Below are 72,089 nucleotides of genomic sequence, written 5' to 3'. Positions count from 1 at the left end.
AGTTGTGCTAACCCAGGCCATGCTTGCTATGTCGCTTGTGATTGCAGCGTCTGTGTAGGTGTCATGGTGTGCTGCGGCATTCTTAGTTCTCTTTCAAATACTTTTCTAGCTTCCGCATTTCGTCTCCAAATGAAATTCTATTTTGGGCATGTGTTGTAGGCTAAGTGAAATTCTTCTGGGTCTCGGGCCATTCACCTTGAAAACGCAGAAACTGATGGCACAGCAAATGACAACACTAGCATTCACATGAACTGCTCTGCCTGTTGCGATAACTTGTCTTTAACATACATGGTGCTGCACATCAGCGCAGTTGTGCTTGAACAAAATGTTTTTATTCGATTAAATTTGGCTACTCTTCTGCATGCAATGCGCAAAAATACAAAATGTGCAAGACTTGGCACTCAAGCCCTTACACTTTCAGCTTTACAGCTCATCAAAGGGAGTGTTATAGTGGTAGTTCTTCGAAGTCATTTCTGTTTCAAGGCCGTTTTCCAATTACGTTGCTTATAACTGCTTGATTGAAGTAGATAAAACCAAATATGGTTTAATGCTGGTTGTCCCGTTATGTGCCTGCTAATCAAATTTTATCTTTGGAAGTTGTGGGATCTTGCTTCATAACAGTGTGAGCAGTCTCATGTTTTTCACTGGTCGATCTGGAGCAGCCGCTGCAATCCTGGAGTGGGTGCTCGGATTTCACCGCCCCAAATCTGCCAGCGGAGAGCAAGAGTGCTCCGCGGTGGATCATACCACAATTCTGTGCTCACATGTCACACAAACAGACTTCAGCTCTGTCCGTTTACTTGGCCACTATAGTCACCTTCCTACAGCGAGTGGGAGTGATGTATGCTTCTCATCCTATTTGCGCCTGAATCTGCACCTCAGCAGCAGAGCAAGTGAGAGTAACCTGGCACAAAGCAAATTAAAGCAAGTTCGCGCCACTTGCGGTTTTTGCAACTTTTCGTGCCACTGTAAAATCATAATGCCTATTTCAATAGCGAACATCATGCCTGATTCTATCACTAAATAATGATCCTTTCATTTCCCCCACATGTCGTGACACGTTCTGAGTAGTTGTCACTCCCTTTGATATGCGAAAGCTGTACAGGGGTGCAATGACGGACAACATAGTGGAAAATCCTGTATAAAATTTGACCACCTAGAGCCTTGTAGTGAGTGCTAAAAGGTTATCCCTTGCACGAGTATTTTTGCATTTTGCTCCTATCAAGGGGCTGCAATTTTGGGTTCAAACACACAACCTTTTGTGTAATACAGTAGCCACTGAAGCAGTGTTGCAAGCAAAGTTGAGCTAATCCACATCATAGCACTGCGCATCATTTTTACACACCTTCTGGAATGCAGTCATTAGTTCCCAACTCTTGTCACGACTGATGCTGCTGCTTGATGCATGCAGCCACCGCCATTCCGCCTGGGCCACGTGGAAATGGCAGAGAAGTTGACTTGCTTCAGGCCACGTTGCTTTCAGAGCTGCTTTTTGTGCCGCTGAATTGTCGGTCATGAATGACTGTGGGGTCTGGAAAATATCATCGAGCATGTTGGCACGTTCTTCTGATTGGAAAGCAGTGAACTCCTTTATACCTTCAAGGTACTTTACAAATATGATTCATTTTGGATGACAGATAAAAAACTATGAAATGACCTTAGAGTAGGATGTACCCCCTCCAAGCAAATTTCACTGCACCAGTGGTGTTACAAAAGCTGTTGGTCTCAGCACCTCACAGATATGATTGTAAACCTCTCTATTTTGCTTTACTATTATGTATGTGAGCTACACATACATTTTTTCGTTTTGTCAGTTCTCCAAAAATTATCTGACTTAACTGTATCAAAAGACATACTTTAATTAAACTTTGGCCATCGAATGACAGGTGCCAATTACAGGTGCTCTTTTGCAAGCATATTACACAACCTGATTATTGCACAAAGCATTCACATTAAGTGAGATGTGGTGCTAAGAAGAAATATGATATGGTATTTTCTCTTCATTTACAACCCACACTAATCGTTTAATAATTCAGACTTTTACATCAGCCCAGCTGTACTTTAAAAGTATAGCTTACCTACATGTAAGCCACCAAAACAGAATGGATATTTCTGTTTCAAGAGGCCAAATGCTGTCTTGTAGCTTTCCGTTGTCTGAGAATAGTGCATAAGCACAGAAATCAGTATAGCACCGACTGGAGTAGCTGTGAGCACTACTGTAACGGTAGCCTGTGACTCGTCACAGGAAGCTGTTGACTCCACAAGGATGATCTCGCTTGCAGCTTCCAAGCCTTGCATCCGCTGCATGATCCTTGTAATAACCAACACCGCCCAGCAGTTGCCATCCTTTGACTTGGTCGTGCTAACATTTACCCCTGCAAGAATTTACAGATAAGAAGTAAAAAGAGCAGTGTTTGAACACATATTTTGACACTTCTAAAGTGTTGCATTGCCTTATCAGCATCTTTTAGCCTGACGGAACCAAAGCCAACTTTGAACACAAAAGTACGGCTTTATTCAAGTGAACACCATGCAAATCACGTTGTTACCCTTAAAGCTAAGAAATGCATATTAGCGCAAGCAGATAAACTCTGAAAGTAGTGGAAAGAAACTTAGTGTGCACCAAACTTCAACTGCTTTATTGAGAGCAGTGTAAAAAATTACACCAAATGCGCATGTGTGCAATGGCTACTTCAAGAATTCTAGAAACATGCCAAGCAGCTGATTCTCATTCCTAAACTTCGGTACCCTGGGGCACGCAATGGCCAACGATTTATGCTACTATGGAAAGGTTCGAATAATACTACCTGGGCAAATTAAAATGCATCTCAAGCTGGATGCACAAGTTTCAACTTGCCCTTTTCACTTACATGTGCAACAGCAATAGGGATTTGATTGTTGCGTTGTGCTTTGCAAAGGTCTGATTGAGCCACAAAGGACTCATATATATCCAGATATCAATATAAAAGGTTGCTGTCAGCTTTAATTATAGATAACATTACAATTCCTTTCACTCCAGAGTATGTTACATATGAACAATTTTGTATTGCATTTGAATACTGCCATTTATATGTACAGAGTAGTGTACTAAACTTCACCATACATGTATTTTCTGTAAGCTATCCAATTGTAAACTGCCCTGGAAGTTACTGGCGGCAAATAGATAGCATCTGTTGTACATTAATTCAGTAACAAAAAATGTAATGCAAACTAATTACTACCAAATTCAATTTGATCATGCACTTATCTTTCTCCTAAAATGATTATCAGTGCTATGAAACTTCATCCCACCCGTATAAACGACGGCGTAGCGCGACAGGAACTACTGCGAACGGCGCAAGATGCATTGAGGCAAGTAAACTACTTGAAGTGGTGGCGCTACATGCGCTGATGTGGTTCCGATCATGATAGCCCGAATCGCTCTTTAGCGCGTTTATCCGTCCGTGTCGAACCATTATCAACCGTGACCAACCGCACTCCGCCGGCGGCTACGTATGGCGCGTCCGCGCAGGCCCCTATCTTGAAAGCGATCTGAGATGGGGACACAGTGCGTCGAGGGCGGATAGCTTCACGCGCGCTGTGTTCTCGCCGCTTAGTTGGCGTTGAAGCGAGAGGCAGCATGAAGGTCAATTCACTCGCCGCTGCGGGCCCTATCAAGGTATAGACGTTTTCACGAGGCCGCTTCCGACGGTCTGGCGTTGAGAGTATGTATCAGTGTTGCCTGTTCGGTCTGGACTGTGAGCTTGCCTTGCGCTTGCATTGCGGAGTGGTAGCTTTCCTTCGATGTTTCCGTTTATTTTTGTCACGAATGACTTACGCTCGTAAATAATGCCATATATACTCATCAAAAGGCTACAGGCCAGCACTGTGCAGTTTATGGGTGCACAAACAACCAGTGAAAAATAACGATTTTTGGGGCTAAGTGTGTCCACAACACAGCACACCGCGAGACCACTGCCGCTATGTGGTATGTCCACGCTTCGCCGGTTTCCTGCATCACCTGAGGACTTAACATTTCAGTCTAATGTGAACCAATGCACACATCAATAAATACCGCATTTTGGTAAGCTCTTTTCGACATATTTCCCAATAGGTGGCGATAATTGTCAGCTCTTCGATGCAATATTGTCTCGTATGTAGTGGCAGAGGCTACGTTTGTTATTCTTTCAAACACGACTTCATTCCAGTGCCTAATACGGGGGTCACACGGCGCACTTTGATCGTGATCGAGCCCGATATGGGTCGAATTTCTTGGTCGTGATTGCGGAAGGAAGCCAAGCGCGGTCGAACATATCGGTCTCGATCGCTATCAAAAGTGGCCGTGTGACACCGGTATTAGACAAATTGGAGCACTCTGCGAGAGAACTAGCCGGTAAATACACTTCGCAATGATCTGGAAAAATCGTGTCCTATGGAAGATGTATGGAGACCCTGTGTCCACCAAAAGATTTTCTCTGCGTTCGCACGCACCCTGCGCGGCCCTGCCCATAAAGGTAATTAACTTCAACAGTGTGGTGCAGCTTCGAGCTCACCCATCTTTGAGCGTTGTCTATGTGCATGGGCAGCAAGAGAATGCAAAAACTAACGTCTCAACCTCATCAGCGCAGCCTAGCGCCAGTGCTAGAGTTCGGGAACCGTAATGCGCTAACTGTGCGTGGGGAAACGCGCTAAATGAGCCCGCGCAAGTAATAACCTAAAAAACGGTATTGGAATGGGTACGCGGGCAATAGCATCATGCTAGGAAGATAACAGTAACAAAAAATATTCCGACAGTCCATCAAGTGAAATACTTACGTGCGTGCAGTGACCGCTTCGCTGACCACTAAGCGCTTTTCACTCACAGTCAGTAGTGGTTTGCAGCGATATGCACATGTATTTATTCGACAATGTTAAGACTCGACATTACTTTATTATGAACATAGCACAGTAAGAAGGTGTAAGGGTAACAAGAGAAAGAACAGATATGGCCGTAACCTGCAATATTATTGGCATATTTCGCTTCAGTGATAGCGCACACGAACAATTCTTGCCGTACGCGATATCTTCAATACAAGCTTCGCGCACGATCTACGTTAAGGTTCACCGTGAGCGAAGTTTGTTCCAAATTCAGACATTCGAAAGAAAAGCCATTCCAGTTAAACAAACGTAAAAAATAGGTAAACAACATATCTTTATAACAAGTCCTGTTATAATCCCTATTGGATCGACAGTATGTATAAATAAATAAATAATACTAAATACTAAAAATAAAAATCTAGCACCTGGGCTGTATCAGTTGCGCTGGCATCTGTGATCACTGATGCGTGTCGGTTCGCTGCAGGTACCGCGCTGCCCGATAGCCACGCTTATGCTTTGACATTTGGTTATAAGCACCCTGCACCGCACCAGATCCAATAAATTTTGCGTGATTGAACTGTTCAGTTGCGTCGGAAGCGTATGGAGTAACCGCCGCATACCTACCAACCACTCACACGGTCGTCGGGCCGCCGGCGCCTGGTTCTAAGCATTGCCCGACAGCTACTTACTCGCCTGCTTTCGCTAAATGAGACAACCCTCAACCGCGAAACGTAATGGTGATCAGTATCAATCGACGATACGGTCACATGTGCCCAGCAATAACAATGAAATATACCACTGATTAGGACGCCAGGTCTCGACGAAGCAGACGAGGCTGCCGCCGCTACCGACGACGAAACACCACATCCACTGGCTGGGCTTGCTGTTGCCACGGCACACTACACTGAGGGCTCACGCGAGTACGTGAAACATGTAACAAGTCAAGCGGCACAAGACAAGCGAAGCAGAAGAAAACAATCGAAGTAATGCGCGCCGAAGATCACACAACCGAAGTGCGGCCGGCTTGCTCTCGCAAGACTCACAGTCCAAAATGGCGGCATAACATGTTCCGACGCTAGACGTCGCCCGTGTCAGCCAATGGCGCTGCTCAAACGTCGGTTTGTGAAAAGGTCTATATGTAGACTGGTAGCGTTGGTTGCATAGAAGCCCACATGTCAACAAAATGGATAACCTGCTGGGGCAATGATGGAACCTATTCGGGCAACAGTAGGTTCTCCAGGAAGGTGAGCGAATAGGATGGAAATAAATGACAGTGCCACAGAGTTTCAAAAGCAACTTCACATTTATTCATCTAGAATAAGGCAACCAATATGACTGACCAAACAAAACACGTTTCAATGGATAAAAATACTATGGGCAGCACACAGTCGTAATGTATAGCAACATATGCGAAACCTTTTCACAGAAGGTTTCACAGTACGAAACCTTTTCACAGTACAAGGCACGCCCTCCACAATGACGTGCCTCATTATCAGAATGGTTTTGGCACGTAAAACCTCAGAAAGAAGAAGATTCGCAATTCCGGGCGACACCACGTATTCATATTCAACAGTTATCAGACAAAAGCCAGAAGGTACTTTTTTTAGATTTGAGAATATAAAATGTTCGGCAATTTTGCAGCACCTGCACGGTAAAGCGATAGGTCGATATTTTGAGGAGCTCGCTTTGTTGTCACCTCCGTGAACAGGAACTACGTTTGCTGTTTTCTAGTCAACACGTACTTCACACCCTGACATAAATATTTTTGGAATAGAACTGGTAAGAAAGTGGTAATTGAAATAACACAATTTTTCAGAACGAAGTTGGAAATATTGTCAGAGCCACAAGCTGAACTTACAATAATTGATTAGAAGGGACGCGACACTTTGTTGTGAAACTGTTGTGTTGACAATTTTTATAATGTTCTGCCGTTGTAGGTTATATCTCCAAAATTTGGTGATTCCACGAGCGACGATTCGAGGTATCGTTTGAAGTATTCAGTTTTGCCTATGTTAAGTGCTCAAAACTGGTACCGTGAATGACTTCTGAAATGGTCACTGTCGTTTTCTTAATTTTAGTGACACATTTCCATACAGTAGAAGTGCTGCTTGCTGGGCCAGTTGGTTCATACTAAAACTTTTTCATTTAATTTATTATGCCTTAAAGGCCTGTCTAGGCTTTACAGAGGGGAGTGGGTTACAGGTCATATCAACATTATTACATAAAAGATGCAAGATAAAAAAGTACAATTTGACAATAAATTCGGTAGGAATAAATGAGCAGATAAAAAACATGCTATTACAAAAATACAAGATACACAAGTACATAAAACCGCATTCTAGTAAGTAATGTTGTTTAAGCCATCACGAAACAAGTAATTATCACGGATGGTTGCAATGTTTGCGGGAAGGTGGTTCCACTCTAGTGACATCTGAGGTACGAGTGACTGGAAATACGTATTTGTGCAGCGAGAAGGGACGTGAACCTTGTAAGAATGATCGATGCGGCGGGATACGTAGTGTGGAGTAAGAATGAACGCATCATGACGTGCTGTATGGTGAAAATTTTGTGAAGTAATGATAAACGGGAAAATTTACGTCTAGCTGCAAGAGATGAAATAGAAGGCTAGCTTTCATGGCTGTTACCGTAGCAGTTTGGCCTTTAAGGCCCAACTACATGTACGCGTGCCGGTGCGCGGGCTCGCGCCCGCGGCTCGCGCCCGCGCGCCTTGCGTTTGCCGCACTTCGTGAGTAATGGCGGTTTGAACCTACTAGACGCGCGGGAGCGCGCGTACGCTTGGGTTTCATTTTCGCTTTGGTAGAGATTGTTACGCGATGGCAATCTCCCAAGCGCCGGCGTAGAAACCTTGAAGTCGTGATTTGCGGAGGGTTCATTCGCAGCTTGTTGGTCTGATCTCTCCGGGGTTGGCGCTCATAATCACGTTGTGTGATCACTGAATGTTCGCTCTATTTTCTCTGGCATCATATTATAGAGTAGAGCAAAAGCAGCATATTATTGTGTCTTTGGTAAACTTTTCTTTGTCGACAACATGGGTAGTGAAATCGCGCTTGAAGAACGGTTCCTGAAGCGTCCTTGGCCCACCAGCGGTGTGCTCTGCTGCGTGGTGCTTCAGGCCCCGTGAAAGCTGAGCTTTCGCTAAACATGCCACTTACCTTTTCGTTACAGAATCTTCAACCTAATTTAAGAACCTGCAAACACGGTGTAACAGAGACTGTATCTCCTCATTACACAAACTGACGGCGGTAGATGACAGCTTTTCACTTTCCGTGCTTTATTTATTGCGCACCATCTACCATTAGTACTAGACCACATTCGCCACTGAGCAGCTTTGTACTGAGCGCAGCGCCACTTTTGCGTCATGATACGTAGAAGTGGCCAACTACGCTCCAGACGTGATCGGTCGGCACGGCCTGCACAGCTACTCCTCTAGCCACCATAAACGTATTGTTGCTATAACGAACTTGTCTCGTTAAGCCTACGGGCGCCAGAATCGCAGAACAATGTGAGACACCGGGCGCGCTATGCGCTCATAACTAACATATCAGTCAGTGTAGCGAAATCGAAGGCTCAATTCAATAGTTACTGGCGATCAACGCAATCGAGAACGTCGCCATCACGAGAATTCACGCTGAAGCGGCAGCCATGGGTGCTGCTACGTTGGACAACGCTATTTCTCAGCGTGTGAGCATCAGATATCTGTACTCGCGACGCACTTCGACGCGTTGGATCTGTCCTGCACCATCTGCGCATGCGTGAGGCGCGTGTGCGCGAGCTGTCGCGCGCCGCAACACGTACATGTAGTTTGCCCTTATGAACTGCACACTAAAAAACGAACGGGACGTCGAACAAGCGAAACATCACATGCGCAGCCGGCCTCGCTCAACTCGCTCAACTCGCTCATCTGGCGCATGACGCATGCACAGCACGCATCTGGCGCGTCTGGCGTGTCATTCGCTTGTCGCCAGGTAACGCAAGAAAAATAAGTCGCAAAGTATACGTTCATTTATACGAAAACTGTTTTTAGTTTCAGGGGGAAAGAAAAAAAAAAACATCTGTTCACTAAATTTCACATTCTTTTCTTTTTTCGATGCTCGCCTCAGCTAAGGGCTGTCACCATACTAGCGTGATGTGTTTCCTGTTGCCAGTTTCCACCTAGTGTCCGCTCCTGTTAAATTTCTTTCTCTATGAGGTGGCATACACAAGTGTACTTATTTATCCTTCTCTGGGACAACATTTCACCTGCCCACAACTTTGTGTTATCGCTCACCACAAGACGCGCTCCATGATTTGGACTCGAATGTTATCGATAGTTCTATCCGTTGTTTGCTGTCAGCGAACCTTCTGTAATCTGACTGCATGCGCGACGCGAATTGCGTCGTCCTTTCTGGAAGGCATGCGGGCGCCAGTGATTACGCTAAAGCCTTCGAAGAGTCATGTATAAAACCTTACGCGCTTGACCCGTAGACCAGGTATTCGATGATCGCCGACCTTGCTCGCCGGTATCGTCGTGCCGGGTGTTACTTGCTTTACTGGGCACAAGTTCGCCTAATAGATTAGTTACGTGATTCACAGTTCTGTCTACTGTGTTCTTCACCGTCACTACAATGGGACAAGTGGTGGATGTGCTTTTGTGTCCATGCGCCGGACGCCCCAGTCCAACCACGCGCCTTGTCATAAGCGTTAACTGGACGCCAACGCCACCCGGGCCATTGAGCTAGCCGCAGGCTCTGAAGTTTGCCCCCAGAAGCACGGGCTTTTCACCCAAGACGAGTAGAAAGAGTGCAAGTCACGTACCACCATGATAGTGTTAGTTGTGTTGCTGCGTTCAAATTGGCCCAATAAAGAGTCATTTACGGGATTCACAGTAGAGCACTGCACGGGCCGATTTTTGCGGCCCGGGCCCGGGCCGGGCCCGTTTTTACATTGGGCGGCCCGCCCGAGCCCGATCAAAACTTTATGGCGAGACCCAGGCCCGGCCGGGCCCGGAAATAATCTACGTTACCCGCCCGGCCCGGCCCGCCACCCCTTTACCTTAAGCCCGAGCCCGGCCCTAGCCCGACTCGAAACCGGCCCGAACCCGGCCCGAGACCGAAAAATACATGTTTTTCAGAGTTGAGAAGCCCGAGAATAACTCGCAGACAGCCTGAGGCCCGGGCCCGCGTCAAAAAACCCGAGCCCGGCCGGGCCCAGGTCAAAAAGCACACACCGTGCCCGAGCCCGGCCCGAGCCCGTGAAAAACTCCTCTACCCCCGGGCCCGGGCTTTCGGGTAAGCCCGAGCCCGTGCAGTGCTCTAATTCACAGTTGTCACTACTGTGTTTTTACCGTCACTACAACCAACTAGTCTCCGCCGCACCATGTCGTGCCCTGCTGTGCAAAAATTTCATGAGAACAAAAACGTTGACCGATATTTAGTTATTTCGAAACCGTTGCTGCTCGTGTCTTTATATTTTTCAAGACGAAGCGGTATTTTTCCGCCCGTGACAACTACCGAACATAAATTATAACGACCTTCCAAGCATTTCCTTTCAAGAAAAGCCGAAGCATGACACCCCTCCCTCCCCGTCCGGAGAGTTCTACCACTCAATTACACTTTTTTCATACCTTGGTGAAGTATGGCACGCCGGAATGCTTTTTGCCTGAGGCGGACACAGCACAATTTCTGCACTGCAGCAGCTAGCGAAGGTACCGCTTATGTGACAACTTCGAAACCAAATTATATAGTTTTTTTGCAAATTCCGAATCACTTGTACTTTAAAACACCCGTTAACTATTACATAAAAACTAAATTATCGAATGCAGCACCACGCGCTATTTATTGACAGACACTTTTTCTGTCCAGCTATATAAAAAAGATGAACAGATGGCGTACAAAGCAAAAGTTCTCGCAATGCACAGAGCGCTGCCCTATTCCGCCACTCATGTCCTTGATAGAACATCTGCCAGACAATAATTTTGTTCAGTTTTGTTACTCGGAGAGGCACAAAAAGAAGCTAGGCAATAAGCGTAGTATAGTAAACCTAGCTTCGTGTTCGGAGAAAGTGCGCCGCGCCGCCGAGCACCATCACCACATGCTGCGTATTTTAATGAACGCCGTGGAGTGCTTCTAGGCCTTCGTTATGCAGAACCTTTAGTGAGACTTAGACATGCGGCAAGCGCTCATAATGCAGCGTTACCGTTCTCGGAAATACCGAAGATTCCAGCATTTGCCTCTGGTCGGAAGTGCTTGGATTTATTTTCCTCTTATCGGTGAGTTACACCAGCGTCTGCATTTTAGGGAAATATTCCACGTATGTCATACTTCAGAGGTATTGGGAGGATATCTTTCGCAGGCTACTCGAAAAAGAAGCGAAATGTGCAACTAGTAATCTGCTACTACTTCAGCAGATAAGAGTTCAGTACATTACTAAATGCGTGCGGCAACTTTATTAGGCGTTGCAATGCTGAGCTCGAGGCCCGGGGTTCGATCGTGGACGTGGAGGCGGCATTTCATTGGAGGCCAACTGCAAAAGCACTCGTGTACCTAGGCTTAGGTGCACGTTAATGAATCCCAGATGGTAAATTAATCGGAGTCCCGCAGTGCAACGTGCCTTATCTGTCGATCCTGCTTATTGCACACGATATCCTAGGATTAAATCTTTAACTGCAATATTCGCGAGACAACAGTGTTTTGGTTTAAAATAAGCTTGATTTCGCATTGGAAGATAACGCGTCGTGAACAAAGAGATACGGAAAAAACCTCGCGTAGTAACAAATATTTTATATTATGTACGCAGTGTGTGTGTGTGTGTGGTGTGTGTGTGTGTGTGTGTGTGTGTGTGTGTGTGTGTGTGCGTGTGTGCGTGAGTGCGTGCGTGCGTGCGTGCGTGCGTGCGTGCCCGTGTATATGTGTGTTTGTCGCGACCTGCACACGTAACTGTATATTGGAACAATTTTTCGCCAGCACTTGCGCGACATAGGCAAACAACGCCTAAATGCACTAATCCCTCGAGTGCGGTTGCTATCAGTTTAGACAAAAAGGCTCTTGACCAGCATATCTTATATTTCTACGCGCGCGATCTTACACTAAAGGAGAGACAGTAGTGGTCGCATCAGTTGAAAATTTATTACCGCTTTCATGATAAACGCACAATCTTAATCAACTGCGTCCGCATGTCATATATGTGACCACAACAGATTCGCTTCTAGCAGGAGTGTGATAATACGAGAAGAAAAATACTTCGGTGAACGTGACCAATCGCCCAAATGTGAATTTCTAGGATGGACAGGCAGATGGGAAGTGACACTTCGGGCAAGTGCACTTCGCTGCAGGAAGTGGCACTTTGGCAAGAAGGAAAAGGGGACAGTGTCGTTCGGCTTTGATGGCAATACTGGCGGCAGTTTGGTACGCAGGTAATCAACATGTGTTATTCTAGGCAATATTTATAAATAATACTGAGTACTGCTGTATTGGGTCAAGCATTTATTGTGCGTAGTGTAGATAATGTAATTCACCGTGTGGAGATGGGTTTGCACAAGGCTCACCCTGCGAGCGACGGTCAGGAAAGTGCACGATTCTCCTCCACTCCGCAACGCACAAAGGCGCTACGGCAGGGTTCGTCGACTCTCCGACACGACGCAGAGAAGGCTCCGGAGTCAGTTCGCCAACGGAAACGGGTTTATTCACCCAAGATACAGCACAGTGCGATAGTCATGGCGCTTACGGGCAAGGCTCACCTGACAAGGCCGATCAAGTACGCGCGCCCGCTGCGCTAGGGCTAACCGGGTCACGCTTCAATACAAAACAGCATTGCATCCAAGGCAAACTGAGAAAGAATGGCAGTTTCAATTGCAGATGACTACCTATGGTGTGGTGATGCTCATAAGAGTTCAAATCACAAATAAATAGTTTCAGAACTAGTGCCGACGCTGTACAAAGCATAACATTATTTTTGAAGCACTGATGTCAAAGCTACAAATTTTGGCGCAGTAAGTTAGTTCGACGACCGCGCTCACTGGTGAGTACGTTGTAACGCCAGTGTCATAAACTGCGATTTCACAGCCTGCGACTAACAATAACGACGACGTGCACTCCCTTAAGGTGACCGTAAATCCTTAAAAAACCTAATGTGATTTTTTTAGAAAGTCTCTTGAACTTGTTCAGTAGAACTGCGTTGTGTTGACTTTAGTGCCTGCAGGCTTTTCCTGTGCAGTTCCGAATTATTTGGCCACCACGTCCTTATAGGAACTCCAAAGACACATTTCGATAGAATCGCTGAATGCACTTGCTTTCAAACCCTAACAACAATTTTCCATAGAAGATTTTATGAGGTTATTTCAAATAGGGCGACATACAAATTCCTATACAAAATTTCTATGGTTTGAAGATGCTAAAATGAAATTTTTATAGAGTCTTATTATGGACTCTATAAAATGGACTCTATTTACAGACCCTAAAGACAAATTTGTATAGAATATTTCTATGCAGTTTTCTTTTGAAGCTGTAATGGTAAACTTCTATAGAACATTTCTTTGGTGTTGCTTTGAGGAACCTAACGGCGAATGTCTATGGAACCTATGTCTATGTCGGCTAAGTGCTTGCAATGAGCCAAGCTTATAGAGAACGGTACTGTAGACATTAGAACCACAGTAAATGCAGCGGAAAAAAATTGGCACTACACCCACAATGTGACCAGTTTATGTTACAAAGTTATGCAATACCGATGTCCGGGTATCACATAAAGGGTGGGTATTACGTAGATATTACGCAAGGTTTTCCACAGTGTTTTTTTTAACGAACGCTTGTTACTTTCATGAAGGCAGATGAGGCGTTGATGGCAGCGATGTGGTGGGGAAGGCGCGTCTAATCTGTAGCTGCACTTCAGAATAGAACAAGCTGCATAGAGGCATCAGACAGAACTTGCAACACACAAACTGTGGGGGTCAACGTGCTTCTCGTCTCAAGCTGGTGGTGCTAACGTACAAAACAAGAGAAAAAAATATCGCAGTTTTGCCCAAAAGGCGAAGCATCGAATGCGATACCAAATGCAAATAGTACGAATGCGAGTAGACAACTATACGAACTAAGGATAGTTGTTTTATCGGCCGTATAAACTTGTAAACATTCGCTTACTAACGTAACAAGCACGGTGTAACGCGTGTACAGGTAAACATGACCACATCTCGCTCAACGATCGCGGAAACTCGCTATCAAAGCGCTCCAGTGAAGAGGCGTGGCAGCTGCAGCGAGCGAATTGACCTTCGTACTGGCTCTCGCTTCAACGCGAACGTCGAAAGCACAGCGCATACGAAGCCACCGGTACTACCTGCACTTTGTCCACATCGCAGGTCGCTTTGAAGATGAGGCACACGCGGGCGCACACTTTTTCCACGTCACAGATCGCTTTCAAGATATGGCGCCCGCGCGGCTGCCGCTGGAGTAAACCTCCTCCCCTTTCACGCCTCCTCTCCCCTGTGCCTCGTACGCGACAGAAGAAGCGCACTTCCACCCAGCCTATCTCCCTCGTACGAGCGAGATGGAGCCGTAATTGTCAGCTGACCCCCGCAAGCTTTTACTCGCACATACAGCCTACGGCGCACGGCGACGATGTTACCGCGTTTGGACTTAATACGGAACCTCACAGCGACGTCGATGACCACGTTCCCGGCAGAAATGCGCTTGAAGTGTCCATATATTGCTGTCGCATTAAAAAATCAATGAGAGACTCAACAGTAGTTGGCACTTCACAAAAACAGGCTTGATTCGGACAAGAAATTTTCGCATTAAAACTGCAGAAGCACCTGCTGTTCCAGCAGTGCACATCAAATGGTTGGTTACTAAATCCCTCATATAGATTTAATGAATGTGCACAAAATATCTCTGCGCCGCAATGTGACGCGTCCGCCCTAGGAAACCACACTGAACCTAAACAACACAGCATTGTGGCCTATAAGTGCAAAAAAAAAACACACGGACAGTACTTGTAAAAATGCGGTGAATAATGGACCTCGTAGAGAAGTACACCATCTATTGTAGAAAGCCTAAAGAGCTTTACTTTCGTTGTAAGGGATAACATTTTGAGATCAGACCGCATATTCCAAAATTATGGGTGAATATACAAACCAGACTGACGCACACAGTACCTAAGGAAAAGCTTTATCTCTGGAACTCCTTCTAATACACGTGAACAGTGAGAAAGAGAGAGAGAAAGTCAACTTTTATGGATGCCAGCAATCAGGGGGCAGACGCAGCCTCCCTACGCCGAGCAGACGGCCGAGATCCCCTGATTCTCAGCTGCTACCTCGGCTATCTGGATGGCCCAGACCTGGTCTTGTTGGTCTGAGCTGAGCAGCAGGGTCTTCCACTGCTGCCGGTTCTGAATTTTGAGGCCCTCGAAAGGAGCCGCCTTGGAGCGTGCCCATAGAGACGACGCGGCGGATGACCAACGCCTGCACTAAACGAATGAGGCCGACCTCCCTCTTGCCGTAGTGTCTACTGGCAATCCGTTTGATTAGCCTTAGTGTTTGCTGTGTGCTGTTTTCTAGAGCACAGTTTCTCGAACACAATTTCTCGAGTAGCCTACTTTACCGCATTCCATTGCATTTCTCACTGTAATACCCATTGGTGGGTATCACATATAAGGGGTGGGTATTACGTAAGTATTACGCAAGGTTTTCCACAGTGTTTTTTTACCGAACACTTGTTACTTCTTCTATGAAGGCAGATGAGACGGTGATGGCAGCGATCCGGTGGGGAAGGCGCGTCTAGTCTTTGGCTGTGCGATGAGAAAATTATGACGAGCAGGCTACAGTGCGTGCGCTAGGCCAAGCAACATTTAGTGGATGGCCTAAATGTTGTGTATCTGTTGTGTCGATTTATCAATGTCCTTGATAATTTCTGCGCTATCGATGTCTGCCATTGTATTTTTGTGTTCCTGTGCCTGTATGAATATATCGGATACCACCATCGTCAAATTCTTACCCTTCATTTTGTGGGTCCCGTGTGAATTGTTGTGGCTATAATGAAGTAATCGCTGCCCATGTCGTTTCGTCTGTTCGCCGTCTTGGGGTCCTGTGTATTTGTAAACGTGATGTCGGATGTGGTGCCCACGCTCACGCCGTTACCCGTGCGCGTGGGTTGTTGAGAATCCGTAATGAGTGTGAGCCCCTCTTGTTGTGAACAGTGAAGTCATTTTTCTAGCAGCAAAGTGACCGAATTTGATCCGGTTTCTTACATTAAAAATAATAAAATCGTAGTTTTTTCCATTTAGACCATCACTTGTTATTAAAAATTTTTTGACAATTGCAAAATTCAAGAAACATATTCCCTTTACGACTGTAACATGCACAAAAAACTATCAATTCTGTAAATTCTGTATATCGGAGTTGGCGCCTCGAGCTTTAGTTCGGGGAAAACTCTGGTTTCCCTACTAACATACATTAAAAGACATTAGTGATTTTGTGATAACAACACGACTAATTTCAATTAAATATGTAGCATTTGACAAAGTTGAATTCACGTGGCTGTAGAAAAAAGATTTTAGGCGTAGAATCTCGAAGTAAGATTGGCTGAAAGTTGGCAGGATTCAAAAAATAAAAGCACAAACGTTAATCTTACGCACCTCCGCACGAAAGACAGATATCGCTGTTCTGCAGATTGCATTTGTTATGTCTAAAGTGAAGAGATTTGATATATGAATTTAAAGCTTACGTGAAATTGGTACAATGTGTATGAGGAATTTGCAAGACCCACGGGGTCTCCCCTTCGTCTTCTCGGGACCTAAATAAAGTTATTTCACTCACCCATTCGCTAATTTGTGCTCGTATTGCAGAGCAGTGTATGATACGTGAATGTTTTCAGCTTTAGTGATGGTATTAAGTGCAACTAACAGAATTGTGATATTCTTTTTTTAGTGAATGTTGTAAACTTCATAGCTTCATTCCTTCAAATTTGGTAATTTTCGCGAATTTGTATAACAAGCCGGCTAGTTGCGTCGATTAATTCGTTTCATATTGCTACTGCGCTATGCGAATGATGCTTTTTCTTGCTTTTTTGAATAGCATGTACACTTTGATGTAACAATATTTCCCAATTTTACCCAATTTCTAACTGGAGCCCTGTAAGGTATTCATATATATATATATGTATAAAGTAATGCGGTTGGCCTTAGCATTCCTCGTCGACGGTGAAGCCAGCAAAATGCAATTGAAATTATTTTTAGAAAGGTGTACTGAACATTAAGCCATAATGTCTAGTATGCACGGACATGCCATATATATATATATATATATATATATATATGAACATATCCCAATAAATATTTACATGTATATAGTTGTAGCGCTATGCTAAATTCATTTCAGTATTTCAGAAAAAAAGTTAATGTACAAATTGTAACAAATAAGCGGCAGAACGCTCCACCTCAATGACCACTGTGCAGCGAAGAGGGGCAGCTGTTATACAATCACTTTTGAGAATACTTTCACTTTTTTGAGATTTTGTGACACTAGAGCTGGGCCGATGCGCCTGACGCTAGAATGGCATTGATAGTGACAAAGAAGTATCTACAAAAGTGATCACACAAGAACATGTCCCCTGTACAGACGGCCAGTCACACAATAATCCCATCTTCTAATGACAAAATATTCCCATGTATAACATAAGCAAGTCGTAACATACATGAACTAAGACAGACATCACACTATGCATAGCCAACAGATTTTTGGAAGACAAAGGGAATGACCTACCAGCTTTTATTTTTCAGTAGGTGAAGAAACGAATATTCCTTCCGCTGGTGACCACAGTTTTCTGTACTATGCTTAAATATGCCAGTATTCACTTTCTCACGCGGGGCTTGACACTTGCAGCAATCACAATAGCCATGCATGTAAGTATCAATTGCATGAGGACCAATAAGATTGTGTTATGGTTGCTTTCACAAAATATGTTGGATGACTGATAATCTGTGCTATTGGGAACATATTCGCAGTGTCACTGTCAGATAAAATAGACACAATATATTCGTGCTTTATAGTTCAGCAAAACAATTACCGATTTCTAATCTAGGATCACTGAATGTGCCATATGTGCATCCTGAACTCAGTGGTGAGATTCGAGATTTCTAAATTGCATTTTTTTAAATTCCGTTTTAATTAAAAATGGTCCTTCTTGCAACATGGCTTGCGAAAAACAGGGAATGTAAGTTACATTCAGGAATTATGGAAATTTGAAAGATCATTGCATAGTTCTATATGTGAGGCAAATGATTTAGCAAGAAATAAGGTGACTGAAACAAGGCCCAACAAACACATTTGTTATTACTGGAGGTTGCGCATAAGTTTGTAAACATATTCTTGCCACTTTGAAGAGGTATTCCTCATTGATTTTCTTGGTCAATTGGATGAACAATCTAAATCCGGCGCGCAGTCTCAGTCGCGTCAATGCATGGTTAAGTGGGACAAATGTAGTTCTCTCTTGACTAAATTATGATACTCATATATATATATATATATATATATATATATTCATTGCACTAGGATGAGAACTAGCGTACATTGAATCACACGAAACACTGTTACATTATTACGCTAACTATGCCGTAATTTGACGTCAAACTTGCGCTTGTCCTCTGCGCGAATAAATTGGGAAAGGGCATTTTTACCTCTCATTAACCAGCATTAATGCGACCCCCTAATCCGCTGACGATGAGATTAAGCATAACGGCTTAATTCATCCAATAAAAATATGTAACTGCAAACCAAACGTAGGTTTGCATTCGTTTGAATGTTATAATTACTTATAATTACTATATTTACCTGTTGTTGCTTATCGCGTTATATTCACCACCATCATGCAGCCCATAGGTATGTTTACGCTAGAAGCGTGTAAAGATATACAGTCTACCTTCTCTTGTAAACAGCTTTCACTGTCTGACGATGTTTGTCATTGTGAGCTCTTCACATTTTGTGGCTGCTGACGTCATTCGCCAGTGGAAATGTTCACTGTCTTTGCAGGTCGGTATGATATCCGGGATGGCAGTGGAGCTGCGTGGGATATATACCAAAGGTATGGCCCATTGTGGTCCAGCAGCTACCGGGACGGCGGGCTATTGTGCGCCTGTTCAGCGCAAACGACATTCGGACACTCTACCAAGAGGAAGGAAGGACACCGCGCCATGTTGGATCGCTGGCTCTTAAGCTTTACCACAAAAGCCGAAAGCCGCAGTTCTTTGCAAATGACGGCCTACTGCACGCGTAAGCCTTATTTGTGTATATGTCGTCATCACTGTTTTCATCGCACACATGCGAAGTTCATGCATACTTACGTTTCGTGCTGTGCAACTCGTCTTTTATGAAATTCTTCAGTTAACTGACAAGTGAAGTTTAAGACAATAGGCCACACGAGCTCATTCGCGGATTTCTTGGTTTACTACACAATGCGATGGAAAGAAAGGCTTCCGACTTCGGTTGGAAACAACTCTCGATATTGCAAGCCGATCTTTCGTTCGGCTGATCTTGTTGGCCAAACGACAGCGAACGCAGTACGGAGCGTTCAGGGAATTGCGGTGCTTGTGAAATTGGTGCATGGGCGGAATGCTATTCGCATCACTGCAGTTTGCATTTAGGTGCATTAGCACAGATTAGCACATCAGACGTGTATAGCTTGGGGAACCAGCACTGGCTAGGAGTGTGCGACTGAAATATCCTGGTGTCATCCGATAGGGAGGACACCAGCATGGTACGACACTTTTGAAAATAACAAGCGCGCGCCTGTATCAACTTTTGCGTAAGCTCTATGCGTCCAACCAAGATCTGGTCCTGACCATGCGCGTTGGAGAAGCGCTTATACATTCTAGAGTGCCAGTTACCAGTCAGGCCTGAATCTGTACAAAAGTACTCCAAGGTGAGCGGTGAAATTAACAACGCAAAATCGCAGCATGTGGTGATGAAAACCGTTTCCACCGCTCACTAAGCTGTGTGCTGCGGTGCTGGTGTTAGTATGCGACATTTCACTGCTGGTTGCCTATAGGTGTCTTTGATTTGGTTGCACTTTCTGCACTAGGTCAGGGAGTGCGGCACTCGTATTTTTTGAGAGTGAAATCTCTACTACGCTATGTATCGCGAGGTCATTCATCGCGTCGCAGTGACCTTGAGCTGCCGAAGCGCGAGCCGTCGGAGCGCATGTGTGACGTTACGCCACGTGGTCCACTGCGAAGATGCGTCGCAGCTGCCCTCGCTCGAAGCCTCGCCGCTACGGTACCACGGAATAAGGCGAGGGTTTAACGGTTGCTTCGCCGGCGCTTGGTTGCTAAGTCTCACCATAGATGGCGCGCAGGCTGGGCCGTCTTTGCGTGCGCTTCAGCGCAAGCGAGAGGCTGAATGCAATCATCCAGTAGATATAGTTAGACGGCAGGTTGCAAAATCTCAAACCAAAGCAAAGTGGGCTGCTGAAACACCGGAGAAAATGAAGGCCAGATCAGCACGTTATAGAGAAGCTTACCCAGCGCGGAAGCGTGCAATAAGGAAAGACTGTGTGCATAGTCTTTGCAAAACCATGCCAAACAGACTTTTCGCTCGTGATAACTAGGTTTACAAGATAAACCTCAGCCAATATTTTTTTTTGGTGCAGCGCTCGCCCTCTGTACTTTCCTACATTTTTTCTGTGAAAGTGCGCAACGAGTTCTCGTCAAGTTCACTATCGGCCTTCACTTGCTCGGTGGGAGGTGTATCCCAAGTGCAGCATGTCCACGGCAGCACCCTAGCTTCGAGTAGACGACAGCCGCTTTTACCAGCACTTTTCAGTATCTGGTACGTTTCTAGCCTCTTTCGTGGTTATATCCTATACAGGGTGTCCCAAACACCGAGCACCAAGATTTAAAAATATGCAAATGCCCCGTAGCAGGACAGAACCAAGGTAATGTTGCTTACTGTCGTTTGGACATACTCAGATTATTTTTTTGCCTTCTGGCTAATTATATAATTAGTCTTAATTAAGTAATTAACTTCTCAAATATTACAATTAGATGAAAAGTGTCAATGAGAAAAATGTAGAGCAACATGAAAAATTCCCGATAGAGCCTTCTGTTGCTCAATCCGTGCTACTTAATTTGTTTTTCCGAGCCTGAAAGAATTCCGTGAATGCACGCAATATTGCCGCGCAATTGGCTGCTCGGGGCAATTCGGCGTCCGGCGGAAAAACCCGATGGTACGAAAACTCACGTGACATAGTGATGACGTCACGTTTCAATCTCAATGAAAACCGACCTGGAGCACACTCAAAAATTCACTCCGCCCAATTCGAACATTCAGTTGACCGACGATCAAAACCGACTTTGCCCACTCCCAAAATTGACTTGGCCCATCCCCCAAATTTGTGCGGCCCATCATCAAATGGACTTCGCCCAATTATATCACGTGACCATGTGAACACGTGATGTGACAGTCACGTGACCAAGAACCTGAAGTCGCAAAGCCACACGGCCAAGTGATGACATCATGTGACAATGTCACGTGAACTGGAAGTCGAAATAATATGGACGTCGTCCAAGTCGACACGTCCAGAATGCTTTCGCATTCAGTGCACGTAAGGAGACTTAAATGTATCTAACTTCTCTCCCACGACGACGTGCTTCATAATCAGATCGTAGTTCTCGCGTGTAAAATCCGGGAAATTAATATTGCGATAGCAATTATATGGACACTCCAAGCGAATTTTTGCCGTCGGCGTCACCATGAGGTTCCGTGTATATTTGAGTATGGTATTTACCGTGTCGTGCTATATGCAATGCGAAGATATGCTCATTATATTTCCATGCCATTCTAGGCCTAAAGTGGCTCATACGAAGTCTTACATTATTGAAAAATTTATTCCTCTAAATTTCGAGAACGGTAGACCTCAAACAAATGTCATGAAACCAAACATCGACTGCGCGTGCCGTTTATCTTAAATCTTTTAGGATCTAATTATTAAAAGTGCGAAACAATAACAGAGCTCAAGCCTGAACTTGATGTAATTTTACTTACGTGGCTGTGCACTACCTCCGGAATCGGCCAAGGAAGTACGTTTGAAACATACGCGACACGGAAAAGTGGTGCCAAGGCTGTAAAAAAGGCGTTGGCTTTAGTTAATAAGCATACATGAAGTTGTACGATGGCAGGATTCATAACAGAGGACTCTTTGCACAAGAGCTCCTTTTTACGGGCAAGCGTACATGCCCCGTCTGTGAATAAGCGAGATTATGTTCGGCCGCAAGAAAAGCGAGCGTCGGACGAGAAAGTCAGGCGAAGAGAATCGCGTGCCAAGCCGGCGAATGGACGCAGGAGCGCGCTCAGGGCGGCCTTGCGCCCCTTCATCGCGGATAATTCGAGATAGGTTTTGGGCTTGTGTGCATTCCTCTGCACTGGGCTTCTGCACGTTTAAGCACCCTCGCTGCCTATAGGGTTAAGTGAGTAAGCTTCCTCAGATGCTTTGGTATGTGGTTCAAATACCTATATTGTGCCCGTCCCCTCTCCTTTTTTTCTGTCTACTCTTATTATTATTATTATTATTATTATTATTATTATTATTATTATTATTATTATTATTATTATTATTATTATTATTATGTTATTTTTTAAAGGAAATGCAGCCGCCGCTACGAATTAGCGGACCGCACGGAGACGCTTTTTGCTGGTTGCCTCCTTTAGCTTTCTTTATTGGTGTGAGATGGCCACTAATGTACCTATAATTGAGTACCCACTTGCCCGAACTGAGTGTCAATTATGTGGCCCGTCAGAGCGCAGATTAGTGGGGTTGAAACGTCATTACGGCCAACAGCATGGTTTAATAACCAATTGGAAGTGTTCCGTTTGCAGCTGCTTGACTGAGGGCTCCCGGAACATTGCATCTCACTATTGGCAATGCTCAAGTGCATTGCCAAGAAAGCGGGCTACTAACCTTTTACCGTCCTCGGAGTCGTCCGATTGTGACCAGCATGTTACCGGCATACCACGATTGCGGCCAGCGTGCCGCGTTAACTGTGGCACCGCATTCCTCTGGTTCCATGGCGTGCCTGAGGGCTAGTCACCCTGTGGGAAGTGTTGATGGGGAATGTTCCTGGAGTATCCATCGCTCAAGAATAAATGTTCCAAGTGCGAGGTAGTCCTTTCGTCTCGGGTAGCTCTGGTGGAGCACTGCAGAAGGAAACATGACCTCAGAGCTAACTAGCGTTGCTCTGCTTGCAACGAGGCCCAGTACACAACCTCACACTTCGCTTCTGTGAACTTTGCCAAATGCCGCAACAAGAATTCACGGAATAAGTGTCCGTGTGTCTCGGGGGAAGTTAGCGCTCAAGTAGCCCCATCACACATTTCAAGAAGACCCACTCATAGAAGCTGCCTAGGATGGACCCGCGTAATTCCTTCGACCGATGCCTCGCCGGTTCGATGGAGCTCGCCTGACATCCGTCGTGTTGTATCGTTTAGGCTGAGCATAGATACTACGGCGCACAACAACCACACCAGCCTTTAGGTCGCTGGTAGGAGCACGCGGAAGATTGCTGTCCTTGTGACTACGACGAGTTATAGGACATAGAGTCCGCGGTGAGGCGGAAGCGCAAAGCTGGTTTCTCTGAGGGCTTTCGCAGCAGTAGGCCGGCTAAAGTACGACCACTGGTGAGAAGTCGGGGAAAGGGCTGGGCGGTAGGAGGTCAAACAGTCATCATCATAATCAGCCTATTTTATGTCCACTGCAGGACGAAGGCCTCTCAATGCGATCTCCAATTACCCCTGTCTTGCGCCAGCGTATTCCAACTTGCGCCTGCAAATTTCCTAACTTCATCATGCCATCTGGTTTTCTGCCGACCCCGACTGCGCTTCCCTTCTCTTGGCATCCATTCTGTAACCCTAATGGTCCACCGATTATCCATCCTACGCATTACATGGTCTGCCCAGCTCCATTTCTTCCGCTTAATGTCAATTAGAATATCGGCTATCACCGTTTGATCTCTGATCCACACCGCTCTCTTCCTCTCTCTTAACGTTAGTCTTAAGATTTTTCGTTCCATCGCTCTTTGTGCGGTCCTTAACTTGTTCTCTAGCTTCTTTGTTAACCTCCAAGTTTCTGCCCCATATGTTAGCACCGGTAGAATGCAACGATTATACACTTTCCTTTTCAACGACAGTGGTAATCTCCCGGTCAGGATTTGGCAATGCCTGCCGTATGAACTCCAACCCAATTTTATTCTTCTGTAAATTTCTTTCTCGTGATCAGGGTCCACTGTGAGTAATTGACCTAGATAAACGTACTCCTTTACAGACTCTAGAGGATGACTGGCGATCCTGAATTCTTGTTTCCTTGCCAGGCGATTGAACATTATCTTTGTCTTCTGCATATTAATCTTCAACCCCACTCTTGCACTTTCTCGGTTAAGGTCCTCAATCATTTCCTATTTCCTATAATTCATCTCCATTGTTGCTGAATAGGACAATGTCATCTGCAAATCGGAGGTTGCTGAGATATTTGCCTTTGATCCTCACTCCTAAGCTTTCCCAGTCTAAAGGCTTGAATACTTCTTCTAAGCATGCAGTGAATAGCATTGGAGAGATCATGTCTTCTTGCCTGACCGCTTTCTTGATAGGTAACTTTAAACTTTTCTTGCCGAGAACCAAGGGAGCTGTGGAATCCTTGTAGATATTTGTTAAGATATTCAGGTATGCCTCCTGTACTCCTTGATTACGCAATACCTCTATGACTGCTGGTATCTCTACTGAATCAAATGCCTTTTCATAATCTATGAAAGCCATATAGAGAGGTTGATTGTACTCCGCAGATTTCTCGATTACCTGATTTATGACATGGATATGATCCATCGTAGAATATCCCTTCCTGAAGCCAGCCGATTCTCTTGGTTGGCTGAAGTCAAGTGTTGCCCTGATTCTATTGGAAATTATCTTGGTGAATATTTTATACAATACTGAGAGCAAGCTAATGGGTTAATTCTTCAATTCTTTGATGTCTCCCTTCTTATGGATTAGTATAATGTTGGCGTTCTTCCAGCCTTCTGGTACACTTGAAGTTGTGAGGCATTGCGTAGAAAGGGCCGCAAGCTTTTCAAGCATGATATCTCCTCCATCTTTGATTACATCTACTGTTATTCCATCTTCTCCAGCAGCTTTTCCCCTGGTCATGCCGTTCAAGGCCCTTCTAACAACATCGCTAGTTATAGAGAGAGCCTCTGTATACCGGTTCATCACTATTTCGAATGAAAGTAGCTTGGGTGTTTTGGGCACAATACAGGTCAGTATAGAATTCTTCCGCTGCTTTTACTATGTAATCGAAATTGCTGATGATATTACCATGCTTATCTTTCACTGCATACATCTTGCCTTGTCCAATTCCAAGCTTTCTTCTTACTGAGTTAATGCTGCGTCGATATTTTACGGCTTCCTCAACGTCGTCAAGATTGCTGTCCTTGTGACTACGACGAGTTATAGGACATAGAGTCCGCGGTGAGGCGGAAGCGCAAAGCTGGTTTCTCTGAGGGCTTTCGCAGCAGTAGGCCGGCTAAAGTACGACCACTGGTGAGAAGTCGGGCAAAGGGCTGGGCGGTAGGAGGTCAAACAGTCATCATCATCATCAGCCTATTTTATGTCCACTGCAGGACGAAGGCCTCTCAATGCGATCTCCAATTACCCCTGTCTTGCGCCAGCGTATTCCAACTTGCGCCTGCAAATTTCCTAACTTCATCATGCCACCCAAGCAAATCCACGTTATAATTTCTAATATCCCTGACTTTCTTCTTGTTGATCAGTTTTGACAGTTCAGCCAATTCTATCTGATCTCTTGAGTTGGATATTTTCATGTTTTCTCAAACAAACAGTACTGCTCTTTAAAGGAAGTCCTTAGGACTGAGTTTCTCTTCCTCATCCTCCTCTTCGTCTGGTAGAGATGAGCCTACACCCACCCCTGGGCAATCACTAAGTGCGCAAATTGTTCTCCCCTTAGGGAAGAACCCCGCAGCTGGCTGAGCTGGGGTGACACCAGGGGTTGAAAATAGCAAAGAGCTGGCGGTTGATGACTCCCAGAAGATTGCTCAAATGCCATCCGCTGGGATAAGTGGTGCTTCGGGCCTGACGTCGCCGGGGAACAGCGCAACACGTCGGCACTCGCCACCCTCTGCAGGGAGGAAGGAGCTTGCAGCTACCCAGACTGCTACTCTACAGCTTGCAGCCATTGGCTCAGGTCCCGGTCATCGTCGCTCGCCACACCAGAACCCCAATGCGGCATTATGGGGGGAAGTGCTTCGGTGGCCCAAGAGGAGGAAGAAGACCGTGCTCCGGTCTCACACATACAGGCAAGCCCTTGTGTACAATGCGCAGCCTGCGGCCTGAGCGAGTCGCTGATGATATCCCTTTTGGTCTTGCTGACATCACGGTAGCTGAACGCGACTTGCCCGACGACGCCACCAGTGTACTTGCACATCCCGGAGGTCTCCGGATTCCTGTCGCGTCGCCCACGCGGATTGGCGATTCTCCTAATGACGATTGGTCATAGGGAAGGTGGGAAAGGTCATTGAGGCCTAGTTCCTCGGCCGTGCCTACCGATAGTGCGTATCAGCCATAGACTGAAGCACAGATCACGATCTTGGCTCAGGCCGAGGCGAGGTTGCCGCCGGGGGAGCGTCTCATTACTTGCCGCCCGAGCGGCAGCCTATGATTTCCTATTAGAAGGCTGCAGCACGGAACCGACGAATACAAACGTCGGTTCCGTCGGTTCCGTACAAAGTACACAGACGCAGCGCTGCGCCTGTGTACTATGTGTGCCTCATTCGTCTTCGCCGTTTCTACGCAGTCGCCTTCTACTATGTTCAACCAGCAAGCTAAACTGGTTACTCTGCTCAACTATAAATTTCCTTCTCTGAACGTCATCAAAGGCATCGACAGACAAGCTAAATATTGAAAAATCCTGTCAAAAGAGTCAGCACCGCAGCAAGTCCCAATGCTGACCCAGCCACCATTGGGTGATGCTTCACGAGGCGATGCTTCTGACACTGAATGTGCTAACTCCGACACCCAGGATATCTCTCCACAAAAGATGACGGCTATGAGGCGTTCTGATCTTTCGGAGTCGACGCTGCGCTGGCTGTAAATCTGGTCGAAACCCCTCTGACAATGTCAGACTTAACAATATTCTACGAATTTATTGGTGTAATGATTTGGCCAGGTCGGAGGAAGAGTATACGGGCGCAAAATTTGAGGCATGCACTTCGCTTCAATAAAGCGAAGTGGGGAAGGAGAAAGACGGCGAAGCTATGTACGTGGCGGGTGCGTCTCGTGATTGAGAGGCCGAGCGCCGAGCGAGAAGGATGGAGCAGCGACGCAAGCCGCGGGAGGCCGAGTGTGAGTCTACCGTGCCCGAAGTTGTCGCCTAGCGCCGGATACGAGCTGAACAGGTCCGGCAGAAGGCGCGGGCTTGGCGTGCTTAGGAAATTCCAGAAGAGGCAGAAGGAGAAAATGAATAGTGTCAATAGTGCATTAGCAGATTGCTTGATAAAAAAAGAACGTGCATTTCTTTTCAGTGCCTTACCATATTTCCTAATGGTACTTTATACTTTGCAAAAATCGGAAATCGAAAAATTAGCCTTTAAAGCACCGCCACACTTACACTATCAAAGCATTTTTAAAACACTGTACGCGGAATGCACAAAAAAGTATAGCACTCATAGGCTTACTCTTAACCCGCGTTCACGCAGTGACATGTCATTCACATTTTACTCAGGCAGCTTCGTTTACTTCAACCCGCCGCGGTGGCTTAGCGGCTAAGTTGCCAGGCTAAGCAGGAGGTCGCGGGATTAAATCCCGGCAGCGGCGGTCGCATTTCGATTTGGGCGAAAAGCAAGAGCGCCCGTGCCCCGTGCATTGGGGACAGGTTAAAGATCCCCTGGTGGTCAAAATTATGACATTTTGAATGAAGTTTTGTGAATTATGGTGGTCAGTTTTATGACACGCGGTTTATAGGGGTTATGTTGTCACACCATTCTGTCACTAAACTTTCTATACCAGGCCTTATATTTTTGACAGCTCATTCATCAAAATTTTGACAATAGCAGCCTACAAACGAATGTCACGAAAGAAAACAGCGACTACACATGCCTTTTATGTTAAATATTCTCAGACTTAAATAATAAAAGAGCGAAACAGAACTTAAACCTGAAAATTATGTAATTTTGCTGGCGCGGCTGTCCAGTACTTCCGGGATCGGCCCAGGAAAGAGGTTTGAAACACACCCAACACGGAAAAGTGGTGCTAAATTTGCTAAGAAAAACGTTGGCTTTATTTAATAAGCATAAATGAAGTTGTCCGATAGCAGGATTCAAACAGAGGACCCCTATTTTTACTTAGCTTACATTTAGTTCAATCCTCCGCCGTGGCTTACCGGCTATGGTATTGCGCTGCTAATCAGGAGGTCGTGGGATCAAAACCCGGCAGCGGCGGTCGCATTTCGTTGGGGGCGAAATGTCATCTGACATTGTCCTGTTCAGCAACAATGGGGACGAATTACAACAAATTCTTGAGGACCTTAACCGAGAAGGTAGAACAGTGGGGTTGGAGATTAATATGCAGAAGACAGAGATAATATTCAATAGACTGGCAAGAGAACAAGAATTAAGAATCGCCAGTAAGCCTTTGTAAAGCAGAAAGTTTAATTAGGTCAATTACTCACAGGGGTCCCTGATCATGAGAAGAAAATTTACCGAAGAATAAAATTGGGTTGGAGTGCATACGACAGGGACTGCCAAATCCTGACTGGGAACTTGCCACTGTCGTTTAAAAGAAAAGTGTAAAATCATTGCATACTACCGGTGCTAATATATGGGGCAGACACTTGGAGCTTAACAAAGAAGCTCGAGAACAAGTTAAGGACCGTACAAAGAGCGATGAAACGAAAAATATTATTCCTAACGTTAAGAGACAGGAAGAGAGCGGTGTGTATCACAGAGCAAATGGGGATATAGCCGATATTCTAGTTGATATTAATTGAAAGAAATGGAGCTGGGCAGGCTATGTATAGCGTAGGATGAATAACCGGTGGACCATTATAGTTACAGAACGGATACCAAACAAGGGAAGCGCAGTCAAGGACGGGAGAAAACTAGGTGGGATGACGAAACTAGGACATTTGCAGGTAGAAATTGGAATCAGCTAGCGCAAGACAGTGGTAAGTGGATATCGCAGGGAGAGGCCTTCGTCCTGCAGTGGACATAAAAATAGGCTTATGATAATCAGGATGAAATGCGGAAACGCCCGTCTCCCGTGCTTTGGGGGCACGTTCAAGATCCCCTTGTGGTAAAAATTAATCCGGAGTCCCCACTACTGTGTGCTGCATAATAATATCATGGCTTTGCCACGTAAAACCCAAGAATCCAATTGAACGTTTACTTCAATTTATAATAACACTATAGCTACGAGTCTTACACTCCGTCTACTATTCTAACATGTTGCTATCGCAGTCATTGCTTCGTCTTTATGGCGATGTGATATTTTAAAAATATAATAACAGTTGTCATCCTTTGCAATGTCGGCCGATCCCGAATATAGGGAAATATAAAAAAATGTAAGCGAATCCCAAAGATAGTGGTCTAAAAACGTGTGCCGATCCCGAATATTGCGCAGTCAAAATCGTAAGAGCCCGACGCTCCCCATATTCCTCTCACGCGAGTGGGGATGCGAGAGAGTATCGTGCGCAGTCACTCCGCCCCTATCTCTGTCCCGACTTTCGGGAATTACCAGAAATTTCCAGCAGAAGTGAATATATGCACGAATGGCGAGAGCCTGTGAGTGCCCAATGATCATCATTGAATCACTCTTTAATGTTTCCGTTGATAGCTATGGCATCATTAACTTCCTTAAAAATCTCATGCTGACATTCTACCGGAATTGATTGCCCGAATTTCCGTCTGCAGTATCGCTCTCACAAAGAAAGGGAAAAAAATTCTCGGCCCTTCCACTCATGAAGATGGTAAATTAGCGAATCTGAAACCTGCGGCCCCGGTGTTTATCACTGGGTTAATCCCGAGGGTTAATTAAAGTATCTCTCAATTATGAGCTTACACGCACGTTCGGCTGCGACGGAGGGAACGACGACACTGACAGTATGCCCACAGTCCGCCGTTGTCGCTTGCGTTCGATTTCTCGAGTTTGCTGGGCGGCGTGTTTAGCAGCATTAGCCCGCTGCTTGCGACTCTTCGAAATCAAATTGCTTCAAAACTAAATCTGTCCCTTACGTAAGAGAATGAACGGCTTATACCCCCGGTTAAGCGACGGCTCATACCCCGTAAACGCGGCCTACCCATTACGACGACAAAAGACAAGTGAAATTCTACGCTGGTATGGTTAGCGGCACGCAGCCAGCTGGGGAAGCCGACGAAGACGGCGAACGCAGGAGCAGTGGCACGAGCGCGTGCCGACCACGAGCGCGAGCCAACAAGCCAGTTGTGGAAGAAGACGACCACCGTCGAGCCAATGGTGATGCTGATTAGTTTTCTGTGGACAAGCGATTTCGCCTAGCCAAAACTGCTGGCGCTCCCGTAATCGAGAATAGATGTAAGCATGAAATGGCTACCCGTAAAGTAGATTGGAGCAGCGACGCAGGCCAGAAAGCTTGCTGAGCCGAAATGAAACTGTTTTGAACTGAACCTCGTTACAAGTCTCATGTCGGCCAAACAACCATCCGCGGCGCGCCTGACGCTGCCAGCCTGGTCACGCAGCTTGGCGCCATCTCTCGAAGGTGGCGGGGCAAAACCCGCGGCGCTGAACTCATGGACCGCTGGCGTTAAAAAGAGCAAAGGCAGCCCTCTCTCATTGCCAGAAGTTGATAATTACGTAAGTGTATGATGCCCTGTATCTGCCTTTTGAATGTGGCTACTGGAAATGATAGTGTAAATGATTGCAATAAAACTAGATGTTACAGATTCAGTGATATTTCGAACAAACATTAGGACGAACTCGGAAGCAATATTTTAAGTAACTTGTTTGGGCAGTAAATAGCGTATGTAATAAGGTCCTTTACAAAGAATTGGGGGCCATTGCGCATTTTATTAACTTTTCATTACTTACCCGGGTGATCTCCTTTTGTTCCCGCAATGATTCCCGGATAACGGCTCTGGCTTTTGTCTCAAGGCCCCTTGAAGGTCGCCGACAACTGGAGCTAAAAGCATTTCAGGCTTCAAAAAGCCTTCGAAAGCTGCTAGTTACGTGGGAGGAGAGCTACTGGTCCTCCAACGTGCCCTTTTATATTCGCGTTATTCAAAAGTATCCAGCAGTTCCTAGTAGCCCTTCAGTTCCTACGGTTATGCAGGTGTTCAGGGGGCTTCTATTGGAAACCTCGAAGGAATTACTAAACGTTGCGAGGAGTCAGGGGCTAAAATCTCTCTTGGTGCTTAGTGAGTAAAGCATATCGGGCAATGAAGCTTAATTAGTATTTAGGAAAGAATGTTTTCGTCATACTAGTCGCTTAGCAGTAAGCAAGCAGCCATATACGCACGTTGCGGTTGCTTTACTGTTTGGGTCTCGGTGGTAAAGAAATACATGCGAGATTGCACACGTATGTAAAGAAATACATGTGAACAGACAGCGGATAGAACGAGCGATAACATTCGACACACTTCCGATACAAAAAGTACAAGATACCAACGCTCTGCCCATTAGTTCACAGCCGCGTGTGACACCAGCACCAACTAGCGCTCCAACGCCATTAGTGCTTTGAGACAACTGGCGCGTGCGTCATGTCGCCTAACAACAATTTGCTTGCAAAAGCGAGTGCGCGTGGGCCCCAGTTTGTATTCTGCCACAGACACAAGAATATAATGCGCGAATAATTGTACACATTGCCACTCGCGTTGCGTGGAATAGCAGCAAGTTTCATGTATATTTAGCCCAGTCTATTTCCTCTATTCTTCCATAGTGGCAACAATCGCGTTGCGTTCAAACGCCTTGTCGCACTTGAAGCATCGTTCCTCTATTTTCTTTCCTTTCGTTAAAGCAACTAGTGCTTTGAGATAATGTATGCCGCTTTACTGCCTTCACGATTGTCCTAGGTGGTGATGGCAGCCGTTTTAATCACCTTGGTGCTGTCGTCGCACAAAGGCTCTGGTCATAGAGCACTGCACGGACTGATTTTTTCAGCCCGGGCCCAGCCCGGGCCCGTTCTTACGTTGGGCTGCCCGCCCGAGCCCGACCAAAAGTTTTATGGCACGACCCGGGCCCGGCCCGGGCCCGGAAATAATCTACGTTACGCGCCCGGCCCGGCTCGAAACCGGCGCGAACCCGGCCCGAGGCCGAAAAAGACCGCCGAGTGGCATTAAAAAAATAATATAATAAAGAGAATGAAATGAATTTATTTTTAAGGCATAAATACATGTCATATGCAATTACGAACACGATTTGAGCGGTCTGAACGCAACCCGCAGGGGCGTCTGCGTCAGCAGGCGTTTGGTGTGTTGCGACACCACGGACCCGAGCACATGAGGGTTGGCCCCTCCCGCGTTTAACCGTACGTGGCTTAGCCGTGTCCGGGGAAAAGGGGATCCTGGGGGTTGAGCCGAAGCCGGGTGTTCGGACCTTTACGGCCCCTCGGCGGAGGCAACACACCTCTTTGGCCTCTGCTTCACGTAGACGGCGCCCCCGGACTGACCCACCCGGGGGAAATCGGTAGTTGCCTTTTCCTGTCCTCCTCTCCACTCTTTGTCTTTCTCTCTCTTTCAATCTTTCCTGTCTTCTCCTCTCTTCTATATTACTTCCAATCTTCTTGGCAGCGAGGGTTAACCTTGTGTGGGTAGCCAACCTTGGATATTCCATATTTGGTTATAGTGGTGGCGTACAGTTGGCGTTTGCAGTACCTGTCCTTTACAGATTCTGCAGCGTCCCCTTGTTGGGCTCCATGGTGGGTGGCTGGCGCCACCGCCGAAACAAATTCCGCATACATGGATAGTTCCTTTCCCGCACTTCCTGATCGCCGCCAGAAACGGGGGCGCACCGAAGCATTCCAATTTTTTGGCCAAAAAACAGAAATTTTTCCGCGTGTTCACGTTATTCATAGTGAGAAGCCAGACAAGAGCGTAAGAGTTGCATCACCCTTTCTCGTTGCGAAATGTTTGACCGAGACCATAGGACCAGACTACAAGGCTACAAAGTTGGCAAGTGGAGATCTCCTGCTGGAACTCCGCGACAAAAAACAACATGACAAGTTACATACCCTAGTGTCTTTTGGCGAAATACCAATAACAGTGACCCCGCACCGCACGATGAACACCACTCGTGGTGTCGTCTCAGATGACGATCTCATGGACCTAACTGAAGCTGAACTTCTAGAAGGCTGGAAAGATGAAAATGTGATCAATGTAAAACGAATTAAGATGAGGCGAGATGGCAAAGAGATCCAAACGAAACACATTATTCTCACATTCGGTACAAGTGTTTTGCCCGAGACCATAGAGACAGGATACATCAAGATCAAAGTCAGGCCCTACATTCCGAACCCTCTCCGTTGCTTTAAGTGTCAAAGATTTGGCCACAGTTCGCAGAACTGTCGTGGCCGCCTCACCTGTGCGAAATGTGCCCACGAACATGCATCCGAATCCTGCGAAAACAAACTGCAATGTGTCAACTGCGACGGCGAGCATGCCGCCTACTCGCGGTCCTGCCCGTCGTGGAAAAAAGAAAAAGAAATTGTCACAATCAAAGTCAAAGAAAATATATCGTTCAAAGAGGCACGAAGGCGGGTGTCATACCTGCCAAAGAACACTTTTGCCGAAGTGGCGCGTCAGGGGGCAGCGTCGCAACGGCTTCCGGCGGCTGTCCGGCCCACACACAGTGAGCCGGCAGTGACGCCGTCCGCCCCCTCGGCGGCTGCAGCTCGCGCTGCTCCGCCAACTCACAAGAAGGGGCCATAGACCTCCGCGCTGGTGGCCTCCAGGGCCTCGTCCCTCGAGGCGAGGCCTTCTCGTCAAACCAACCGCTCGCAAGAGCGCGTGTCCAGCGCCTCGCAAGAGGCTATGGACACAACAACCAGCCAGACGGCGCCAATTGCGCCTAAGGAGCCGCGAGAATCTCGCGATCGCTCCAAAAAAGAAAAAGCCCGCATCACAGGGCCCGACAAGGGCTCTGTAAGTTAAGTTAGTCTCTTAAACGCACAGCACAAAAAACACTTTCAACATGAATACACAAATAATACATTGGAACGTCAGAGGACTCCTACACAACCTCGATGACGTTAAAGAAATCCTACACAAGTTTAATCCTAAGGTGCTGTGTGTTCAAGAGACACACCTTAAATCTACACAATGCAACTTTCTCCGGCAATACGCCATTTTCAGGAAAGACCGAGACGACGCTCCTGCGTCGTCCGGTGGTGTAGCAATAGTTGTAGACAAGTCCGTAGCTTGTCAACATGTACCCCTTCAGACGGCCCTTGAGGCAGTGTCAATTCGGGCAATTCTTTTCAATAAATTGGTCACAGTATGTTCTACATACATACCCCCAAATTATATTCTCGGAAAAACTGAATTTCATAACCTCATTGACCAGCTTCCCGAACCTTACATTCTCGTGGGAGATTTTAATGCTCACAACACGTTGTGGGGAGACTCGCGATGCGACGCGAGAGGTCGACTGATTGAAAATTTCCTTCTGACCTCTGGTTCCTGCCTTTTTAATAAGAATAAGCCGACCTACTATAACGCCCAACACGATTCGTACTCATCAATAGATCTAGCAATTGGATCTGCATCTCTTATGCCTGACCTTGAATGGAATGTCATTAACAATCCTTTTGGAAGTGACCACTTCCCTGTAATTTTAAACTTAATAACGCAGCACGATAACCCTCCCAATATTCCTCGATGGAAATTAGCATCGGCTGACTGGGAGCATTTTAAAGAATCAACTTTTTTACCACGAGATTTTATAAACAATTTTAGTATCGACGATGCCGTTGCATATTTTACCGCTTTTATTATTAATGCTGCTGAAAAGTTTATCCCACAAACTAACGGTGGTTCACTTAAAAGACGTGTACCCTGGTGGAACAAAGACTGCAGAGAGGCGCGAAAGAGACAGAATAAGGCATGGGGCATATTGCGTAGATCGCCAAATGCAGAAAATCTTATTCAATTTAAACTCATTAGATCGCAGGGAAGGCGGACACGATGTCAGGCAAAGAGAGAATGCTGGGTGAGGTTTCTATCGGGTATAAATTCATACACACAGGAGGCAAAAGTGTGGAACGGCGTAAGGAAGCTAAAGGGGCAACAAATCCATCCGTTGCCCCTGGTGAATGACCAAGGGAACACCTTGCAGGACCAGGCCGACTGTCTTGGGGAGCATTTTGAGCGTGTATCAAGCTCAATCCATTATTCACAACCCTTTCTTAAATATAAACAGAGAGAAGAATGTAAGCCATTCGTACGCACATGCCGACAGAACGAACCGTATAACCTTCCTTTCACTATTGCCGAGTTGAGAGCTGCCTTGATCGCATGTAAGAGCTCTGCACCGGGACCCGACAGAGTCATGTATGACATGATTAAGAACGTACACCCTGATACACAACTGACACTACTCGCACTTTTCAACACTATTTGGGCTGCCGGACATCTTCCGTCCGCATGGAAAGAAGCGATTGTGGTCCCTGTATTGAAGCAAGGTAAAGACCCTACCTCGGCGGCAAGTTACCGTCCCATAGCTCTCACAAGTTGTGTATGTAAGCTATTTGAAAAAATGGTTAATCGACGACTCATACATTTACTTGAACTGAACAAAATGCTTGATCCCTATCAGTGTGGCTTTAGAGAAGGGCGATCCACAACTGATCATCTTGAGCGCATTGAAGGAAATATTCGAGACGCATTTCTACATAAACAGTTTTTCTTATCGGTATTCCTCGATATGGAGAAGGCGTACGACACAACATGGCGTTACGGAATCCTGAGAGACTTGTCGCGAATGGGCATCCATGGCAATATGCTAAGCATAATAGAAAGCTATTTGTCTAAGCGTACCTTCCGTGTCAGAATCGGCAATGCACTGTCACGTCCATTTATACAAGAAACTGGTGTACCCCAAGGAGGAGTGCTCAGCTGCATACTCTTCATCGTTAAGATGAACACACTCCGAGCCTCATTACCACCGGCTGTTTTTTATTCCGTCTACGTAGACGACATACAAATAGGCTTCAAGTCATGTAACCTCGCAGTGTGCGAGAGACAGGTACAGCAGGGCTTGAACAAGGTGTCCAAGTGGGCAGACGAAAACGGATTCAAAGTGAACCCCCACAAAAGCTCTTGTGTTCTTTTCACCAGGAAGAAAGGGCTTGTTCCAGATCCCACAATCAAAATGTATGGACAACAAATACCTGTGAACAAAGAGCACAAGTTCCTAGGCATCATACTTGATTCTAAACTTACTTCATTCCGCATATAAAATATCTCAAGATGAAATGTCTAAAAACAATGAACTTACTGAAAATTTTATCTCACGCATCCTGGGGTAGCGACAGGAAGTGTTTAATGAATCTCTACAAGAGTCTAATTTCATCACGACTGGATTATGGTAGCGTGGTATATCACTCTGCTGCCCCTAGTGCGCTGAAGATGCTGGACCCCGTCCACCATCTAGGTATCCGCCTGGCCACTGGCGCTTTTAGAACAAGCCCCATTGAAAGTTTATACGTCGAATCAAATGAGTGGTCACTCCATCTGCAGAGAACATACACCAGCCTCACATATTTCCTTAAAGTCCACTCTAATCATCAGCATCCGTGTTTTAATACCGTTAACGATATGACGTGCGCTACACTTTTTCGTAATCGTCCCTCTGTAAGACAACCTTTCTCACTGCGTGTCAGGGAGCTTAGTGAAGAAATGGATATCCCACTCTTCGAACATCGCCTAATGCCCTCAGCCAAGCTGTTACCACCTTGGGAGTGGCAGGTAGTAGCATGTGATATATCATTTGTAGAAGTTACAAAGCACGCTTCAGAGGTCGAAATCCGAATGCATTTCCTAGAATTACAATCCAAGTACTCGTGCACAGAATTCTACACAGACGCTTCTAAATCGCATGTCGGAGTATCTTATGCAGCCGTCGGTCCGTCCTTCTCGGAATCTGGCGTACTCCACCCCGAAACAAGCATCTTTACGGCTGAGGCCTACGCAATATGGTCAGCTGTAAAGCATATAAAGGAATCTAAACTTCAAAAAACTATTATATTTACAGACTCCCAAAGCGTCGTAAAAGCCTTGAAGTCACCCTGTAAACAGAAAAACCCTGTTCTCATTGAGCTCTATTCTGTTCTTTGTAGAGCATACGCAACTAACCAGCATGTCATTATATGTTGGGTGCCAGGGCATAGAGGCATCGAGGGCAATGTTCTTGCCGACCAAATGGCCACATCAGTCACATCACCCGCTATCAACCCTACAGCTGCTGTTCCTGCAACAGATTTAAAACCTTTCTTGCGAAAGAAACTGCGAAGCCACTGGCAACGCTTGTGGGATGCAGAAACAAGTAATAAGCTTCATTTGATTAAGCCACAATTAGGTTACTGGCCTTCCGTAACAAAACCCGGCGAACTGATATCCTATTCTGTCGTCTAAGAATAGGACACACGTACGGCACCCACAATTTTCTATTGAGTGGTAACGACCCTCCAACCTGTGGTAGATGTGGCGAGAGGCTCACCGTCCTCCACGTCCTCCTGGAGTGTCGGGAAGCCGAAAGAGAAAGAAAGAAACACTTTCCTCTAGCATATCGCTATTATGTCCCTCTACATCCCGCTATGTTCCTCGGTAAAGAACCGCTCTTTAACACCAAAGCAGTCCTCGCATTCCTGAATGATGTCGTGCTACATGTTATTAGCCCAACAAGTTCGTAGCGCATCCTCTCTCCAGAGGATGTTGATGTGATTGTTTTTTATAGCACATGCCTCCAGGCCCTTGTGTCTCAAGGGCTCTGTTTAAGCACTTGTGCTTCTGGCTAATTCTTGCATCTACAATATTTTGGAAGTCATATCATTCTTTCGCAATGTATTGTTCATGTCTATAGTACACATCATTAGTCATTGCCATAATCTTATTACGTATAGATTTTACGCACTTTACAGCGACTGCTTTTAGGCCCCTATACAGCCATGCCACATCTAACCTTCATATAATTGACTATTCATATACCACTAACAAGCCATTACCATCGTCCTGGCGCTCTTTGGCCACTCCTGGCCCTTGCGCCAATAAACAACAATAATCATCATCATCGGTCTGAACGCAAATACTAGCGCGCAAAGTAGTACGAATTACCCTGCCGAGCAGCATCGCCGGCAGTTTCCAACGGCGCGACCTTGATGCGGCCCAATCCACTTCTATCGCATCGCCGCCACAGTATTTTCCACGTCGGGCGCCTCACTGAAAAGCATGCGCCGCCCCAGCCGCTCGTCCCACTCAACCGTATTCTAGTACACTCTAGCCAAAGCGCAGCCACGACCGGTCGTGAGCGCAGCGCATTAATGGAGTCTATGAAGAAAGCTTCTCGTTCCTCCATGGTACAGTGTAATGCGCTGCTGCTAGGCCGGCCCGGGCCCGGGTCAAAAAGTACATGCCGTGCCCGAACCCGGCCCGAGCCCGTGGAAAATCTGCCCTACCCGGCCCGACCGGCCGGGCCCGGGCTTTCGGGCAAGCCCGAGCCCGTGCAGGGCTCTATCTGGTCAAACACAACTGCTTGCTTTACACAAACATGTTGGTGCATCTGTTAACGTTTTGCGGAATCCCGATCGATGAAGGATGTCTATCTACCTGTTTGTGACAGCATCGATTCCTACATTGCGTGGGATAGACACGATTATTTTACAGCCAAGCTGTTTATGCGGACCCTGTGCCTTCGTTGTCGGAGTTCGCTAGAAAGTAGCCACGTGAGCTAGCGGGAGAGGAGAGGAAAAGAAGAGCTTAACAGGGGGAAAACGGGTTGGAGTGATCCCTTTCTCCTGTGACACTGATGTGAGGGGGTGCAGATGAATAGCAGAACGAGGACGGGGTGACGTAAGTCGCGGCGTCCAATACTCGCGTTGGAGGGTAGTGCGTGAGGCGCGCCAACCAATGGCGGTGTAGAAGAGTGGGGAGTAGTAGTAGTAGAGGTTCGGGGTGGGAAAAGATGCATATTTCTGCAGCCCTTATAGGGAGCACGGCTCAGCATCTGAGGGGGGGGGGAATGGGGGGGGGGGAGAAAGAAGAGTGGGGTGTGAGGGAAGTTCGCGTTAGTGCTGGTTTTATATATGTAGCGTTGGCGTTATTTCCTTCTCTCTCTCTCTTGTCTGGGAAGTCGTAAAAAAACGTGTGAGGAACGAGCTAGGAACGCCGTCACCCATGGACGCCGACACGTCCCATCCCCCGCGAGTAGCGCCGTTCGGGCCAGCCAAGCGACAGCGAATGCACAGCTTCGCAGTTTGACCATATTCACGGAGTCGAAAAGGTGGTGATTTTTTTGTAGCATGAACATGAACTTTATCACCGACGCTTCACGTTTCAAAGCTGCTATTGAAGATCAGCTCTCAAGTCGTGCCACCTAACCTGAGCCTGCTCATTTCTTTATGCCCATGCTTCATGTAATGTATTGATAAATAGGAGTGGCAGGTATTGTGCATAAATAAATAAAAAATAAATTTTTGCCTTTGTTGGTATCAGCTAGCAAAATATTTTAAAATCTACTCAAAAGAATACCACGGCCATCAGATTTCATTGAACTCATGTGTGCTATTAGTTTGCTTCCCGCGCTTTTGTACCGCCTAAATTTTAAATGCAAAACGTGCCTCACAATTTTCCGCAGCCAAGGTGACGAGTGGCGGCGGATCCGGTCGCAGACACACACCAGCGTTTCTGCACCACATGTGTTGCAAAGATACGCCGATGGCATTGCTCGCGTTGTCGACGACACAGTTTCTCTGATTTCCTCGGTGCGGGATGAAAAGGGAGAAGTGGAAGACTGCCACGTCCTCATGAGAAGGTGGGCTTTAGAATGTAAGTACAGCGCGTCAAAACAGCTCTAAATATATTGTTAAGTGTAACTGATGCCCAAGGCTATTCACACTTTATTTATAGGGAAGATAACTGAGGCCAAGATGGCGACGCTAAATCAAGCGGGAACCAATTTACTATTTCATTCTTAAGTAAGAAAATCCCATTTAGGTATCCTTCATTTTTCTTCTCACTGCCGCCCGATTCATGGCCAATCCCCCGTAGTGGGTTGTGCTATTTCTATAGGCACCAAACCAAACCAAACCCTCGTCTTCCTTCTCCTCAGTGTAGCCACATTGTGGCGGCGGCTGTTCCGTATCAATATCTTGTATGGAAATGCGCATGGACAAGCCTTATAATGTCATGTGTGTTTCTTTATGATCGTGTTCAATCACTTCCCCAACAGCGTTCTTTTATCGCCTTTCACATTTGATGTGCTGGCGATATTACGATGCCCGTGTGCGTACTTTTGTGATTGGTCGCTTCAGCAACGCCATCATGTAACCACCTTTCGGTTGTCACGCGCTGGTCATACCAGATGGCTTATGCGACTCAAACACAAGCGCTGTTTCTAGACGAATGGGCCAGTGTATCTTCTGGTCTGTGTGCTTGTCTGCCTGCCAGGTTGAGCCGTCACATGAGCGTGACAATATGACATTCTAGCCCTGGCTTGGTATAAATAAAGGATAGACGAGTGTGGTTGGGGTATCTGACGACCGAGCTTGTTGGCCATCGCCGCCGAGTTGTTTAAGGCACGTGTTCGCCAATTAAACTTTTAGCGTTGATTTTCTTCATCTCGCCTTCTGGTCTGTGTGCTTGTCTGCCTGCCAGGTTGAGCCGTCACATGAGCGTGACAATATGACATTCTAGCCCTGGCTTTGAATTAGCATTTGCAACATTTTTGAATCAGATAGATGAGAAGCGCAGTTTTTTTATGGTCGGTGACGTCTCTGACTACTTGGTCTGTATTAGCGAGCTCCTTTCGTTACCCGCCAGAGCCCCTCACCCAATATTATAGCGCGATTGTAATGTTTTTTTTCTTGCGTCGTGGGGGGTGGCACTTGGCAAGGCAAATTAAGGCAGGACATAATCCGCCTGTCTACGACCTTTGCCTTGCTGGAGCAGCAGAAGTAGCAATTTGTACTTTAAAATAATAGTAAATGACGCAACTTGTGCAATACTTTGCAACCATTTAATTTCAACCTTCTGCTATAATGAAAATCAAATGTAACAAAAGTGCGCGTAATCAACGCGAGCGCCGCGCCAGCAAAGAAGCACGTCGGCCCCGCGACAGCTTCGACAAAGGAAAAGAGCGCATACGCCACAAACAGCTGCCGCGATCAACGGAGATTAGAAGCTTCGACAAGATACGCGAAGGTTACGGTTTCGAGAGAGAGGAGAGAGAGAGCACCGAAACACCCTCTCAGACCTCGATACAGGGCGAACAGAGAGAGAGAGCTGGTACGACTACCCGAGTGTGCGCCAACGGATGAGTCACCACTCTCCTCGAAGACTTAGGCGGCCGCGGCCGAAAACCCGAGAAATGCCTAAAGATTCACAGGCTTTGTTCATGTTTGGGAGCACGACTCCGTCAGAAGGTTCGAGAAACGCCGCCGAAGGCAGTAAAAGCGCCATGCTGGAATCAGCAGTGGGATCAGACCGCGCCGGTGAAGAGGTGTAACATGAAGACCGACCGTCTGCGGAAGAAGCGGATTCCCCGGCAAGCTAACCGACGAGTTCTTCGAGCCGTCTGCATTTCCGGAAGTTCTTTCTTCGAGATTTGCCTCGAGCTACGCCGAGATCGTCCGGCTCAAGACCAGCACGGGTGAATACGAGTGGACACTTTATGTTCCTTTTCATTCTGTACTGTACGTGTCGAACTCTTAGTGCTTGTCGTTAATTATTTTACTGAGTTTTGTTAGCACCCATCTGAATTGTATTGTGATGTACCTAGCCGAAGTGTGCATGTGTGTATGATGAAACTGCCTTGTTTGAAGAATATATTTTGATGTGTTTTGACAACTCTAGGCTCTTACTCGGTCTTTGAGCCACAACCGGCGTTCGCTGGCGCACCAGAAGGCCTCTTATGAATTGGCCGTGCTTGCGTGGGGTTATTTTAGGAAGCTGATAACCCGGCTTCGGAATATGGCCCGGCGTTGGCGCATCGTTCACGGGGTGCGTGACAAATCCACATAGTACAAGATCACATTGATAACATCGCCAATTAACAGTGCTTGAAGTTATATGTTTTCTTCATTATATATATATATATATATAAGTGTAACTTCTCTAGAAGCAGTGGTTAACCCTTTAAGACACCACTTTACCCTGTTGAGTGAAAGCTTACTTTCACAACATTTCTTGCATCTTCAGAATCATAGAAAGTGTACCGCTATAGAAAGGGTTAAGCATTTTTAATTCTTTAGCGAGTTTGATTAACCTTGCAAAATGTGGACTCCACCTGAAAACATACACGAACATCAAATATGAGAACGTCAACTATTTCATGGATTGAGAAGCTTGAAAAGCACTTATCCAGCAGCTTGAAAAGTATGCCTGTTGCACGACAATATGAAAAACAATGAAAGAATTGAACTCCCTTCATACAACACACTGACACGGAGCAAGAACAACCAACCGTCTACTTCCCACTCATTTTACGAAAATATTTTGCACATGTTATCCCAAAATGGGAGCACAATTCTAATCATAAGTGTTTCAAGATATATGCGACACATTTTAAAATTTATTGCTTACATAAAGCAATAATTTTAGTATGAACATAGGTCACAGGGCCTAGTAATTACAAGCAAATATTCTTTGAATTCGTAACAACTGACTTTTCGCATCATATAGATTGCTCACGTTAATGCATTACTGGAGCAACGAAAAAAAATTCTTTCCGGTGGTGCTGGCTACATCTCGGGGTAGCTGATTCCAATCCGAAATTTTCCGGGGAAAAGCGACATATTAAATCTTACATTTCTGCACCATATTTCTTTAATTTTGTTGACATGGCCTCGTCGTAAAAAAACAATGAGGAGGGAGTAAGTACAGTAAGTACCTTTCAGGCCGTATACCTGTGTGAGAATGAAAAATATTAGGAAATTTCAGTCTTAGCATCTTCATACGTTTCTTTTATGAAACCCACCCAATGTTCTCCTTAGCATGTGTTGCACTGAACTGTCGTGTATAATTTTTGAAAACATTACGAACCCCTAAATTTTGAACTCTTTCTATTCGCTGAATGTAACTTTTAAGCCAGGGATCCCACACGGTACAGGCGTAGTCACGTGTGGACCTGGTATAAGCTATGTACAATAGCTGTTTAATTTCTGCAGGAAACCGCTTAGTATTTCGACGCAAAAAATCTAATGTCCGGCATCCCTTAGTGGTAATTTTTTCATTGCACATGGCGGTGCCACGATTAAGTCGGGTGTAAAGATCACGCCCAAGGTATCTGCACTCGCACACAGGAATTAGCTCTATAGCGTTTACGAAGTACTTTAATTGCGGGCGCATGGCTTATTTGTAAACAACATGCACACTGTTTTTTTTTTCAAATTGATATGCATGCCTCAAGTGCTGCACCACTCAACTACGCTATTCAACTCATGTTGTAAAACGGCACAATCCTGTTGATTAGTAATAACGCGGTAAATCACACAATCGCCTGCGAACAGGAGCACATGGGAAGAGAGGTCAGCATCGATATGATTCATATAAATTAAAAACAGCAGTGGACACAAACGGGACCCTGATGAGGCACTCCTGATGTCACATCAACCTTATGAGATATTTTGTTGTTAATAACTACGCGCTGACGTCTACTATTTAAGTATTCTTCAATTCAGGAAATTACTAAGTGATTAATATTATACCGTGAATGTTTTTCAAGCAATAAGTGATGAGGTACAACATCGCAAGCTTTCTGCAAATCCAAGAAAATGGCATCAACTGAGCAACTCATGTCTAATGCACTTGTTAAATCGTGTGTTCTTTCAGTTAGCTGGGTGATCGATGAATAGCCACGTCTAAAACCAGAAAAAAGGATGCGTTCAGAAATTTTACATACGCAAATTGTTAAAGAAGTAGGTCTATAATTTGATACAGTATTACGTGGTCCCGATTGTGTACATTGGCTATTTTCCAGAAATCAGGCAGGATGCTTAGTTCTAAAGATTTAGTCAAAATAACATGTAGATATTGAGACACAGAAGCAGCGCATAAGGAGAGAAAAATAGGAGGCAAATCAACAAGCCCAGCCGCCTTTATCAAGGCGCTTGAGTAACAATTCACTTCCCCTTGCGTCAAAGACAACATTATCCATACGTTTAGTACATTTCCTGCCATAGTTCAGAAACATTTCTCTATCATGAGAGCACCTCCCCAATACCGACCCAAAGAAGGAATTAAAGCTATTGGTATTAACCGCGCTACCGTGAACAACTGTGCTATCATGATCAAGCGAGGGTACTGAAATTTCGTCTTTGCGGTTTGTTTGAATGAAATTCCAAAATGTTTTCGGCCGCTCCTTCCTTCGCGAACTTAAAGAGTAAAAATATGCGTCTTTCGATTGTTTGGTTGCACTGTTTAATTTGTTTGTTTCTCTTTTTAGTTCGTCTTTCTTGAAGGATGACAAATTTCTTTTATAAGCTACATAAGCACCCTTTCTTCTCCGAGCAATTCTGTGTATTTGTCCTTTGTGATCCACGGCTTGCTTTTACTACGCCTTGATGTCAGACAGCGTGACGGCAACAAATTACTCACGCAAAGTAAACGTTTCGCTCTTGAATACGCACTAGAGTTCATTGACACCTTACGATTCCGCAAGCGTTAGAAATGTCTCAATGTATGCATCCAGTGCCGATGATATCTCGTTTACGCGCGCTTCTAAAGCCATAAATACGTCGGCGTCCTCTAATTATTATCTTTGCATATCTGAGATTCATCTAACACAGAATAACGCTGTGATCAGCTATGCCCGTTAATACAATCATGAATTCTACTGCTGAGGGCAAGTTGGTAAAGAGAACATATAACACATTCCGGTCACGAGTGGGCTGTGTCACTAGCTGTGATAAAGCAAAGGAACTGCATATATTAAACCGACAGCGTTAAGGGCCCCGTGTCGCAGAAAATCTGGCGTCGGCGTTAAGCATCGGCGTCTGGCGGAAATAATCATGCGGAACCACATCATCCCGAACCACCCCGACCACACAGGCCCTCCGCGTGGCGCAAGACGTTAGTGAACAAAAATTGAATTTCTCAAAGTAAAATACATCAGAAAAACCATAAAATACTACTTCACCACAACCTACAGACCTGATAGCGTCGGATTTCAGTTTGAATATACGATAAAAAAGCCTGATAAGCAGCCAGGGATCTTTGAATGCTATCGCGTTCCACCATTAAAGGCGAAGCTTACGCGTCCTCTAATTCTGATGGTGTGTCGCTGCACTTTGGTTCTAGGCAACATTGAGGGCTTGGAAAGGGTTGTTTGACCTCAACCCGAAGGTGCCCCCACCTCAATAGGTGCTTGGGGCGCCACATGGGAAATGACCATCATGGGAGCGGCCCAGACACCACTTTTTTTTCCGTGCTCACGTTGGTTTCGACGGGAATTCAGGGCGCAGGCTCCTTTCCCAAGCGTATCACCCCGGAAGGAAGCCGAACGCCAAGCCGGGGTACGCTTGTACCCTTTTGAACCGAGCCTTTCTAAATTTTGGACATGCGCGCGCCGGGACAACAGCAAACAATTAATAAAATAATAAGAGAAGGTCATAGCGCCTTCAAAATTTGATATGTTATAGACATTTTGGTATAAAAATGTCTTCCCAGCATCGTTTAAAGGTGAAGCCGACTTTAGGGGATCAGTGTAAGCTTGGTCTTTGTAAGCTGGCTTTCCCACGTGGTCTGTTGCAGTGACGCCTACTCATAAAGAAAAATGTGATGCGAACGCAGCCCGATAAAGTTATCGCGTTTCACTCTTAAAGGCGAAGCTTAGCGTTCTCCAAAATTTGATAATTTCTTTGCTCGTCAAATCCCCTGCATTAGCCGCAAGACCTTTGTTGGAACACTCGACCCCAGGTAGGTTAAAATCAACGCCGACAACGAGACAGCATTAACTGCTTCAACTGTATTTGATAGGTCGGCCAGTACTTCGAGTTCACTTCCATGGGGTCGATAAAATGAACATACGCAGAGTGGTTTGCCATTGTACAATCTAATTTCGGCCCGAACAACCTCGCTTTGCCCGACATTAAAATATTTCTTTCGGGAAAAAATCTTTTTATTGACTAGCCGAAAGACGACACCCCCCGGCTGTCACAATCTTTTCGATAACAAGTGTGTAGACGTTGGAAAACATCGTAGTCACTAATATCATTGTCGAACAATTATTCAGATCCAAGGACTACAGACTCCTTCATATCATATTCATATCAACCAAACTAGCAAATTCATCGGCTTTATTCGTCATACTTCTGCACTTAACAATTCGTAAGCAAAAAGCACGCACTCTTAGATGCTCATCCTTGTCAAGTAGCCTGCACGACTTGTACTAAGGACGCGTCAGATACATACCTCACATTATTTATGAACAGGCTGTCGTGCCTTAGTTTAACCTTGTCACCTTCAGTTTGTTAGCTTTGGTATAATCCCGCAGCTGCTTATTCCTTTTACTTTGCACGTTTTCAGAAAAATCTTCCGATATGCTGATTTCTTCTCTTTTAGTTTTTTGGCATTTGCAAGCACATCCTTCTTATCTCTAAACGAGGTAAACTTTGCAATGATGGGACGCCTTTTTCCCGAGGCGTACTTTCCAATATGGTGCGCTTTTTCTATTTTTACTCGCTCACAGGTGAAAGCTGACCTGCACAACTCCAAAACGCGAGACTCGGATTCCTTATATGTTTCGCGTGCACGGGCACCGGCAAAGCAAAAAAAGGAGGTTAGACTGTGTACTTCGATTTTCCAGGCCATCATCCATTGCAGCACGTTATCCCAGTAGCGAATAACGCTACTGGGATAACGTGCTTTAGTGCTGCATTCACCCGCCAAACTCTGAAGGTCTTCTAAATTTCCGATTCGGGTTTCAAGATTTCCTAAACGAGTGTTTAAGCTCGACATTTCCTTTTTAACGCGAAAGCGTTAAGGGCCCGGTGCCGCAGAAAATCCGGCGTCTGCGCCGGCGTCGGTTCAGGTGTCGGCGTCCGTGGCGGAGAAAATCATCCCGAACCACCCCGACCGTGCAGGCCCTCCGCGTGGCGCAAGGGGTTAGTGAACAAAAATTAAATTTCTCACAGGGAAATCTGTCATAAAAATGGTAAGTACGACTTAACCACAACCTACAGACATGGTGGGGTCGGATTGTAATTTGAATGTATGAGAAAACATAATTCTGTTAGAGGAAACTGAAACATAAACCCCTTGTCCATCATTTCTACCATACCAACAGTGGCGCGCTCGGATAGGTTACTTGCGAAAATCATATCCAGATGGCGCTCGCATCCTCGGCAGGTCAAATTGGGACTTAGCTTGCATAATGCATTTTGGACACGCGCGCACGCAGCGACAATAGCAAACAATTATTAAAACAATAAATAAAGATACTAGGGCTTTCACATTTTAATATGAGACGACCTATATTGCCCCTGGAAAAACGTCTTTCCAGCAATGCATTTCTGTTTAAAATTCAAGCCGACTTTAAGGGAATCGGTGTAAGCTTGGTCTTTGTATGCTGGCTTTACCATGTGCTGTGTTGCAGTGAAGCCTACTCAAAGAAGAATGGGATACGAACGGGGCCCGATAACGCTATCGCGTTCCACTCTTAAAGGCGAAGCTCAAGCGTCCTCCAATTTTTGTTGTCGGCTTGTTACTGCTCAATGGTGGCAAGCTTGCTTTTAATCCCATTCTGTCCATCCAAGAGCTCTTGGAAAATGGCGTTAACAGGTCCTGGATTTTCTTCTATATCGCCGCATACCAACAACATCAATAGTTTGAATGCGAGTCTGCGCAGTAGCACTAAACGACGTCATATATAGCACACACGTTTTTCTATAGAAGTAGGGAGCATACACACTAAAGAGCACACGGGGTGGAACCGGCAATGCGAGCAGAAAACGGCACAGAGAATTGTCCTTACTAACCTGCAGCAGGAACAAAAAGTTAGTGCGCGGTGCAAGTATAGTAGCGCCGGTTCCACGCCCCAAGTGCAGCCTGAAGCGCTGGTCCTTAAGTAGACTGTAGTCATCCTCGGTGTTAGTCCATGGTTGGCCGGCTGGCAACGGACACCAGTCGTAGAGGGTTGTAGTGCAAAATTCCGTATCGGTGGTTTCTTTATCTGCAATGTCTTCTCTAGTAATCCGGAGGCCAATCCACTCCGTTGCATTCGGTGACGCAGGCTCGTTTTCGCTGCCTGGTTGAAGATGGCAAAAGCGTTAAACACGAAGCTTGACACGTGATCACTTGCAGCGGGAGCGAAAGTTCGTGAGCGGCGCAATAATAGTAGCGCCGGTTCCACGTCCCACCACATCATTCCTTTAATAATGCGAATGGCTTAATAAGCATTCGGCTATTCCGTTACATTGACAACCATCTTCGATGGTTTCTCCACAGTTGTTTTAACTTGTGTTATTAATAGACGGATGCTACAGTATATCTCTGTATTTCTTTTATTTTATTGCAGCAACAATATTTCTGACCGTTGACCACAGACTTGGAGTGTTGGAACATAACCTCAACGCCCACTCGACGGCAGCCAATATTTTGAACCTTATCGACGAATCGTTCTCCATACTGAATACGCTGACTACAACGTTTCCTTATTACCTCTACTTTCCAACTCCGAAGTGGAGACGGTTCGTCCGCGCTGCGGACGAAGTCATGAGGTAGTAGTTTACATGTGCTACTTGCACTTAAAAAAAATACTAAGTTAGGAAAAAGGTGTCAAATTTCGAATGGTACTCCTGTACTCCGCTACGTAAAACAAGAGCGCTCAGGTTTTCCTAAGCCTAAACCAGTTAATGCCAACGCAAACGCAATCCCAAATAAGGTAGATATAAAATTGACGTTTAAGTCATTTTGATGTGCTAGAACACAATGACGCGCTTTTTATTAGCTGTAAGCCAAATAGGGTCTCTTGTGGGGCGTATATTTCTCCTAAGAATCGACCACCGCAGTAGTTATGACAAGCACTGAAGGCTAAACTGCCTCACTGGTCGATTTGATTGAACATGACTTAATATCTACAAGACTTGAAGCATAGGCAGACCTGGGTGCTATGCAGGATGCGCCGAGTTTCTCGTTCACCCGTGTTTTACCCGAGTTTGCTGGACGGCAGTCAGTGAACGGAGATAGCGTGGAACGCGCAAGAGCTACAGGCAAAAAAAAATGTTGACAAAAAGCCGCGTATGACAACATGAGCGCACCCTGCGCGGCACGCTGCTTCCATGTTTCAAGTGCAGAAGGCTGCACAACGAAACGCGCCAGCACCGCGTATTGTTATCAACAGATTATCGCAACTTAGCAATACCGTGACTGTCCCGCTGTCTATCTGTGCACTTGCCGTGAGTAAAGTCCCTATATAAGAAAAGTACCGCCATCCTTTGACAAACGCCGCTTCTCTCTCTCCTCTATCTCCGATTGGACGATGATAGCGCGCGCTTTTCACTTCTTTATATTTTCTTTTTTTCCGCCTCAGAGCCATGTTGAAAGTCCTCTGCGCAGCCGCAGTCGCCGGCGGCGGCGGCGGCGCGCGCCCGGCCGCGTATTTCTATTTCAGCCCCCGTACAGCGCTCGACCGCTGGCGCCGCGCTGCGCCGCTCGCGCGTACCATGTTTCTAGCCGCCGCCGTTGGAACGGAGGAGGCGTATACGGAGAACAGGCTGGGTTGGGGCTGACTAGCCTGCTGTTAGGGGATCGGTGGCATTCCTAAATAAACGCATCACTGTTTTGATGATCCAAATATAATCTCCCTATCAGGGAGGGAGCAGTCTACCTGACTGGAGCAGTATTTTTTTTATTTGGGGTGTTGCTACGCTGCGCTCCGCAACACCCCAACGACCGCCGCTTCGCGTCGGCGCCCGGCACCACGGCTTCCGCCGTGGCGCCGGGGTTCAAACGACCGCGCTGGCAAACAGACAGGAAAAAAAAAAGGAAAAGCGTGATAGAATAAAAAAAATTGCGCCAGGGTGGGAATCGAACCCGCGTACGCATTATCCCGAAGCGAGCGCCGTAACCACTCAGCCATACAGCCACACTTGCTAGCTGAGCAAACATGCGAACCATATGATTGCGTTCGAAGGGCGTTCGAACGCCCTCGGCGAAAGCCACCACCGAGAAACGCGGTACGCGCGAGCGGCGCAGCGTGGCGCCAGCGGTCGAGGGCTGTACGGGGGCTGAAATAGGAATACGCCGCCCGGCCTGAAAGCTTCAACGTGGACTTTCTAGGTGCGCCACCGTCGATTTGGCTTTCGCAAGCAAAAAGTAAAGAAAAAAGCAAGCGCTTTAGGAGAGGAGGCGGCGAAGTAAAGAGTAGATGGCGGTACTTTTCTTATATAGGGATTTTAGCCGTGAGCCGCTTGCCACGCCTTTCTCGGGCACGCCAAGGGCGTGCCTCCTCTTTCGGGCACTATCTTTCTATCCTCCGTCGAATGCGAACAGGGTGCATGCGGCGCATTCTTGCACCTACACTTTCACTCAATCGAATACGTTAAAATACAATACATGAAACAAACATTTTATTTCTTGACGCATCCGTTTTTTGTTTTGAATGTTATAAATTTCTGATGACAAATGGAGATCGAGCAAATTATAAAATTTTGCACTTTTTTACCGCGAGTGGCCCCAGTGCGGTGAAAGCTTACAAGCGGATACATTCTAGAGGGTCGCACGTACAAGGGAGTTCATACGGTGAGCAGTCGCCAGGGGAGCTGCAATAGTATGTTCGATAAACTCAGTCATGTCAATGATCTGTTCATTCCCTGTCTATTAGAGGGATGGCAACACAGCGCTGCGCGACTGCGGCATGGCTGTTCACCACAGGTGCTTCACTGAGGCGTCTATTAAGGTCGCTGCTTCACCGACCGAAACGACACGCTCGCCATAGAGACGGCATAGAGAAAAAAAAATGCACCAAGAGGGGACATTCGGCAAAAACTGGCAACAGGAAACACGTCACCATACGTCACGTTATACTTTTGACGCCGAATCTTAGCTGCCGCGAGCATCGAAAAAAAAAAGAAAGTAAAATTAAGTTACCAGGCATTGATTTATTTTTTAAATTCTTTGCCGCGAAAACTAAAACGTTTTGCGTATAAATGAACTTAACCTTTGCGAGTTACTTTCCTTGCCTTACTTATCCACAGGTGAATGACGCGCCAGTTACATGCGTCATCCGCCAGACACTCCCCCAAAGCCAGCGAGGATGGCTGCGCGCGCGTTTGAGCGCTCGCGTGCGGCGACCCGTCTGTCTCCTTTTTTTTATTGCGATAGCAATTATATGGACACTTCCGCCGAATTTCTGCCGTCAGTCGGCACCGTCGCCGTGAGGTTCCGTATAGATAAAATTTTTGCCGCGCACCGTATGCCCGAGCGGAAGCGTGCGGGGACGCACGCTATCACGGAGAGCGAACGCACTCAATCTCCCACGCGCAAGCAAAGAAGCGGGAAGCGAGCGCCGGAGGGAGCGGGGGGGGGGGGGGGGGGGGGGGTGCGCACTTCTACTCTGCCAACAACCGCGCTCGTCGCTCGCCCGCACCGACTCTTATCTCCACACGGCTCTGACCTTTATGCGCTGTGCATTCGCCGCTCAGTTTCCGTTGAAGCGATAGACCGCACGTACCTTCGCCCGCTGCGGCGTATATGCGCTTGCTGCCAGCGTTTTGACAGTCGTTTTCTGCAGTCATTCAGTGTGATCTATTCAGGTTTGTTTGTGCGCGCTCACACCACAGTTAGTAATAGCAGGGCTAGGTCAGCTGGTATACCCCCCGGGTAAACGATGTTTGCGTCACTAGCGCCAATTTGTCCCCTGGTGTTTGGTAGGCCAAACTGTGAAACCAATAAACAATAAAAAAATTGCTGATGCTGCTATGGCAACGCTTTTGTTGATGAGAGAGGAGGAAACGCCGAGCTGCTTGTCGTCTGCTATGCGCTCGACGAGCGCGCGACCGCTTTGTGAGCCGCAAGCGGAAAAGAGCACCGCTTGCATCTTTTTTAGATTGTGTTGCTGCTGCATATACTGTTTTCTACAGCTTTCGGTCGCTAATTTTCTCGGACGTTGAGTACGTCCACGAAACATTTGTTAGGAAATATTTCTCAGTTAAAATGCACGCGAGCTAGCAAGCTCGAAGCGTGACAATTTTGTTTCAGCAAGAAAATTGAGTAGTCGGAAAATGTGGTGTATTCACTGATTTTATTAGCAACGTATTGCAAACGATACAACTCAATACATACCACAATAGCACAGAGCTGTGTAATTCGTACAGTAAATACAAATGTTGGCATCTGTATTGGTTACACAAACATAAGAGAAGTCTTCACACAATTCATCGTATATAGATTATCGCTGCAGGGGTCACCACGTTCATTGGCTGTACACAGTACAATTCACCACAAACGAAGGTTCATAGTAACACGTTCGTGAATAATGAACTGATCATGCAGAGCAGGTGACGAAGACGTTGAGCCCAACATTGCCAGCTCCTTTTTCTTTTTCCATCTTCTGGAAATAAGGGGGAAATGAGCAGCATTTTAGGTCACATGTTTTAAACAAGTCTCAGCACTTTTTTCGCAAAATGGCGCTTCCAACTTATGCGGGTCTGCTTCGATTGTGTATCTTTACATGACTTCAACTAAAAATATTCCTCTAAGAGACATTAAGCTTTGCTCAAAGTTGCATTGCTATTGTACAATTACGTAACATGTTTAGCATTGGTGTTGTCTCATTAGCTGGCTAGGAACATTGTAGTATTGCAGTTTCTTTTTTTTAATTTACTTTCGCTTTACCATTGCCTACACAGCCCACAAGAGGTAATTAAGTCAAAATAATTTAAAAGCTGATCTGCGCCGGCACGCGCACACCTGCTCCTGTAAAATTTCTACTATACAACGAAAATTATGGAGATCGTTGCAGCGTGTACCCACGACTTAGCTTCGTCGTATTGAATTGTGCGATTTTACGTACCACGATGCGTGCGTGAGACACGCCGTAATAACCGACTGCGAAATATTTCGACCATCGGCGGCGTGCGTTAACTTCGGCCCTATCGAAACTCAATTTATTTCTGCGACCTCGTGTTTCAAAGTGTAACGCCATGTCCGATAAGCGACAATGGCGGGTGACAGATATGCCGCTTACAGCAAGGCCAAGTGGGCTGCGTATTCTTACGAGCGTGAACTCTGTCGTTGTGAAAAGAAGATATTCGCATCTTTCGCTGCGTCAGGAAGCTGGAAAATATTCGCAGCGTTAGCTACACCAGCAGTTTGGAACACCCTTTACCACGCATGATCATCGAATATTAAGTAAAAACGAAAAGAACGCAATTCCCTGGAGCACGCGCAACAAATTTCGCGGCGTAACGTCACACGAAGCCGTAGCAGACGACATGAAAAAAGAAAGAAAGAAGCGCTCCGTGCTGTTCACTTTTGCGCCGTATCTTGCATACTAGTTCTACACAAAGCAAGAATGCACGCCGCCTGCCTTAATGCCCAAAATCAACAAGTCGGCCTTTGCATACCTACAACCTGGACGACGCTCTTTTGGCCGGCAGGGTGGTCTTGAGCCGAACCAGCCGTGGCTTCTGTGGCTTCTGCCCGGGAGGGTCCTGGAAGATAGGGTAGAAATCGGTCTCGGTTAAGGAGGTAGCGAAGGAAGGCAGTTGTACATTAAGCTGGTTGCATGAAATCCAATGTAAAGGACACACCTTGAACTCATGCTTAAATATGGAACGTGAATTATGTATCAAGCGATAAGGCGCGTGAAAACGAACTACAAATGCGCACACATTCGCAACCGCTAATAAATTGTTTTTCTTACCCTCGTCGATCGGGGACCCCACTTCCACTGCAGCAGTGGGAACAGCCGTCCACAGGAGTCGTGTTTTGGCAGGGTCGGCGTAGGCATTTTCAGCGAAGTGGTCCGAGCAGAGGCGGTAGCCGTTGTACATTTGCTCCCGTGCGAGTCCCTCAAGATCTGCTCTTTGGGCGTAATTCCGCCATACGTCACACCTAGAAAATGAAACAGGTACCACCATGAATATCAATAAACAACACATAAAAGCGACACTAATATATAGAGTGCTAAAAAGCGAGAAAATATGTCACGAGTTCAAAAGTGAAGCGAAGCTCGCCCTTAGCGCAGGTAACATGAACTTCTCGTGACACGGAATGTAAGCAGTCGCTCGTACGTAATTATTTTGGGGACTTCTTTCTTAAACATTCAAATGTGGTAATGTCACCCCAAGGAACTGCTCGTCGGAATGCTCTGAAGCCGAGCCAGTTCGTCGAATAAGCGCGTTCGGCGAACATATATATACTTTGCAAGATTTCTTCGCGAAGAAAAAAATGCAGGTCCACCGCTAAAAAAACCAATACCGAAGCGAAATTTCCGTTTGAGCGTCAGCTGGCATCAACCGGCTCACCAGAAACTGTCCACAAGTAGCTTTACATGCTTACAACGTTACTGAAAAATGCGCAGTGCCAGGAAAAAGAATGACTGTAAAGCAAGGGCAGAAATGTTTCGGTTCGCTCTGTGGCCGTTTTGATAAGCACAGCACATGATTCTTCGTACCGAAAAAAAGTGTGCTTACCTTTCGTCCGCTGGGAAGCGGAAAAATTTGGCTGCGCTGTTCCTTCCCGAGTTGCGGCACCAAAGAGCAGCACAACACGCCTTGTGTCCTGTGCCTAGTTTCGCCGACATTTTCAGATGTTCGCACTCACAAACACCAAAATTGTCGCTTTCCTGCAATTCTAAAAAGTTTCACACGTGGACAGCGAAAAGGGCTGGAGCAGACGAACGGAATGGCAGCAGACGAGATAAGAGCGAGAGCGCCGCCCTTCGGCGCAACGAAGGCCGAGTCTGGATAAATATATAGGGTGTTAAAAAAACGAAAATGGCTAAGGACATATTTTTTTCAACACATAATTGCATAACTTAACTTTATTCATGCGTAGGTCGGAAAGGTAGGGCCACACAGGCAAAAGTTGCTGAATTTTCGCTTCCTACCAAAACAATGGCGGACGCTTTATTTCAGATACCGAAACTAGTCGAAGTGTCCGGCCCCTGGTAATAGTAATAGAGACTCGATGACCACGCGCCTTCTCGTGGTCATCGAGTCTCTCTTCATGTCGGTCTACTTACGCCGCAGCACACCTGCTTACTTAATCAGCTCATGTTTACTACAATTCATATTGCTACCAAAGCCGCTCACCTTCCTTCGTATGACATTGCTGTGTTGCTATCCCATTCATTGCTTCGCCCTTAGGGCGAAACTGTGACATTTTTTAATTTAACCTGGTTTAATGGGCTCTCGGCGTATTTTTTCGTTCCTTCTGCACTGGGACAAGACACCACTGCACTATTGGACTACGGCAAGGTGAGAAATCTTGTTTCACAGTCTACGACGCAATTAGGCTTACGGCACGGGACCGAGACTTAAGACGCAGTTAGCGATAAATAGCTCGGCCATCCTGGCGCAGTTAATTTGAGTTAATGAATCGTGCTGAGACATGTTTCCGACGCTTCCTAGGGGATTATGGTAATTTATTTTGGTTTTTGAGCCACACTGGCCGCACAGGGCGCCGTGTCGCAGTTAGCAAGAACTAACTCGGCCGTGGTGCGTATAGTCTAGTGCATCTTGCTAGGAGAAGTTTGTGCCGCTTTCTCTGACGCCAGACATTACTGAAAAATAATTTCGTTACTTTTTGGGGTACTTTTGAGGCACGCTGGCCGAACAGCGCGCTGTGACGCAGTTAGCGATAAGCAGCTCGGCCGTGGTGATAAAGTTAGTTTGGCGTGTAATGAATCTTAGAGGGACAAGTCTGTGACGTTTTTTGTGGCTGCGCAACAACATATACCTTCTTTCGGTACTCACGCCTGTTGAAAACGCGATGGGCGATTGCCAAGAGTGATAACATGGGGTGTGCCGCTGGCGCCGGCAGAACGCGCGAAAGATAACGCCGACAAACATATCAGAAACTTGTAATTCGAAAATTCCGTCTTCTAAAGGACGGAAAAAGCGCATTGCACCCACGCATTTGTGGAGTGCCTGTTGCGTCCCTATATATTTATGTAGCGTACCGTCGTGTCGCCCGAGGCCAAGTTTTGGAAACGCGAAGTCGCCCGTGTATTTGTGCTGCCAAAGTGCAGGAAATAATGCCCATAAATGGGGGACCGCTTGGAAGTCAGATGCTTTCATATTTTATGGTATTGTTCGGGATGAGTCGGTATTTTCTACGCCATGTTATGTAAAAGCAAATTGCTTTTGTTTGTAATGCCACCCATTCACCGCTTTCGCACATTTCGCTTCTACACGCAGTATTCCTATGTCTAAATACCAAAATGACACATGCTTGTAACATGCTGTTACGTGCTTGTAAATGTAACATGCTTGTAATTTACTTTTTTTCAGCTGGTGCCGTCCGGTGGAGCTTCATACAGGAACTACTCCCTTACCTGCTGGGGTCACAACGTTGGATGAACGCACAAAAAGCGCGGAACGAGATTTTATATAGAGCAAAATAAATATTTCCTCATTGCAGGAAAGGTCTTGCGTCTACTTTGTGAAATTGCACGTGGCACAGATTCGATGGGACTTTACGAGATCGTTCGCAATAATTTTTACTAAATAATAAACCGATTCTACACGAGTAGCTAAAAAATAAAGGGGGGGGGGGCGCAGCCAGCGTGCTAGCTTGCGTTCAAAATACGCGCGCCCAAAACCGAAACCGGAAGTGATTGACGCCGACCGCTTGGTACGCTGCAGTCAATTCGGCCGCTGGGCCCGATGGGAGTGTCCCCTCTTGTTGAATCATTTCTCTATGGAGACGGTAGCAACGGCTGTCGCTGCAAAATGGTTGTGCGGTTTTCTAGGGTGCGTAGTGACGCAGCACAGTGAAAATTCACCATGTTTATCTTTGTGCGCGAAGCCTCTGCGATGCAATGCGAAGAAGTGCGTGTTTCCCAGCGACAGAATCCATCGCTTGTCATCGCTTGCCCAGTGAAGGTGTCTCTGAGCGCATGAACGGAGTATTTGTGCGTGTTGTGCACTCCAAGGTGCTTACGAATTACCTCTGCCGGAGCCAGCAGCGATCGCCGATGGATATCGTAACAATACCGCAGCAATCGTATTTTCGCAGGTGAGGGCTCTTGTATGGAGTTATGAAATGAGACTTAGAACGGAGGAAGGTGTTGGAACTGTTGTGTGCGCAGTGCTTGTGATGAAGAAATGCCATTGCACTAGGTCTAGAAAAGGGAGCGTTTCTCGGACGCTGACCGTGATTGCGACGCTGTGGCTCCGATACATCACCGATGACGGAGCAGCCATCTCAAACGACTGCTGCGATACGCACTCCTCAGGATCGTCGTCCACCCCGGCGCAAAGAAGCTACAGTGACGTGCCGATAATTATTCACTGTGCGCTACGTCGCCACAATGCATGCAATGAAATCGTGTTGTGGGGCCATCTCAGCCCGAGAAGATATATGCGTAAGCCAGCGGCAGTCAGCGCTTTGTTTTTGATAGTGCTACCAGGCCTCGCAAACTTCGCTGGTTTTTGGTCCACGCGAATTGCAGCGCCATCCATGAGATGGATACGAAACCAAAATCGCTTTTCCTTTTTTTTTCTAGTCTACCCTCGCTCAACTTTGTCGTTTCTCTCTCGCTTTCAACTATCGGCGGCGCGGCTGGCGTGGCCCGCGCTCGTCGTCGGCCGTGCTGATAACGGCCAAAACGGCAGCAACCGTCATTTTTTTTTCTGGCATTATGTGGTCAGTTTTTCGGTTTTCGCTTTCCGCGCTAGCAGTGTGGTCCGTGTGGTACCCTACCGTTGCACGTTTGTCGGCTTTTCCCCGCAATGTCTCGCAGCGGTCGCTGTTCGTGTGCGGTTCAAAAAGTTGTCGCAGTTTCACCCGAAAGGCGAAGCATCAATTGCGATAGCAACTTAGTAGAGAGCTATACGGAGTAAGGATAGTAGTTTTATCCGCTGTACAAACTTGGACATGCAGCAGCACCGGCAACACACAGCACTGTTTTCGACGCCGTCGGCGTTTTGCCCGCGTTCGCACAAAATGCGTGCGGCGTTGGTGACTGTTGCCGGAGCCTCTGATATAAATAGGTGGTAAGTGGTTCTTGAGGGAAAGGGAAAGGTTGGCGCTATCTTCTGCAGCCCTTGAGGGAGCACGGCTCAGCGCCAATGGTGCCGCAGCTAAACGTCGCCTCCCTTCCCTGCCCCCCCCCCCCCCCCCCCGTGGCCTTTCGTGCGTCAGAAGAAGGCGCGTTTGCTCTACATATATGGTGATTGTAAAGGAGGAAAGAGACGCCTACTTCTGCAGCCCTTAAGGGAGCACGGCACAGAACGCGCGTTTGTTCTCCGCTGTGCGTTCACTCCCCGTGAAAGCGCGCGTCCCTCGCGCCCTTTCACTCGCACATACAGCGTTCGGCGGCTCGCGGCGACTGGCGCTGAGCCGTGCTCCCTCAAGGGCTGCAGAAGATAGCGCCAACCTTTCCCTTTCCCTCAAGAACCACTTATCATCATCATCGCGGCGACGATTTCATCTCCATTGACGTCATACGGAACCTCATGGCGACGGCGACGGCAACGGCGACAGCGACGCCGACGGCAGAAATCTGCTTTGGAGTGTCCATATAATTGCTATCGCAATAATAATGTGCGAACACACAATACTAAGTGAGCCATGCGACGTGAAATTCTACCGTATCCCTAAAGACAACAGGTGAGCACTGTGCAGTTTACTTCCCGGTTTTTATTTGTGATAGTAATTGTGTGCAGTCGTACAAGGCTGTCCGGTGGTGAGGCAGCAGCTAGCTGATTTGAAAACACCACAACGATGCAGTAAATCGTTATGTCAACAAGCAGCGAACATAAAGCTTCTTATTAGTACCACCTGTGCGTATCGCAAGGAACACGTGTGTGGGTGTGCGCTTTGCAATTATTCCTAGCTAATTGGTCGCCATCGTTTAAAAATGTGTTTCAGAGAATTAAGGTTGACATATCACAACTGTACTCTGCCGCGACGCGAAACGAGCTCAGTTTTGTATGTTCCAACTGCGATGTTATAATTTATGATCTTCAGTGTTCGTCAGGATGGAAGCGTTTTTAACCTACGCTGGAAGGATGGACCTAATGGGTTTGCCCAGAGACAAGGTCGACAACCGCAGAATATGCTAGGCGCACTTCACGGATGTGGATTTTCTGGACCGAGCGAGAAGCAGGCCGTGAGAAGCTATTCTGCACATTGGCCATTAAAGCAATTACAATAAATGTTTTTTACATGTGGGTACGTGAAACACCATCCGCGTTTTGTTCCATTCTATAGTGTGTTGCACTGTCAGCTCCAATTCTGGTTTTCGCAAACGAACACAATAAAGTGAGTCCATAGAACTGTTGTGTTGTAAGAGGATATATTTTTTAATACAATTTGGGCACATGCTTGCTTGATTGGAATAATGAACGCGACTGCGTGCATGAAAACGCAAAAAGAATCCACTGCGCACAAGCACGCAGCACGAATGGCACGGCCGGAAAGGAGAGGAGCGCGGAGCGCACGCTTCGGTCCGGCGGTGCGTCTGATAACGCCGGCGACAAAAAAATAAATAAAATAAAAAAAGAACGCGCCGCGGACAGCTAAAGAAATAAAAAAAAAGCATTGCGCGAGACATGAGGCAGGGTGAGGCGGGGCATGGGAGAGGGATAGGGAAAACAAGAGGGAAAGGAGAAACGAGCGGAACAACGTTATCATAACAAAAGGAAGAAAAAAAGTGCTATAGGGAAAAAGGGGGGGGGGGTAAAAATCGCGCAGCTTTTTTTTTTCTTGTTTTCGCCACCGTAGTACCGTCATCCATCCGCTAGGGCCTAACTGAAGTGCGCCTTGGCGCTAGCGTCGACTGAGCGCCTGCTATAGGAGAACAATGGGAGGTATAGGAAGATTCACCCCTCTGGTGCTACCTCAGTACATCACCGATGACAGTGTGTTGTGCGTCTTTTATGTCGGCGGTCAAGATTGTTGATGCCTCTCAGCTCGGCACCGCGTCGCTGTTGTCGAAAAATAAGTTCGGGGTGGCCCAACCGTGGTGGGTGCGTGCACAAGAGTTACATGCCTCGCGTGGGGCGTGGCCTCTGGTTTTTGATTGACAGGCGAACTCGTGCTAAACTCGTACCGTACGGTCCACTCTTAGAGGGAACACGCGATCGCGCGGCCGGCGGTCCGCGGAGCGCTAAGTGCTGGCGAGATTTGGAAACGTGGAGCATGCGGATAGAATCACAAGGGCCGTTCGTACCCGCGTCGTCTGCTACTTCTCCGCCCCAGCGCTCGGCGCGCGCTAGCGCCGTTCTATATTTATATGGTTGGAAAGACAAGCTTGCTACGCCCTCTGCATCAACCATCAGATTCCTTGTCTTTATCAAAAGCGGCTGGCTGGTTCGAAAAGCATGTGGAAAGCTTACGATTAACTTTTTGGCGAGCACTGACACTAGGTTACGCAAGTGATGGGCTTCGTTATCGCTTTCACAGAATTCCACAGCTGGGGGGCGTATTTATTCGCTGATCGCATTTGCAGTGGGGCTAGTTCTTAAAAGCGGCATGGCCTGGGTACCTGAGAACGAAAGGCTTCGCATAGTCGAGCTCTACACTGAAGAATACAGCCAGCGTGCTGTCGCTGCCATAGTGAAGAGGCCACTTAAGACCGTGAATAGAATTATCCAGGCTTTCGGAGATGAAAATAGGATCGAGGACGCCCCTCGGAAACCAAGGCCACGAGTGGCAACTCAGGAAGACGATATGAATATCGTTGCATACGTTGCTGACAACCCTCGAGCTTCACTTAGCGAAATATGCCAGTGTTTTTAAGTTAAGTTTTTGAAGCGGTCAGTTAAAAATTTCAACTGACCGCTTCAAAAACAACTGTGAAGCGACGGCTAGCTGAAGCAGGACTCGAGAGCAGGATGGCAGCGCAAAAACCGCTACTGACGAACGTGAACAAGTCAAAGCGCCTCTAGTTTGCCTAGCGGCATGAAGCGTGCGTGGTCCGCTGAAGATTGGGGCCGACTGGGCTTCAGCGACGAGTGCACATTCACGACCAACTGGGATCAGAGGGCTCGTGTCTGGCGTCCAGACAGAACTCGGTATGTTTGAATTTTCTTAAGTCTTCTCCAGTTCCCTAACCTTGCTACAATTTCCATAGTAAAGCAAACTGTAAATTTGAGTTTTAACGCGCCGAAGTCGAAAAAAAGTATACAAGTCTCACCCAAGCGCCGCGATCGGAACTCCTTTAGAAATTATACGCTACTGATCGTACGCCCATTGTGCCACATGCGTGGGTTGAAAAACATGCCTGCAGCCAGAAATATAATGGTATCTGCGGATAATCTTAATAATATCCGTGGTTCACCATCCCAAAACGACGATATGATTACGGGGGATGCTATAGTGGAGGGCTCTGGAAATTTGGACCACCTGAGGTTGTTCAACAAGCACCTAAATCTAAGTACACGGGCCTCAGCATTTTCGCCGTATTAATAATCTTATGTTTGCTGTTTCGTCTCGTAGTTCCTTCCGTTATAACATGATTGGCATTGTAAGACAAGAGTGCTGCACTATACAGCCTTCTACAACTTTTTTTTTCGTTCGTGTTTGTTACTACTATAGGTTCAGGCCTGAGTTTGTTCAGCGAGTAGCAGCAAGCGGACGGACTGTGGTGAGTGTTCGGGGCTGCATCACCCGTGACGGCTTCGGACCCCTCGTGCGCATACAAGGGGCCCTCACAGCGGACAAATACAGCGATATTCTGGACACCGTCGGCATCCCGCACATCACCAGTCACATCACACCGCAGCATGACTGCATTTTTCAGCATGACCGCTCGCCGGTGCACACCGCCAAAAAGGTCGATCGCCTACTACAGCAGCGCGGAGTGACTGTGCTCATGTGGCCCCCACAGTCTCCTGATTTGAATATAATAGAAAATGTTTAGGGAAGGATGAAGACATCTCTCTCCCGCCTAAGTCTTTAATCTGCGGATGACCTCTGGGCTGCGGTCAACGAGGATTTAACCACTTTTTTTCCATGCTCACGTTGGTTTCGACGGGAATTCAGGGCGCAGGCTCCTTTCCCAAGCGTATCACCCCTGAAGGAAGCCGAACGCCAGGCCGGGTTACGCTTGTACCCTTTTGAACCAGTGGGTGCCCGGCGGCGGTGGGAATCGAACCCACAGCCTCCCGCAGCCGAGGCGGGCGTTCTACCACTTCAGCCGCTCCGGCTCAAGTGCGACTCATCCTTCACAGAAACACTGTACAGGTCTCTGCCTGAAAGGATGAAGGCCGTAGTCGGACGCTGAAGGTGACGTCACCCGGTACTGAACGAAGTCTAGGGCACGCTATTTGAGCACGAAGCGACTTAGGTTCATATGAGAATGGCAGGATCCACCACACATTTCTCTAGACACCCCAAAACGATGAAACGAAAAGCCCGAGGCCTAAACAACCGACTTTTTTTTTTGCGATTACCAGCGTAATCATCGGCATTACGAGTGTAATTTTTTTTCAGTGCCTGGTATGTCGCGCTTAGTCCTACTTTGCTTGCACAGATCTGTATTTTATTTTGCGTTTCACATGGCACAGATATGTTCCATTAGCTTTGCATTTTTTAAATGTTTCGAGGCTATAGATCTGGCCTGGCTCACCTATACTCTGTCACACAAATACAACGAATAAATTTTGTCTTCTTCGTTTACTCCGCGTCGTTCTACGCACACCATTTTTCAGCGCGCGTGTTGGTGAAACGCAATAATTTTCGTAAAAGTGCACGTCATCGCATATTCTGGCGATGTTGCCTCAACGATTAAAAAAAAGCACGTGAGCTAGAACTAACATTTGCTGGGGTATTGCAAGCCACAACAAGGATATCATTCGGTGTCACGCCGTATTGGGAGACTTTGAACTTTTTTCAATCGCAAGTGTTTTCTTAACGTGCTTCTAAATACTAAAAGCACATGGCTTTTCTTTGCATTTCCCGCGTAATCGAAATTCAGCCGCTGTGGCCACGAATGAAATTGCATCAAAGCTGCCGAGAAACCACAGCAAAAACGAACGGTACTTTTTCTTTGTTCTGCGCGCTGATTACCCGACGAGGCGCAGGGAGAGTACAGGGACATGAATCGCACCACAGAAAAATGAACGCGCTATTCAGCGCACGGCAAGCGCAGGGGCGGTAAGTAGCAGACGGACGGCGGCAAGCACCGCCCTTGCGCCTTTATGCGCATGCTCCAGGTTTCAAAATCTCGCCAACAGTTAACGCTCCGCGTACCGCCGGCCGCGCGCTCGCGTGTTCCCTCTAAAAGTGGACCGTTTTGTACATCGCGAAACCCCCTCCGAGTTCAACTAGGTAACATGGCAGCGGCAGCAGAAGCCCGTGTCTTTGCATCCAGCGGTAGCAAGCGTCAGTATGACCGTCTGGACCCGTTCACGTACATATCCGACGTGGAGTTTCAGCGTCATTTTCGCCTGTCGAAGACATCCGTGCGCTGGCTGTGTGACGAGCTAGGCGAAGACTCTCGTCTGCGGAGACAGCGTGGCGGGCTTCATTCGCTCACCGTCGAACAGCAAGTCCTCTGCGCCCTCCGTTTCTATGGGACTGGGAGTTTTCAGGGAAGCGTCGGCGCCGAGCGTTACATTGGACGGCATCAAACTACTGTGAGCCGCTGTGTCAGAGATGTGTCTGATGCGCTTATCGATGCGGCAGTGCGTAAGCGGTGGCTGGCTTTCCCGAAGACGGCGGCAGAGCGGGCATATATAAAGGAGCGCTTCCTATTTCGCGGGAACATTACGAACGTCGTCGGGTGTGTCGACGGAACGTACGTAGGAATTAAGGCACCTTCAAGGTCAAACCCAGACGTGGTCAAGGCCAACTGCTTCTCAAGGAAAGCAGATTATGCCTTGAACACAATTGGTGGTAAGTACAATTTCATTTTGCCTTCATGCTTGTCATAATTGGTGTAATGCTGTACCGTGTGAGTTACTGAACACTTGCGCATACAATTCAGAATAATTAGTTTTTTTCTTCACATGACGTGCCAAAAATGTTTCCACTGGATTGTGCTTGGGCACTTCTAATAATAATAAAAATAATGTTGTTTCTTAAGCAGTGATGTGGCTGTTTCGGCTTACATTGCACAATAATTTGTGTTAGTATGGCACAAATATTCAAAATTTTCTTGCAGGTGTGCGATGCTGACCTGCGCATCTTGGATATTGATGCCCGGTTTCGTGGGTCCTGTCATGATGCCCATGTTTGGGAGAAAACGGCCTTGGAGGCGACATTTCGAGCTGGGGCTCCTTATTGAGGATGGCGACTGGTTGCTTGGCAAGTATTTTTTTTCCTAAGTGGCTGGATCCGCTGTTAAGAACACACGGGGGGGGGGGGGGGGGGTTGCAAAGAACACTGCAGTGCTGTGCATTATGACATTCCTAAATATGCAGTTGGTGCAAGAGCAGTGTACTTGACTGATTGCGATAAAAATATAAAAAAGACGTGTTCTGCACACAGAACACTTCTATATGTGGGTATAGAACCTCCTGTATGCATGTTTCTAATGTGTGGATATGTTTGTAGATGTGCATGTTTATATACACATACAAACCATAAACAGTTTTTAGGGTGGGGGGGGGTGAGGTTCAACTCCCCGTCCCTGCTGCACAGCAAGCTGTGTGCTGCTGTGAATTGAAGCGCAGTTTGTTCCTTGTGCGTTAATAAATATTTATTTTTCTTTCACAACAATGTGTTTGACATACACCTTGAAATCACTGTTTGCAGCAAGGCAGCATACTCTGCACAATGAACTCATTGCATCATCATTTTGTCACTTCGTGCTCACTGTGTGACGGGCATTTATGCATTTCAGCTTTTTAGGATGTATAAATTAGTCAACAAAAGTCAATTAGTGAATATCATTCTGCAGTGTTCTCACATGCTAGAGAGAGAGAGAGAGAGAAGTCATAGGGGAAAGGCAGGGAGGTTAACCAGGCTGAGCCCGGTAGGCTACCCTGCACTGGGGAAGGGGGAGAAGGGATTGAAAGAGGAGAAGGAAGAGAGAAGTTCACAGTTCACACCTTGCACATGTACAGTCAAGCGTTCATAGCTGATTTTCATCACAGGCGGTCATACAGGCTTGTGCACTTCAAAAAACGCAGCAGCGCCTTTGTAGCCCTGTACATAGAAGACGCAGGAGGCCACGGGCCCAAGATCTTCTCCTCCGTAAAAGGCCTGTCGTCTAAGTGCCCCAAAGCAGTCCGAAGGGCAATCCTCTCTTCTTCGTATCTAGGACAGTCACATAAGATATGTCTGGTGGTTTCCTCAATACCACATGTGCTGCAGTTGGCACTGTCCGCCATTCCAATTAGGAATGAATAGGAGTTTGTAAAAGAAACTCCTAATCGCAGGCGGCACAGTAAGGTTTCATCATGTCGTTTAAAACCGGGTAAAAGTTGCAATTGCATCTGTGGGTCCATGACATATAAGCGCCGGTTAGTAAACTCTGGTGTATTCCATTTTCTTAGAGTTATAGAATGGGCAAGACTGCTGAGGTGCCGCGCTGCATCCGTTCTTGACAAAGGTATTGGTATTCTTTCATATTGGGCATGTGCTTCACGGGCAGCTTTGTCGGCACATTCATTGCCAGTGATGTTGCAGTGCCCTGGTAGCCACTGAAATACAATGTCGTGGCCTCTGACCACCGCTTGATGGTAGCGTAATCGTATCTCTGCTACCAATTGTTCATGTGGGCTGCGGCGCAGTGCTGATAAAAGTGACTGTAGGGCTGCCTTCGAATCACAGAATATAGCCCAATTATTTGGTGATTTTTCGTGCACATCGCTACGGAGGGCGGCAAGTTCAGACCCTGTCGATGTTGTGACGTGGCTGATCTTGAATTTCTTGCAGAATGATGCCGACGGAATAACTACTGCACCAGTAGAGCTGGTCAGAGTCGAAGATCCATCTGTACAAATGTGAATACGATCAGAGTAGGAATCATGCAGCAGATGTAGAGCAGCTTGATTCAGGGCACAAGTTGGCAAGTCGGACTTCTTTGTAACTCCCGGAATGGAGAGCCGCACTTCTGGCTGCCGGAGACACCATAAAGGACAAGGTGGTCTTGCTGCAGGCGTGAAGTCTGATGGAAGAGAAGATCGATAGGAGGTTACAATGCCTGGTCTACTTTCTGGGAGAGAAACAAGGCGTTGAGACTGTAGTCGGGAAAGGTGTCGAAGATGATTTCGAAGGGTGTCTGTGGCGACATACGTTCTGATGGGATGTTCCCTGGCGATGGCAATTGTTGCAGCTGTTGAAGCGCATCGCGGTAGGCCAAGACAAGTTCTAAGTGCTTGAGCTTGCATGCTCTCAAGCACTCTGAGGTTTGTCCTCCGGGCGCTTGACAACACCGGGGTGCTGTAACGCAAGAAACCCATAAAGAGTGCTTTGTATAATTGCAGCATAGAGTGCACCGATGGTCCCCATGCTTTTCCGGCGATGGCTTTAAAGAGGTGGCTGATCGAGAGGAGTCTTTTCCTTAGGTAGGATACATGAGGGCTCCAGGAGAGGTCGCGGTCAACAGTGATCCCTAAAAACCGATGGTTCTTTTTGTACAAAATAGGCTGGCCATTAATAGACACAGGATATTCGGCCATCGATTTTCGCGTAAAGGCGACTAATGCGCATTTCTCTGTTGAAACGCCGAGACCTTGTCTCTGAAGATAAGTAGATGTCCTCGTTGCAGCCTTTTGTAACCTTGCGCGAACTTGCGGGCGAGTTACTCCGGAAGCCCAGATGCAGATGTCATCTGCGTAAATTGACAGACTGACAGGCTGTGGCAAGGATTCCGCCAACCCAATCAGAGCCAGGTTGAACAAAACTGGGCTTAAAACACCACCTTGTGGAACCCCACGGTTGGTATAGTGGTCGGTAGTTTGACCATCTTCAGTGACTACAAAGAAGCTCCTTTGGGTCAAGTAGCTACGAATCCACCGAAAAGTGCGGCCTCCGATTTCAGCAGCCACGAGTGCGTCAAGAATTGCTTCATGGGAGACATTATCATAAGCACCCCTCACGTCTAAAAATAGCGCTACAGAGATGCGTTTGGATGATTTTTGGTGTTGAATCGACGACACGAGATCAATGACGTTGTCGACCGACGAACGACCACGTCGAAAGCCTGTCATCGCGTCTGGATAAACATTGTAATGTTCAAGAAACCACTCGAGGCGCGTGAGGATCATCCTTTCCATCAACTTGCCAACGCAGCTGGCGAGAGCAATAGGCCGATAGGATTTCAGTTCAAGGGGAGATTTTCCTTGCTTTAAGATCGGTACAAGACGGCTGCGCTTCCACTCAGGGGGAACAACACCGTCACTCCATGAGACATTGAGATGATGCAGCAGGATCTCTCGTGCTTCATGATCAAGGTGGCGGAGAGCAGCATATGTTACGTTGTCGGGTCCGGGCGAAGAGGAACGCCTGCAAATGGCTAAAGCAGCCTCCATTTCTTCCATGGAGAAAAGTTCATCCATTGCCGAAACTTGCATGAGGGGAACTTCGTACAATTCAAGATCCTTTTGTAGCATTCTGTTACTTGCAATTTCCGCACAAAAGTCTTCTCCTACATCCACTTCTCGACAGCCTTGGTGGAGAGCCAGTGCCTTAAAGGGGTGGCGTTGCTGAGGAGAAGAGCGAAGGCCCTGGAGAGTTCGCCATACGCGGGAGAGTGCTTTGCGGGGGTCCAATGAGTTACAGAATGAACGCCATCGTTCGTTGTCTAATTTGTCCATGCGACGACGTATTTTCTTCTGCGTGCGCCTGGCCTCCCTAAGGTGTAGAATCGACTTTGTGCGTCTCTATCTCTTCTCGGCACGCCGACGTATTGCACGAAGCCTTTCTAGTTCAATGTCGAAGTCTGTGCGAGCAGGTGACCATGAGAAACAGCGCGTCGCAGCATGCATCGCGTCCGCAATCACAAGCTCTATGCTACGTGCAAGGCCTCTCTGGCATTCGGCGTTCACCGAGGCTTGAAATGCGGGCCAATCAATTGTTCGAGAGACCATAGGGGAAAACATATTGCTTAGACCTTTGATGGCAACGTAAGTAGGAATATGGTCACTTCCGCGCGTTTCCAAGTCAGTAAACCAGTAGACACTCGAGGTAAGGCATCGCCACACCAAAGTAAGGTCTAGGCAGCTGCTATACGACGACCCTTTCAAGAAGGTTGGACTGCCATCGTTCAAAAGGCAGATGTCATGGTCCGAAGCAAAAGATACAAGAGTCTGACCTCTTGAATTGGTTCTTGTACTTCCCCAAAGTGGATGATGGGCGTTGAAATCCCCTGTGATAATCCAAGGACTGGAGGTCGACGTCAAAACATTTCCAAGCCTTGTGTAGTCTAAACGGCTTGATGGGGAAATGTAGCCGGCGACGAGTGTGAAGGAGAGACTCTTCTTCTTTATGCTAAGGCACACATACTGGTTGTCGTCATGAGGAGGCACGGCCTGGGCCACGTAGGTGAGCTCTTTGCGAACATAAACGAGGACCTTGCTGATTTTGTCACAGGTGGCGGAGGTAAAAGCTTCGTATCCTGATAATCTGAGGATATTTTTCACGTTTGGTTCACAGATGACTAGCACCGGAAACCGATTGACATATACAAATTGGCGAAAATCAGAAATACGTGATATCAGGCCTCTCGCATTCCACTGAAGAATTGAGGCATTCTTGACGTCTTCTTGAAAAGGTCGCCTCTGCAGAAGTGGGTGGGCCATGTTTCTAATGTAAGCTTTCAAGTACAGGAGCGAGAGCATCCAGTACTTGTAAAGCGCATCGAGCAGTCGAAGTTTGTGCATTTCCCAAAAGCGAAGAATCGCAGCTATTAATGACTTCAGCAGAATAACCACCTGCACATCCTGTTCAGGCAGCTTGTCGGAAGCAAGAGGTACGTCCGATGAAGGAGACGTACGTCGCTCAAGCTCAGCAGGTGGGCGTGCATTTGGCAGTGCAGGCCAGGCAACGTCATAAGCACTTTTCTGGGCTTCTTTGTCATTCAATACGTTGCGTCTGGTCTCGCGCAAGGACTGCTGTTTCTCAATTCGAGATGATGACGCTGCTGGACTAGATTGGCGCTGAGGGGGGTTTTTCGCGTTCTTTGGGGAACGTCTGCGGTGGCGGCGGGAGCGTCGTTTTTTCACAGAAACGGCTGCTTCCCGGTGCGTAGAGCCTTCTCTTACCATCTCCTTAAGTATACTCCACTCCTTCTTGATTCGGGGGCAAGTTTTCGATGTGGCTTCATGAGATCCCTTGCAGTTTCGGCACTTAAATTCAGTTGCTTGGCAGGATTCCGTGGTATGGAACCCAGCACAGCGTGCACATACTGCAGCGTGATTACAAACACCTCTGACGTGACCCAACCGAAGGCACTTGTGGCACTGCAGAGGTTTCGGAATGAACGGCTTTACGGGGTGGCGAAAATGGCCGACCTTGACATTAGATGGTATGGTGTCGCCCTTGAAGACTATCTTCACACACCGTGAATTGCCAATCCGAGATACCTGGATGATGGTACTATCAGGAGTGGCTGTCTTGACTAGGATAGGCAAGTCTTCATTCGGTATTGCTACATCTACGTCATAGATGACGCCTATCGCTGTATCCTTGTCGACAGTAATGTGGGAGCGCACTTTGATCCCGTTCAGATCGGTTACTGGACGCAAGATGTCAAACGCGGTTGCATGCGTGACATCTACGGCGAGAATGTTCTTGCGAGTGTTAATTCTTATGTCGGTGATTTCATTGGGAACTAATCTTTCATGGAAGGCGGAGACAGCTTGCCTATTCAGACGCCGCAGATTGTCCGAGGATACCACCGGCATGAAGAGTATGGCGGGGGCTCGAGGACGGCTCATGTTCTGCACTGTAGATGTACTTGCAGGCGAAGGTGTCCTGAGGCTCCTCCGCTTCGCCTTGCGGCTTCGTACGGCTTCGAAGCCGTCTTCGGAGTCTTCTCCGCTGGCCGAGTAGAGTTCCGTGCTGTCACTGGCGGCATCGTCCATTTCATTGTTACGCTTCCGCGACGGCACCGCGGAACGCGAGGTCAGGTCGGGAGAGAACCGGGCAGTGTCGACGTTCATCACTGCCGGCGGGGGACCGAAGTCCCGTAGCTAAAACCGAAAAAACCGAAAATCAGCAGGAGACGGGAAAGCACCAGTCAACTAGAGACACACTTCGTCGTCGTCTCACATGCTAACTAGTTGTGGTTGTGACGGGAGCAATATTCCAGGCAGGGGAACACAGTCTCGCATTTATGCGCATGCACACTTTTTGCAAGTACAGGCACTGAATATTTACATCTATTGGAGAACACGCCTGAAAACAGTCGTCAAAATTGCACCCTGACGTTGCTCATTTCGGCACTAATTGGTATGTTCAATAGCAGTTGTATGCACTCGCATGCTTGTTGAAGAGTTTCAGCCGTCTGTGATTCCTTGACATAGGCCTTTAACAAATCGTTTAAATTACTTTCGTGATTTATGTGCATGTGGAATGCTCTAGGGGGATAGCAGTCATTGCTCTGTATATGTCGGGATACTTGGCATGCATGTCTGGTGATGTGCATTTACTCTTTAAATGCGTATTTAGACATCATTTTCAGTATAAATAGAGGTCCAGGGCCTCCAATAGCACATCAAAAATATTGTCAAGCCTCATGCGCCCTGAATAATTTATTATAACCGCTTTTAGTTTCATTTTCAATGATTGTACCAATGGTTATATTACATCGTGACATCATGAACCAGAAGGTGATCACATGGAAGCAGCACTCTGTGCCGTTTTGACACCCGTTCTGTCCTGCTCACTGGTCTACTCTGCCGCTACATTGTTCCCCCTGATGAGCCGCATAAGAGGTGATCAAGGGAGCTGGAGAAAGTGCCAAAACGCTGGAATTCGCTGCTACTTGACCACCTTCTGGGGTGGGACATCACGATACAGTATAACCTGCGGAAACTAAGCCAAAAGTGGCTGCAGAGGAGCTGTTAATGTGATATTTAAGATTTCATTGAGGCGTGGAACCATTTTTTCTGTGGATTCGAGGTCCTATGCCTTCAGTTAATGTAAAGAATTAGAATTTGAGAACATTACGTAAGTACTCTGGTAACGTAGGCCTGAAAGCAATTTTTTTCTGTAGGACGCCATGAACTAATTAATTACACTTGAAACCTCAAATCCCACAGATTCCTGCAAATAAATCATTGCAATACATTATAATTCAACCACTTCAAAATATGTGACAGATAAGCGTGGCTTCGGGCATAAAAGAAGAAACGCAGTATGTCACTGAAAAGTGCTGTGGTGGTACTTTTATATCAGATACCACTGCCACATGGCTGTGGTGTAGAAAGCAGCACAAGGGAGAGCATGTGCCCTTGAATCATCAAAGGAAAGTGCACAATCGGAAAGGCTTATTTGACAGCTTTTGGCAACACAGTCACTGTATCGTTGCAATGGCCTTCAAACACTTTGTGGTGCACACGGAGTAAACGCTGCTTTAGTCTGATGCCATAAAACTAATAAATTGTTATGATGCATGCTCAGTGATGGAAGCAGCCAAGCATGTTCTTGAGCAGCTATGAGAGTAGTAAATATTCGAAGTTGGAGCAGGAATTGTCAATATTGGAGCAGAAGACATGCGTTTTGGAGCAGATTCATAAAGCTCGACATGAGTGAAATCACTTGGCATTATTTAACATTCCTCCTAAATTTAAGAACACCAGCATTTTTCGGACTTTCCCCTCATCTAAATGCAGCTGCCATAGCCTGGATTGAACCCGCAGTCACAAATACTCGTGCAATATTTGTTTTTTTGGTAGCCAGGTTTAATTTCGCCACCAAATTTGCACAGTCCATAAATGCCGACTTTAAAACAAGATGCATAGGCTTCAATTCTAAGG

The 72,089-nt window shown here is 46.8% G+C and overlaps 1 protein-coding gene across 1 annotated transcript; it reads left to right on the top strand.

Annotated features, from left to right (window-relative positions):
• Positions 1 to 17,715: 17,715 nt before the first annotated feature.
• LOC125939800 (probable cytochrome P450 301a1, mitochondrial) lies at positions 17,716 to 48,765 on the top strand. The gene is made up of 4 exons (XM_049655240.1): positions 17,716 to 17,721; positions 18,921 to 19,087; positions 39,683 to 39,873; positions 48,560 to 48,765. Exons 1-4 carry the CDS (start codon positions 17,716 to 17,718, stop codon positions 48,763 to 48,765), a joined length of 570 nt encoding a protein of 189 aa, XP_049511197.1.
• Positions 48,766 to 72,089: the final 23,324 nt, after the last annotated feature.

The sequence above is a fragment of the Dermacentor silvarum genome, chromosome 9 (assembly GCF_013339745.2).
Source record: "Dermacentor silvarum isolate Dsil-2018 chromosome 9, BIME_Dsil_1.4, whole genome shotgun sequence".
NCBI classification, from domain to species: domain Eukaryota; kingdom Metazoa; phylum Arthropoda; class Arachnida; order Ixodida; family Ixodidae; genus Dermacentor; species Dermacentor silvarum.
This window is presented reverse-complemented; position numbering and strand designations above follow the sequence as displayed.

Bases quoted from the DNA above. Each gene is read 5' to 3' on its own strand.
- LOC125939800 (XM_049655240.1), top strand. The intron at 19,088-39,682 runs GTAAGCCTTATT...AATTTTCCGCAG, and splicing joins AATGACGGCCTACTGCACGC to CCAAGGTGACGAGTGGCGGC. The intron at 39,874-48,559 runs GTAAGTACAGCG...ATTTTATTGCAG, and splicing joins GAGAAGGTGGGCTTTAGAAT to CAACAATATTTCTGACCGTT.